Source organism: Pteronotus mesoamericanus, unplaced genomic scaffold (genome assembly GCF_021234165.1).
Source record: "Pteronotus mesoamericanus isolate MK-2021 breed Mesoamerican mustached bat unplaced genomic scaffold, CSHL_Meso_final scaffold_232, whole genome shotgun sequence".
In the NCBI taxonomy this organism is placed as follows: Eukaryota; Metazoa; Chordata; class Mammalia; order Chiroptera; family Mormoopidae; genus Pteronotus; species Pteronotus mesoamericanus.
In genome coordinates this window covers 13,770,458-13,840,112 of record NW_026555311.1, presented here as the reverse complement: position 1 = coordinate 13,840,112, position 69,655 = coordinate 13,770,458, and the positions used below count along the sequence as shown (strand labels likewise).

At 40.0% G+C, this 69,655-nt stretch overlaps 1 protein-coding gene across 1 annotated transcript; it reads right to left on the bottom strand.

Moving 5' to 3' along the window:
* Positions 1-9,656: 9,656 nt before the first annotated feature.
* On the bottom strand, positions 9,657-27,072 carry CUNH4orf54 (chromosome unknown C4orf54 homolog). The gene is given in 3 exon segments (XM_054591571.1): positions 9,657-9,846; positions 17,477-22,945; positions 27,005-27,072. Coding segments are annotated over 2 exon segments (5,496 nt in total). The 3' UTR covers positions 9,657-9,846; positions 17,477-17,517.
* Between the last annotated feature and the right edge of the window lie 42,583 nt (positions 27,073-69,655).

The following is a 69,655-nucleotide window of genomic DNA, read 5'->3' as shown; positions in this document are numbered from 1 at the left end:
GAAATACTATAATGGAGAGGTATATTATAGAAGTTAATGTTTCTTAAATGCTAACTACAGGCCAAGAGTAATATTATCTCATGATTCTCATATTTTAATAATCTATATAATAAAATATTATTCTGTAACATTATATCCAACATGTTTTTTTGTGTGTATATACATACGTATATAATAAAACCTGTCCTTACTCTATCCAGTAGTACCGAAGGTACAAACTTTCAGAGAACACTCAAGGAACAATCTGTTGATTAGGTTATAACTTTAAGGGGCAGAAAGAAATATCAGTTTTTGCTATGTCTTTGATGATTGCCTTTTCACAACACTTCTATTGGATAAACTTCTTATCAAAGGGCTTTGTCTCTACTCCTTCTGCCTACACTCTTCCCTTATCACCCTTCAGTATCTCCCCTGCCCCCAGCACCAATAAACAGCTTCTTCACTTTAGGTCTCTTTGCTCTGGCCTTCTGTGTTCCCTTCACATTTAGCTCTCTTTGCTCTCTGCCTGCCCCATGCTGGGTCCTTGGCATGGATATCTTTTTTTGTGGCCATTAGCCAGTTTCCTCTTTCAATCCCTATGCCTTTGACAAGGCTTAGACTAGCTAGCTTCATCAGCATGTCAGGCATTCTCACCATATTTAAAGGCTTCCTGAAATCCTAACCTCTTCGTGAATTAGAGCAACTGGCATATAGTAGGCTTCTTCTTTTTTTTTTTTTAATTCCTAAAGAACATTGATATCCTCCACCTTGGAAATACAAACAGTGATTTCTGCCCTATGAGACTCCAATGTATGCTCAATACACAAAAAATTATGCCCACCAAACCTTACATACACTACTCTCATTTGAGATTTTTTTTCTAGAATCTTTGACCAAGTCTACAGTAATCTGAGAATTGATTTTACAATACATTTTTTAAAAATTACTGTTTTAAAACCCCCCCTTAATGAAGACAATGGTTTTATATCATGTTCCCAAATTATTTGACACCTTTACAATTGGGAGATGGGATCTCTATTCCTGCCTACTGAATCTAGGTTCTGTGATTGCTAGTCAAAAAGAGTATTGTAAAAGTAATGCTGTGTCACTTTCTGAACTAGGCCTTAAGAAACTGGCAGAGTCTCCTTCCTGTATCTTGAGATATTCATTGTTAAAACTCACACATCATGTTTTGAAGGAGCCCAAGCAGCTAACAGAGGCCCAGCTAAGAAGAACTGAGGTCCCTGACTGGTCTTGCTGATAGCTAGCATCGGCTCTCCAGTCACACAAGAAAGTCTTCTTGGAAATACATTCTCCAGTCCCTGGTCAAGCTCATGTGTGAAGCAGGACCAAACTTTCCATGCCCGACCTTGTCCAACTTGCAGATTCATGAGCTAAGCAGATACTTTTTGTGGCTTCTAAGCCACAACTTTTGAGGTGGACTGTTACTCAGTAGTACACAACTAGAGGAAAGCCATGCTTGGTTATGAAGATGAGGTCTGGACATAGGGTAGTAGGTCTGCATTAGCAGGGATTCAATAGGTGGCTAAACTGCCCTATGGAAGAAATATGAAATTAGAGGATTCTGAGCCAGCAAGTTAAGGAACAGAAGAAGCAAAACTTCTGGTCAAGATGGCAGTGTAGGTAAACATGGCTCACTTCCTCGCACAACCACATCAAAATTACAGCTAAACTATAGAACAGCCATCATAGAGAATAGTCAGAAATCAAGCTGAATGGAAGTCCTACAACTACAGAATTAAAGAAGAAATGGAATGGACTTGTCCCAAGTCATATGTGGCAGATAAAAATTGGGAGGGATATCTAAGGATTGAAAGGTCCCAGCCACACATCGGGCCCCTCGCTCAGGGTCCCAGTGCTAGGAAGGTAATCTCCATAACTTCTGGCTCCAAAAACCAGCAAGGATTGAAACTGTGGAAAACAGAAGCTGCTGGATTCCCTGGCAGTTCATCTTAAAGGTTCTTTGCACAGACTTACTCAGACTCAATCCCTCTGAGTTCCAGCATGGGAGCAGCAGATTAAAAGGAATCAAGGACATATGTGAGGTACTGAACTGTCCAAGAGCTGGGAGGCAGCTTTCTTTCAGACAGAAGTGCTGGCAGAGACCACTGTTTCATTTCTGAGGCCTCTACCCAGAGAGCCACAGAGCTGGCAGGAGGGTACCACATCTGAAACTCCATCAACCTGGCTCACACTCTTTGCCCCACCCTGGTGATTCCCTGACACACTGCCCCACCCAACTTTCCGGCCCACCCAAGCTACTTCCGGTGGCTTTTCCATATGAATAGCCTGCCTGAGCCCATGCTTCAGATTTTTCTAAATTATCTCAGACAAGAAGCATCTGGCTTTAGTGCCTCTCTCACTAAGTGGCCCCAGGCCTGGCACTGGGAGCATCCAGCCTTGGTTCATAGCCTGGCTTTGCCTGGGCACCTCCAAGCCCAGCACAAGTAGCAGCTATCTGCAGATCACTTTGCAGCTTACTTTGCAGGTTACTTTGCAGTAACCCTGGACAGAGCACAGGTGGTGGCTGACCTTGGATGTGCCAAGAACAATCAAGGCTCAACTACAACAGGGAGGTGTACACAGTCCATACAGTGGGCACAACTTGAGTACCCAGCTTGGGTAATAGGAGAGGCTGTGACACTGGACCCCACAGGGGCCCTACTACACTTACTAATTTAGGCCATTCTATCAAGACTGAGAGACATTGCAGTTCTTTTTAATGCATAGAAACAAACACAGGGAGGCAGGCAAAATGAAGAGACAAAGAACATGGCCCAAATGAAAGAATAGAACAAAAACTTCAGAAAAAGAACTAAACAAAGTGGAGATAAACAAACAAGTAGATGCAGAGTTCAAAACACTGGTTATAAGGATGCTCAATGAACTTAGGGGAAAAGTAGATGAACTCAGTGAGAACACCAACAGCATAAAAAAAAGGGCATGCAAACTCTAAAAGAGAACGTCAGAAATAAAGGATACACTAATTAAAATAAAGAACAATTTACAGGGAATAAACAGCTGAGTGAATGAAGCAAAGAATCAAATCAGTGATTTGGAATATAAGAAGTCAAAAAAAAGAAAGAAAGAAGAAAGAAAGAAAGAAAGAAAGAAAGAAAGAAAGGAAGAAAGAAAGAAAGGAAGGAAGGAAGGAAGGAAGGAAGGAAGGAAGGAAGGAAGAAGCAATCAGAATAGCAAAAGGAAAAATAATCCAAAAAAATGAGAATAGTGTAAGGAACACCTCAGGGACAACTTCAGGCATAACAACATTCACATAATGGGGGTGTCAGAAAGAGAAAAGAGAGAGCAACAGTTAGAAATGTATTTGAAAAAATAATGAAAGAAAAAAAAACCCTTCCCTAACTTGGTGAAGAAAATAGACATACAAATCCAGAAAATATAGAGTACCAAACAAGATGAACTCAGAGGCCCACCCCAAGACACATCATAATTAAAATGCCAAATGTTAAAGACAAAGAGAGAATCTTAAAAGCAGCAAAAGGAAAGCAGTTGGTTACCTACAAAGGAGACCCCATAAGACTGTCAGCTGATTTCTCAAAAGAAACTTTGCAGCCTAGAAGGGATTGACACAAAATATCCAAAGTGATGAAAAGCAAAAACCTACAACCAAGATTACCTACCCAGCAAAGCTATCATTTATAATTGAAGGACAGGTAAAGAACTACTCAGATGAGAAAACGCTAAAGGAGTTCATCAACACTAAACCAGCATTATATGAAATGTTACAGGACCATCTTTATGAAGAAGATCAAAAATATGAACAATAAAGTGGCATAAATACATAACTATTGATATCAACAATTGAATCTAAAAAACAATATAAACAAATAAGCAGAACAGAAACAGAAATATAGACACAGAGAACAGTTTGATGTTTGCCAGATAGAGGGGGGTTGGGGTAAGGGCAAAAAGCATGAAGGATTAAGGATTAAGAAGCACAAAGTAGTAGTTACAGAACAGTCATGGAGATATAAAGTACAGTATAGGAAATAGAGTAGCCAAAGAACACATATGCATGACCCATGGACATGAACGATGGTGTGGGTATTGCCTGAGGGAGTAAGGAGGCTGGTTGGCAGGGGGCAAAGAGGGGAAAATTGGGAAAACTGTTAAAGCATAATCAATGAAATTTAATTTTAAAAAAAAGGAACAGAGGGAGGAGAAGATGAAGAGAAAGAGAGGGCTCTAGTAATAGGGAGGGTAGCTGAAGCACAAATGAACTGAACAGTGAAAATTTTCTAGGGCCAGAGATGGCACAGGGCTATTTAAGAACAGGTATGTACGTGGTTCATGTTTAAAGTGTTTGCTAATGTAGCTGGCTGCACATAATGGAGCACCTGCTAATCTCCACCCAATATGCCCCAAACCTTCAGAAAAATCTTGCCATACATACAAGCTTGAGTCCAAAATGCTCAGGATTGGATGGGTACTGAACTGAAGTCTGATGGGCTTACGCAATGCAGAGTAAACAGTGCATGCTTGAGGCAAGATGGAGAATGGAATATGAGAATTCACTGGAAACCAGAGCTGGAAGCCAGAAGTGACTCAGAAAAAGGTAAGAAGACCTGGGACTGCCCTCAATTTTCTTTCTTACCCAACCAACCCCCATCTTGAACATATGTGAGGAGTTCTGAATATCCCTCTTTGTTGTTTCAAGTCACTCTTGGGCTTCAATCTTAAGTTTTATAGTGACTTCAGTTAACCAATGGTTGACTTAAGGGACATGTTACAACATTGATACCCCCTGTGCAATAGGTCTCCAAAATGTGCTCTTTTCATATTTAGATTTTGAAGGGAATAACTATAATTACTTTTCTGAGCCTCAGTGTGGGCCCTTAGGGACATTGTTGTTTAGGTTGCTCTTTGGTGTCAGTGGTGCATCACACACATTGTTAGGAGCTCTTCACAATGCTACTTAGAGATGGAAGCAGTTAGGTTCCTTGGGTTAGTCAGGTGAAATACTATAGGTTCAGGGAAAGATCCATCCCAGACTTCTGACCTCCAGAACTGCAAGATAATAAATTTGCTTTGTCATAAGCCACTAAGTTTGTGGTTACAGCAACAATAGAAAACTAACATAACCTGGATGTGACACATTAAAGTATTTTAGTTAAATAAAGGATTTGTTAGAATATGAAAGAAACTGAAAATGTCCAAAGCTTATTTTTGAGTTAAAATAAAGACAAACAATGCATGTTTTCTTTGCAGTTACTTTTTACTGGAAAACAACAACAACAAATAACATTTTTTTCAACAGTCAAAATAAAAGACCATTACCCAAGATTGCACAATCACCTACAAATGCTGGCAATTAAGGTAAGTAGGCTTGTTTCACAGAGTCGTCTAAGTAGTTTTGTCCATATACAACACACTGATAATGTAATTATCAGAACTGTTGGGCTGGATTCACAGTCCCACTGGCTAGCTCAGTGCACTCCATAACTCAGTCACATCATACCTAAGGTAGGAACTCTTCCACCAAGGTTTCTATCTTGAAAGCAGTTCAAATTTTCACATTCTTTCCATTTACCACTGGCTTTTCCCATAGCCAAGAGTATAATTCAGCATCATCCAATGTCTCTCCATTCATCACACAAGTTACTCTTCTCTGTTTGGGACATAACTTCCTCAGTCTTCACATTCTTTTCAACCATCACTGTCTTTACTGTACAACAATATGATATAAATGTAAATTCAGAAACCTACATCTTCAAAGAAGGAGGGAAAAAAGGACTACCTGCTAGAAAATAAATACAGGTACAATAGGTAATTTCAAAAAGCTCTGGAAAGGACTTTTTGCCATTAACACCAGCTTGTAAAAAGCAATTATGAAACATAAAAAAAAAAGAAAAAAGAAAACACCGCACCATTATGAATTAAATAGGAATAAATCTAATAATATGCTCTAGCTGCAACATGGAACGAGAATATGAACAGCTTACAAATACAGTTCTCTTCTGTACTTGTCCAATACGAATATCCAATTTTCATAATCCTCCCCTGGGTCTTGTAATCGCACATACAACAGACAAACACACTTCCCCCCCGCCCCAGAATCTGCAATTCTGATTAGATTCAAGCTCAAGGTACAATTTAGCAAATGCTACATGCTTTGTTAATGATTTTATGCACCTGTAAGGTCTACTTAGGACCCAGAAGTTAGTTAAGAATGTAGAAACAGTCTCTTGAAAATATATATATATCTATATGTATATCTCCTTAGAAATAATGTAAAAGTCTAACATATCTTTATAGATTTGATTTTTCTAAAACAAACCTACACAGAATTTATAATTTTCCCCCTCAACAGTACTGATAAAATACAGGGCACCTTTTTCTTTCAAGTATTTGGGTAAAAGAGCATACCCTGAGAATTTGGGGGTGCAAACCTACACCTTGTAAACTGTAGAATGACACTCCTCAAGCACCACATAGGAAAATGTATATCATGATAGTTGTTAAACACAGAAACTATTATTGAATGTGTTTTCTCATGGATATATATGCATATATACTTATCATGAAATTTTTTATACTTATCAATCTACTTAGGAATCAATACTGTCCTGCAGTCCAAAGTATTATTTCAGGTAGCATGAGCATTCAATTTGTAGCAAATACATGAAATATGAAAATAATTTAAATACATTAAATCTCTTTCAGAGGCAAAGATCATAAAGCCAAATCTGAAATTAAGAAAAGCATTTATATCATTAAGCATTTTCTTGTGATATAAGGACGACTTTGAAATGTGTGTTAACATTTGAGATCTATCATAGAGGTGTCAATTTATTTACTCAATGATATGCAGAGAGCCATACACACAGAGACATACACAGACATAAAAACAGCCTTTAAGTTAGGTCACTGACGGCATACCTGGGCTTCATTTAACCCTACGGGCAATTTCAGTGAGTGCTTTTAAGAAAATACATTCTGGTTAATTAAATGTTCATACTTGTTACAAATGTGTTCAGTTTTCCAAAAAACAATTCAAATAGAACATATTTCAACCTCACCATTTAACCAACAAGGGGAAAAAGAGAACATGGGTTGAGATTTCTCCACACAATGCCCTGTGGTTCCTCTGGAAAATTGAGTCACACTTGTAACCCTGAGAGAACATGGCAAAAACCAGACTCTGCAAATCTAATTAGATTTTAGCTCCAGCACTATTTAGAAAATGCCACATGCTTCACTAATGATTCTGTGAATCTAAAACATCAGAGGGTAGTTTAATAGCTAAAGGGACATTGTCAGAGTAACAGTTTTATGTCTTGAAAAGTTCATTGACTCTTATTTTACTTAACTTTGGTTGAAAAAGGAAGGGCACCACCACTTCTTTCAAATATCAATGCGACCTCAAGAAATGATGAAAGAATGATGTGAGGATTTAGATTTATCTCAAGTCTTTAAAAATGTTCCTCCCTATCATTTGAGGTAGTAAATGGCCTAGCAGCTTTGCATGGTTTGAAGAAACAGAGTCCCACAAAATTATCAATAGACAGTATCATATTCATAGAATATTATTTTAGTTACATTCTTAACCGCTTAGACATTTACTATATCCTTGACAGCTCCTCAGAGGATGTGGCCTCTCAGATAGAACCAGCAAATGACAAGTTCTCCTTTCTTTACCAGTGTCTGTCCTAGTTTACCTCAATGTGAGAATTTAAGGCTCAGATCTGCTGGTAATAAATAATGATAAATAACTTATGGGGCCCCAGAGTGTTGGTAGCTAAGAATTTTACCACATATTCTAGGAGAGTCTCTTTTTGTAGAGCTGGCAAGCAATTGACTACACAATATGACCACTGGTATTTCCTAGAAGTCACACATAGTTTGAAAATAGTCTTATCAATTCTGGTACTACCCATCCAAATGCTATATAAGTTGCACCAGATGTGTTCAAATACTTGAGGATTCATGGTACTACTGTTTGGAGTATTATAGGTTTCAGAGTTTTGAAATTCTACTTTCTTACTTCAATATTAAGTGACCTCATACCTCCTCCCCCCAATCTCTGTTGAATAATAAGGGATGATGCTGTAACGAGTTCCCCAGTGGTGGAAAAGTTTTGGGGTAAATCTGTTGATGCACCTGAGTAAGCAGACCTCTATGACAAAGGAATAACACTTTCCCTAATATGGTGTAGGGGCATCTTTTCCATACTCAGAAGCTGCTTCTTATTTCATGTTTCATGTCTCATAGAGGCTACCACTGCATTTCATAGCTCATTGTCCCAATGACTGATGGAATTGTGAGGAAAGCTGACTGATTATTCCTCTCTCAAACCTTTCTTTTTATCCAATGTATTTTTTTAAGAAAGATATTCCTTTAAGGAAAGCCCTGAAAGTGAAATTGAATTATTTTTTTAAAGAGTCTGAGATAAGAAGCATAGCTACAAAACAATGAGACTACATAAATCATACAAAAGTCAGTTTCCTAGTTTTTTACCCACACCTCCAAAGATGAATAGCATAAAATTCTGTGGCTTCAAGAAGCATTTATAAGCAGAAACCAAAAATTGATGACTATTAAAACAAAGCTTTAAAAAAAATTACCAGAATGCTTTATCTCTGAACAAATAAGAAGAGGACATGCCTTAAATAAGAAAGTCTGGGAAAATCTTCAAAGTATTCTTTTAAACAGTAAGGAATATTCCAATGTAACATTTGTTGAATATATATTGACACACATATTAATTCTGACAAGCTAAATATTTATCTGATCAATCAACTCTTCAAGATTCACTGTGAACACTCACGAAAATAACTTTCAGAATTGGGTTACAACTGAGGCAATATTGAATGTTGATGAAAGGTTCTATGATTTGGACTCTCAACATCTCTTACAACCACAGGAGCAAGTGATGTAATCCTAGGTCACTGCTATTGGTATGGTTAGGGCTGGAGAGAATCAGAGCCACTAAATAGGAGCTTACATTCTACTCTGTTACCCCAAACCAGTCAGTCGTCAGACTCTAAACATTCTGTGAGAGCCAAGAGTACTCAACTACGGAGGGAATCATTGAAGAAGACCAAAAAATGCTATACACTTATAACAAAGTTTGGGTTACTAGAGTGAAATAGATATTTTATACCTTTCTGAAACTAAGAACTTAATTTTAAATGTAATCACTGGCTCTTCAGTATTTTAAACCATTCTATTTTAAGGCATCAAATAGTGTTATGACACTGTACAAATGGAAAAATGGAAACAAAGCATAAAAGTTAAAACCACTATTTCTCACAATCACATCTGAAATCATGCTAATCCCAGTGAAAGAACATGTAGAATATAACCAAGAGAATTACTAGGCTTGGCTGCTATGTGATTCAAAGTGAAGACATATAATATTTAAAATCCAAGTTTATGCTACAATTCTGCCAGCGAGTTCTTATGGATTCTAAGAACCTATGAGGAGATTTGAGATCCAAGTTATTGATTTGCTGGCTTGGTTTATAACAGAACCAATCTCATTCGGCTGTATGGTTTGACTGAACTCTGAAAATACTCACAGGATTTTTTTTCTAGCCAAATAGAGGGAAAGATAAATAGAAAGCTTATATCCTGTATTAAAGTATAAAAAGAAATAATTTTACATGGGAAAAATGCAACCATTCAATCAGCCCAATAAAACTAAAATAACACAAACTGTCTTAACAGAGTTGTTCAGGAAAATATAGAAATTTATACATTTAGTTTATATGAATCAAAAACTAAGAATAACACATGTAGAGGAAGTTTTTAAGATGAATTCTTAGTGCTGTTACAATGCCACCTTCAGATTAAAGAAGAATAGTTCATCTTTCTGTCTTGCTCCTATAAACAAAATAGGAAAGAACAGATGGTTAGTTCTAAAAGTAAAATTCACTTTTAAAGAAGCAAGAATTATGTCAAAATGCATTTTATTTAATTATTTGTCTGATTTCAATATTAATAATGATCAAGTTCACATTTTAAAATGTGTTTCTGAACTTACTGGACATTATACTGACTTTAAGAAAGTGCCCAAAGAGGAACTTCTGTTTGAAAATTGAATTAAATCCAATGATTTATACAAAAATGATTTTAGAGTCAAATGTTTAGTTTCATTTAAATCATCCATAGCAGAGAAAAGACAATGTAATAGATATGTTCCTACAATATCATGAAGAAATGGAATTTACTGTGAGCTAGTAATCCACTTAAGAGTGAAGTTTATACTGAGAATTTTTGTAAACAAATAATCGCTACCTAAATTATGTGGAATTTCATCCAATATGTTTTGTTTAAAATGAGATATACCTGTTAGAGGCTATAACTTAGTTCAATCCACTCTAAGACAAGTACTAACATGTTCAAAAGCTTACTGAAAATTAGCCCTTTCTGTTGATTGCTTTCTTTATATAGTACATCTACCAGAAACTTTGCCTAAAGAACATTTTCTTATACATTTGGGAGTTATATGTGAACATAATGTTATAAAGACAGAACTGGAGTGGCGTACAGGTAATATTTGTGAGGGATGAAGAAAACTCTACCATGTGAAAAACAACCCCCAAGAGGTATTAAATAACAGTTACCTAATCAATTATATGCAATCACAGTAGTCAGCAAAGGATATTTTAATCCTGTCATCTAGAAACTGACCTGTTAATGTATGCTTAAAAAAAAGAAGCCTATAGGAAAAATGACAACATCATATGTATAATAGTTCATGCTTTTTAATTTTATTCTTTTCTACTTTATATTAAGGAATGACCTTCAAGAAGAAAAAGACCACTGTGAGTTTGGAGACTTTTCATTTGCTAAATTTAAGTTTTTCTACCTGATGATATAAAGTAGTAACAGGGAGGGAAAATATAATTACAAAAGGAGAAGAAAATAGAGGACTATACAGAATCATTTTTATGTGGATCAAAGGGGGCAGGGGAGCACTCTAGGATGTTGGGAAATAGAGGAAAAATCTGTTTATACAATCTACTGATACATTTTCAGGGATTCCTTGTCCAGACATTGCCTTTTTATTCATACAGGGAATTGCTTCTGCTTACATTAACTGGAAAGCAATTTTATTTGAAGTCTTGAAATTAATAGAGTTACTCCAATTCTTACCGAAGATAGAATAATAAAAATCACGAGTTTAACCAATGATTGTGACACAATATGGTCAGTCCCCTCATCTTTACATATTGCAGTTTGACCTGAATGGCTTCCTGTGCTTATAGCACTAGAAGACACAACAGAGTTCAGAAGGGATGCTGGGTCAGATTTTCCTTTGTTCCACACAGGCCTGTGCCCAGACAGAGAGGAAAATCATCACATTGCAATCTAGGCCCAGAGTTGTATAGCATTCTGGAAAGCCTTGGGGGATACTAGAGTACCTTGACCCACAGCCAGCTGGTCTGTCCCAAGAGATCAGCCAGCTCTGACTACATATCTGTGGATAGTGCCTCCACTTTAGAGAAATATCAAACAATCCTGGTTAGGGCCACTGATGCTACACAGGGAATCTACAAGGATAAGGCCTGATATTTTGCTCTGGTGAGGGTCCCTGAAAGATTAGAAGGTTCTAAGGCATTCATGATGTTATAGCCTCCAAGGTCATGTGCTGCGAACTCTTAGATAGGTCCTTTGTAATGGTTTTATAATCCAATCTTCACAATATTCCTGCAATGTGTCCCCATTTTATTGTTGAGAAATTGAAGTTGAGAGAGGGCAAATCACTTGTCCATAGTAGTAAGAGTATTACAATTTGGGCCAGGACTGCCTGACTTCAAGGTGCACATGCTTGGGCTTTAGTGAAACCACACAGCTCCCCTCCAACTAAAGTACATGAGTCCATTGGCATCCAGGGGGGATTCCACTCAGGTGTGCATCCCACACCCACCCTTCCCCACGTGCACACAGAAATACCCTACTACCAAGAGCCACAGCCCCTAGAAATGCTATCACTGGCTCAAATTCCTTTTTGGGGCATGAAATGTTCTAATAACTAAGGACAGCTAATTTTTTAATCAAAAGAAAAATACACATGGAGGCTTGATATATGCTAGACATCACCAGATTCAAGGTCAGTTTCTGACCTCCTTTCTCTTTTTCTCAGATGACTGAGGAGGAGTGATTCACAGGAAGGAACTGAGCCCTCGAGGGCAGAGAATAAGAGAAGAGCAAACCAGGGGCTGCCTATAAGAGCATGGCCATGGAGCATGAAGGGCCTAAGTTCCAATTGATTTGTTGGTTTGGGACATGTTATTTCTTCATTTGTCAAATAGTGATGAAAACAGTAGCTACTTGTTTTTAGAGTCAGATGGTATGATGTTAGATCTTGGCATAAGATAAATGATCAATACACATTGGCTATTACTTTTCATTTTTATTAATTTTATAGAAGGTAGAGAAGAGAATCATAAAGGCAGTAAAATTTTTGGAGAGAAGCACAAAATTAAAAGCAAGAAGAAAGCTACAATCCAAGAAAAGAGAAAGGGACAAGAAAAAGGCCAAAAAAAAAGACATTAAAAAGATAATAAAATTAAACAACAGTCATATATAATAATTAAGAAAGGAAGTCACAACCAAGTCTGGGAAAAACAGAAATAAACAAATGATTAAGGAATGAAATTATGGAGTGAAATAAAAATGAGCCTTGGCTGGTATGGCTCAGTGGATTGAGTGCCAGCTTGTGAACCGAAAGGTTGATAGTTCGATTCCCAGTCAGGGCACATGCCTGGGTTTCCGGCTGGGTCCTCAACTGGGGGCATTTGAGAGGCAATTAATCAATGTATCTTTTGCACATCGATGTTTCTCTCCCTCCCTTCCCCTCTCTCTAAGAATAAATGGATAAAATCTGAAAGAAAGAAAGAGGGGAAGGAAGGAAGGAAGGAAGGAAGGAAGGAAGGAAGGAAGGAAGGAAGGAAGGAAGGAAGGAAGGAAGGAAGGAAGGAAGGAAGGAAGGAAGGAAGGAAGGAAGGAAATATAATGTCGAGCTTGCAGACACTTGGCCTGCTACACAAATATGCAAAGAACTTTCTGGTGAGGGAACTAGCAGGGAGCACTGTTCCTTTAAACTTTCCAGTCTGTGATTAAATACAAACTACAAACAAAAGAAAGTGAGATGGGAAGAAGCAAGGTGAGGCATTAAACTAAATCAGCTTGAAGGGAATGGGAAAGGAAAAATCACAATAAGGAATAAAATCCCCCCAACCCTACACACACACACACACACACACACACACACACACACACACACACGGAAAGAACAGACAATAAATTCTCAAACAGATAGGAAGGGAAGAAAGGAAGGGAAGTGAACTAGTGAGACAAATGCCAGGGAGGAGGACCACTAACAGAGGGGTAGCTCTGGGGAGAAAAAGAGAAGGGGAATGGAAAGCAGTAAGAAAAAAGCAAACTGAAAAAAAGACCCTGGTATGAGGTGATTCAGGCTTCGGGGCCCAACTCTGTCCAAAAGGGGACACTGTGACTGAGGAAGGGCCACTTAACCTCTCTGAGGCCCAATTTCCTCCTGCAATTTTAATATAAGGGGACAGGGTTTGATGATCTAAGGACCTCTTTAGGATCCACTTAGAACACTCTACAATGTCCAGCCCCCTTTCTCTGACCTGCGGGTATTTATTCAGAGATTAGAAATAACTCTGAGAAATTAAGGAGAAAAGAAAGACAAACATGTAGGAGCAACAAAAAGTACACTCAGAAATGAAGAAACAAATGGATAAAAATCTTACAGGAAAAAAAAGACATTCAAATGTAACAGAACAATTGCAATACCCACTGCATAGCAGGCATAGAGCCAATTAAAGTTTTCTTTTGTTATTATTACATATTTACTTTTATGCTCTTGTATATGGTATTTAGTATCAAGTCTCAATAAACATTTTAAAACAAAAATATGCATCTAAGTAGATGGGCTGGAGAAAGCACGAAAAGGAAAAATAAAGCTTCATGTATCCAATGATAGAAAGCTAAAAACAAAACTAATCTTTTTGCAAAAAACATCAAAGATCTTGTGGAGCCGGGATATTCAAAACAAAAATCAACGAACAACAAGGATCTAGAACAGGAAAGTTCTAACAAAAATGAATGAAGTAGCGAAGTTTTGCAACTGATGTGCCTCCCATGCTGGTATGTTACCAGTGGGTTCCTGATGTGACTCTCTGGCCACTGGGCTACCAGAGGTACACAGCCTTGTCCATTTATCACAATTTGAAATGTCATCATTAAATAATAATAAAGTAAGTAATGTTACTAATTGTCTTTGAAGTGGGAAAGGCTCACCCATAAAAGCAAAACTAAAGGGAAATTCATAACAGAATAACTAGAAAAAAAACCAGCAGCTGGTTATTCTCAAATATATACAGGGGGAGAAAGCAAAGCTCCCTGTTACAATGCGCAGCTAAAAATAGAGGATGAAATACTCATTATTTGAGCTGGAAGGAATCTTAAAGGTTAAGACAGGACTTGAACACTAGTTTTACAGTTCTGTGAGTCTAGTGTGTGTCCTCCTGCTGGAGTGTAGGCTCCTGGCTGATGTATCCAGACCAGGTCCTATAGGGCATCAGAGTCACTGCAGAATACAATGTGGCTGATAGGTAGTAAACATGTAATCCATGTTTGTTAAATGAGTGGGGGAATTCGTGCATTTCATTCAAACACTCATTTTACAAATGTCCAGAGAGGAAGAGAGTAGATCCCAGGTGTCCTGGCTGCCAGCTCAGATCCCGTCGCACTCTCAGCTATCCTTCCTTCGTTCCGTGTCTCCTTACCAAGGAACAAACACACAGAGTGGCCCTTGGGGAGCATAGTGTGGCCCAGGAACTAAAGCTATGTACACAGGTCCTGGCTCTCTCACTCTTTGGGGACTTGAGCAAAACTATTTCTGTCTAAACCCTCGTTTTCTTCTCTGCGAAAGGTGGTCATTGGATCAAATCACTTACATGACTTAATTGAAAGGGGCCCATAAAACCGGACCCCACCTCAAGGAAAATCTTTGGGATGAGACTGGTTTTCAAAGGATATTCTGAACAGAAATCAGCTGCCAAGACTTCTCACAAGGACCATTCATGTGAGCATCAGCTGATGAATGGGTGTGTATAATGTAAATTTTGATATATCTAAACAGCGTTTAAAATTTTTTTCACATCAGAAAAAGAACTGCACACTTGCTTATGTAGCTGACTTTTCTTTGGGAAGTGGCACTGAACCCTCAGGAAGGTGACTTTTGAAGGATTTTTGTTAGTTATCTGAGTTTTAATAAGGAACTTTTTGTTGTTGTTGTTGTTGCCTTTAAAGGAAAAGCTAATTGTTAGTTCCTCACTAGTCTTCTTAGCTGGTGAAGCCAGCTTTTGATTTCTGTCTGTCTTCAGGGCTGTGGGCTAAAATAAAGGTTTTGCTTTCAAAAAAGAAAAGAAATAAACTTCCAAAGTAATCATTTTCAAATCTTGAATATTAAAAACTGTGATTTGTATTTGTGCCTGATGGAAACAAATCCAAGGCCAACCGCTCCAGACTTAGCAGACAGGAGAGAGGCCAAAGGCAGCTGCCAAGGGGGCACTGCAGAAGCATGTGTGCCTGGTTCCTCGCTCTGCCCTGTCCTCCTTTCTCCTTGTTTCTGTACCTCCACAGAAGCTCGCACAAAGGCCTTGTAGCATTAGTTATTCCAAAACAGCCTTAGGTAAATGTACCGCCTGTGCAGAAGATCAAAGTGCTTTTGTCTAGAGGCTGCTTTTTTCCTTCTGCAAGACTATTCTCAAATTCTGAGTCCCTTCCACAAGCATACTGATATTTTTTTCCATATTCTCTACATCAGAAAAAAGATGCATTATTTATCTTTAACCTTCCCCTCCCCCTTTTTTCTTTTCTTTTTTTAATTTCTGTGTGTGTGTGTGTGTGTGTGTGTGAGATCCTCACACAGTGCCTGTTGCAAACTCTTGCAGAGAAAGATTTCAAAGTATCTGTTTCTAGGTTGCAAGTAAAAGGAGGCTTGCACTTTGACCTGAATTCTTTGCTGAAGACCCAACAGTGGCCTGATGTCTTGTATTCGAAATAAATGTAATAACTCCTCAATTTGAAAAGGGTTATTTTAAAATTGCAATACACTGTTACATCATCTGACATCAGATCATTTTGAGGAGTAGATGTTATTCACATAAGTTTGCAGCCTAAGAACACACAGCTGGTGGGAAGAAGCTTTGAGTATAATCTAATGACCCTAGTTCCCAATTTAAGGCTCTTTCTTTGCTCAGTGAAACAATGTTCCTCTGTTCTTTTTCAGCTCAGAGAAATGGCTTATTTCTTTTATATAAGCATAGAAAGGGTTTCTCTCTTCTCCACCTCCTCTCTGGGTTCGGTATAATCTTACCAAGAAGTCAAAGTCCAAGGAACATTTATAAGGTCAACTCTTTCTAACCTGAAGAGAACAGGAGAATGAGGGGCAATTTGCGCCCACAGTGCTGACATCTTTGTGTTTGTTTCTGAAGTTTGCCCCGTCTTTCTCCTGTTTGTGACCTGAAGTGTCCTGACTCGGGCTCACGTTTCCTATCAAGTTTCATGGACTGTATTTACAGCAAGGATTCCTGTGTATGAATTTGGATTAATTCAGGTGTTAGGAATGCACTTTATCTAATTTCCTTTAGAAGGGAGCAAGTAGAAGTTGCTTCTTTTCTGAAGGGAGGAAATGCAGATATGTAAATGAGCATCAGGCGGCTGAGAGAGTGGATTCAATCTGAACAACGGGGTCAAACACAGCAACCCCTGCAAGGAGCCACGGCTCCCAGGAATCCCCCCTCTCATAGAGGTCAACTGTTTGTGTGTGTGTGTAAGATACCTTAAATACCTTAGACTCACCTGAGAAAAAGTATTCTGATTGTCTGAAAACAGAAAACCAAGAGCTTAAAAAAAAACAAAAACACCATCTCTTTGTATGAGAAACCTCAAGAAGAAGATGTGGAGGAGGGAGAAAAGCTTTTCTGCAGATTTCAGAAAACCTCCCTCACAAGAAAATGTCAGTCTTTGGCCCTCCTTACTTCTGAGGAGCAAGCTGATTAACAGTATTCCCAAAGATCTCTCAGGATATTCTGCCTTCTGTCACCTGCGCTGCCAGGAATAGAGGCTCACACCACAAAATCTGGACCGGGTTATTGTTTCTCTCCCCCGTGAACTTTCACCAAAGTCTAACCTGACAGATGCAAGGTTCGCTTCCCCCCTACTAACACATGAGAAAAACACTCAGGCAATGTGAAAAGGTCAAAGGGGAAAGGCCAAGGGGACTGAGGAGTGGGGAGAGGAGGGAGCTTGGCAAAGAAATGAGCTCCTTAATAATTTGGATGGGGTTTTGCTCTATTCTTCAAAAATGCCCATTTCTAGACAACCTCCTCTGCTGCAAATCTGACACTTACACACACAAAAACAGGATTGCTCTTAATCCCTTAAATCTGATTGTGAAAGTCACACTCACCCACCAGCAGCAGCTCCGTCCTGCTTCCTGGTGATTGCCCATCATCTGTGTTCTACCACAAAGCTCATGGTGGTGCCGTCAAAGGAGGGGGGGGCAATGATCCTCGGCCCCAGAGGCTGGGAAGTGATGCTGATGACAGGTTTGCCGTGCAGCTGGGCAAAGCCCTTTGCCCCCACCAGCTGGGATGTGGCTGCTGGGGCTGAAGAGGAAGCAGAGGTGGGAGACTGACCAGAGGCCATGAAGTATGGGGCCTCACTGAACTTGGCAGCTGCCTCTTTGGTGGGGGATTCTGCGGCCATCTGGGAGGGCTCACTGCCCCCCGGAGTGTGAGCAACTGGCGTGGGCTGCAGGGCACCGGTAGGCAGCACTGTGGGCAGAAACCCAGGGTAGATCATGTAGGTGGGTCCATAGGCCCCGGGACCCAGGGCCAAGGGAGGCACAGGGAGGGACATGGGAGCCACTGCTTGCTGCTGGGAGGTCATGGGCACATCCACATACTGCCCTGTCTCGGGGTCAAACAGTCTCCGGGTTATGGGCTGCACTGGTGTGTCCACCAGGTAGTACTGGCCAGTTGTCACATCCAGGAGCATCTTGCGCTGGGTCTGCTGAGGCTGCGGCTGTGGCTGCTGGAAGGGGTCTGTGGAGACAGGAGCCGGGCCTGCAGGTGCTGGGGCAGGCATGCCAGGTGGGGAGAAGCAAAGGACCTGGGGCTGGGCCCCCTGCAAGGTGAAGGGCAGTGGCTGTGGGTGGTAGATGGCGGTGGGAGGATTCTGGGGGCTCTGGGGCCCTGTGGGGGCAGCTACGGGCTCCCGTGGGTTTTCAGGTTTGGTAGGCCAAGCTGACCGGTTGGTTCCACTGATCTGGGAGCCTTTGGGGCAACTGGGGACCTGACTACGGGCGCTCAGAGGGGGCAAGCTGCAGAGAGTGGCTGCTGAGGAGGCGGGGGCCCCCTCCCTCCCAGCCCCAGGCCTGCCTGGAAGCTCCCCAGCTGCAGAGCTTCCTTTAAGGGGGATGGTCAGGTAATTCTCACAGTCACTATTGCTCTTTTCCAAATTGCTGCCATTTTTCCTATTGGCCACCTCATCAAGAGGTGCCCGGGTGGCTGGAGAGATCTTGAGGGACCGGAGTCCCTGAGACTTGATGCTTTTTGCTGCTGAAGGGCTCTCTGGAGAAAGCCATTGTGGGAACTTGCCAGCGACACCCCCGGTTTTCTGGGCGCTGCTGGCACTCACTGTGAACACGCTGCGGTTGCTGGGGAGTGGTGGGAGGGGCTGCAGGGGCTGGGTTCTCTCCACGTCTTTGTGGACTGGGGGGATATAGAGGGATCTGGGCCTTTCCTTGGCCAGGGCCAAGTTCTCAAAGGCAGCGGCGCGGGCAGACACACTTTCGGAGCTCGGGTTGGAGTTTCTCCGCTGCAGACGCTCCATGGGACCCCCTCGCAGGACCACTCCACCTTTGTTTCCTGTGCCCCGCTCTCCTACCTCACCCGGCCGTTTGGCCAGCTTCTCGGGATCCCCCTCAGCACCCACGGCCCCTTCTCTCTCTTCACTAGCAATAAGCGACAGGACATGGCTGTCCGTCATCACTGGCAAAGGGTCGCTTTTGCGCTTCCACTCATTCCTGTTGAAGCTGTACAGCTCTTCCATAGACCTCACTGCAGCGGTCAGCTTCTCCAGGGCATTCCGAGATGGCTTGGGGCCTCGCCCTTCCTCCTCATCCTTGGCCTTCTCTGGGGTCTTCTGTGCCGAAGCCTTGGAGACAATCTTGAGCACAGGTAGGTAGGAGCCCTGCTCGGGCTTATTGGGGGCAATGGTGGCCACGGGCAGCCTGCCAGATGCCCTGTGAACCAAGACTGTCCCTTCTGACGAGGAGGCATTCAAGCCGTTGCTGCTGCCACCTTTGCCCATGCTCTCCCTCAGCTCTCGATCCATGCTGTCATCCCTCTGGTTCAGCACTGCCTGGCACGTAATCACCATGGGAGACAGAGATCTGGATCCACCAGCTGCAGCAGCCAGCTGCCTGGGTTTGGGCCCGGTCAGCCCCTGCTCTGGGGTAACACTGCCCTTGTCACTGCTATCGCCTGACCCTTTGATTAGTTTCCTGACATCTCTCACCTGGTGGAGGGGGGCCTGAGCCTTGGACTTGTCTCTGACGTCTCTCACCTGGAATTGGGGCACTTTTTCCATGTTGTCCCCCCGGAAGAGTTTCTGTTGCACCCTGGTGTTGTCCTCAACGGTCTTGAGGAGGTTAGAGGAGCTGCCCCCGGCCAGTTTGGGCGTGAGCAGCTTGGCAATGTTGAAGTCTGAGCTTGGCTGCTGCACACTCCCCAGCCGGATCTTAATTTCCGGAGCCTTGGGCCTAATCACTGCCGTGGAGGTGGCCTGGGCAGCAGGGTACTTGGTGGCCTGTTTCCCCGGCTGCTTGTCTTTGGGTGTCTGCTGGATGTTGGGGACAAAGAGACGCGACATGATGGTAGACTTGCTGGCAGAGATCTCCCCAAGATCAGCCCTCCAGTCACCCCCCTTGGGGAGTTGCAGCTTCCCAATGGGGGCCTTTTCTTCCCGCTTCTCGGCCTCTTTCTCCTTCCAGGACCGGAATGCACTGTTCTGACTACGGAGGAAGATGCCCTTGACAGTCTCTGATGCACTCTTTTTAATTTCACACACTTCCTCTGTGTGGCCATCAGGAAAGTTTCGACCAGAGCCTGCAGTGCTCTCCCGCGGAGCACTGGCTTTGAACACTGGAGACTTAGACCCCACCGCGGATCCCTCCGCCCCTGCATCAGACACGCTGAGCACAGTGTACTCGGAGCCGGCCTCGGAGTGGCGGGAGCCCTGCCTCTGCAGGCCCCTGTCCCGCTGCTTCTCACCCCCGGAGGCAGGGGCGCCCTCTGGCTCCCTGGACGTGCTGGAGAGGTTATGGTGGGATGTGTCAGTGACTTCCCCCCTCTCCATCTTGAACTCCTGTTCCCGCTGCATCTTCTTGGAGATGACATTTTTGAGCAGACTGGACGCAAACTTGGACTTCTTCTGGGGGCCCTCCGCCCGAGCAGCGGGCTTGCTGCTCTCGGAGGTCTCTGAGCCGTCATCTGTGCACACCGAGCCGGGGCCCTTGCTGGAGCTTTTGGTGGCCCTGCAGGGCCCAGTGGTTGAGCTGGCTTTGCTCTCACTGCGTAGATTCAGAGGCTCCAGAAGGGTGACCACGCGTGAGCCTGTCTGCACCTGCTTCTGGAAACACAGAGGTGTTTCCACATGTTTGATTTCCCCCTCGACCTTACTGACCACAAACTCCAAGGCTTTGGTCTGCGACTTCCTGGAGTGGATGTAGAGCTGGTCTGCCGTTGTCCTGGCTCCACCGTCTTTCCGAAGACTTGCGGCCACCGAAGCTGCGCTGCTCCGGAGCAGGCTCTGTTCCACCCTGGCTCCAAGACCCCCACATTTTAGGTCTAGGAAGGTCGACCAATGCCCAAAGCCGACTTCGGAGAGTGTGGAAGACTCCCGGGAGCTGATGTTCAGAGCCTCAAAGTAGGGGTATGCGAGGCTCCGGAAGGCGCGGGAGGTCAGGTTACGAACCTCTTTGTCCGCATCGTCCAGTTCACTCACGGCGCTGGAGGCCCCGCTGGAATAGTCCACCAGCTCCTTAGCCCGAATGGCCCCGCACCGTGTTTGCAGGCGAGCAGGGACAGCAATGAATTTCTTTGCATGGTCCTGAGCCACGGCTGCAGCCGGGTCTTGCTTCAGGGAACTTGAATTGTGTTCAGCAGCCGTAGAGACGCGGAGGCTCATGTCGCCTTCATGCTTGGCAGCATAAATAATGTTTTGCTTTGCGCGCACGTTGCTAGGCTCATTTATAGCCCGGGAAGTCGGTTTGATTGATAGGAGGATCTGGCTTGCTGCACTCCCACAGCTGCTTGCTGCGGCTGCTGCCCCTGAAGCTGCCTCCGGGGGCTCCGGCAAGGGCTCAGGCCGAGGGGCAGTGCCAGGCCCGGTGGGTGGGGGAGTGGGGCCACTGTCAGTAGGGTCGCTGCCCACTTCCGTGCTGCTGGTGTCACGACCACTGCTGCCTGCGCTGGGGCGGGGAGGGTCGCTGCTGGAGGGGCTGGGTGTCCGGGTGGCGTTGGTGCTGGGGGTAGTGCTAAGGTAGCAGCTGTTGTCCTCCTCTTCGGTTGGGGTGGTGATGTCCCCCGGGGTCTCGTCACTGCCACCAAAGGAGGCGTAGTCGACGAATGAGTAGATCACGTTGTTGTCCTCGAAATCCCAGTGGGAGGCCAGTCCCACGTCGAAATCCATGTCCTGCTCCACCTCACTAAGCTGTATCTCGTGGGTGGTGATGTAGTGAGCCGGCTCGTTTCTGGGGGGCCCCCTACTTCCCTGAGACTTCGCAATAATGTCCCTGCACTCTGTTCCATCTTCTCCCCCTCCTCCGCTTCTTCCCCCCCCTCCTCCTCCTGCTGGCTTCCCTCCCACTCCCCCCCTGGGCTGGCCGATCACTGCTCTCTCACCGCTGTCGCTCTCAAACCCTAAAGATGAAGACGAGGTGGCCAGAGCCCCTGCGGATGCGGTGGGTCCATCCAGCTTGGAAAAGCCACCTTCTGCTCTGCCCACCGGGGAAGAGGAGGAGGAAGAGGAGGAGGAGAAGTTGCTGCCCCCTTCACCACGGCGGATCTGGGATCTGGTGAGTTCCGAGGAGGCAGGATTCTTCCCGGGGGTGGGAGCCTTGCTCTCTTGACTTCTGGGTTCCTCTGGGGCGTTCTCCTTGGGATCCCTAGAGGCCCTGTGATCCCCAGGTGACCACTCCAGAGTCAGTTTCATGGTCTGGGGACTCTCCCTCTGGACTCCAGCCGAAGCGCACATCTCCACGTATTTTGCTTCTTGCTGGGAGGAGGCTGATGACTTGGGCAGCGGCTGCAGCTGCTGCTTTAGCTCCTGGCTATCTTGAGCTCCGCTCAACCCGTCCCCCACCTCCTTCGCTCTGGCCTGTGGATTCAGCTCAGGAGTGGCGGTTTCCATTCTCAGCCCTCGCCTAGGTATCAGCGACAGGAAGAGACAGCGGTGAGCACTGGGGCTGTCCTGGATCCTTCCTTGGTGCTGGAGGGGCCACAAAGTTGCCCGAAGCAGGGTTCTATGTGCCCGGACTGTCCCCAAGGCTGTAGACACCACTTTCCCTGCTGCCACCGCCTCCCAGTTCTTCAGCCCCTCTGCCGGGGCCCAGGCAAGCTTGAGGGAAGTGGGAAGGCTCCTGGGTGGGGTGGCAGAGGTGGTCTGTGGCTGGGGGGCTGCTGCTCTGGCCGAGACTGTGGACACCTTCCTGTAGCTGAGCTGTCCTGTCCAGTTGTTTCCCTGGCACCGTCGGCAGCTAGGAGTCGGAATGCCATCGGCCATGGAAGGAGCAACATCTGTAGGTCGATCCCCGGACTCTCAGAAATGAAAGGAAAGTATGTGCTGTTTCTTGTGAAGCCTTGGCCCTTTCCTGGATGGGGCGAGAGTGGGTCACGTCATTCCAGAAATATTTTTAGTGTCTATTCTCTAGTCATAGTGAAACCATACTTGAGGGTACAGAGGAGGCTCTAAAATGAAGAGAGAAGGTTGAGGGTGGATGAGGCATGTGGGTTCTAATTCAAATCAACCAAATGTTCTATGTAATCTATCATCATCATGTCTAAGAAGTGTGAAATTACTCTTCATTCACTGCCACTTTCACTCCTAAGTCTGATTAAATAGTTTTTCCTGCCTTATCCCCAAATAAAATCCAAATTCTGCCTTGCATTATAAATCCATTTAAGGACAATCCAGAATGATTTCAAAATCTCCCTTGGACATATGGTAAGCTTTATGTTTGCCTCAAAAGCTAAGCTTTACATTTGCCTCAAAAGCTAAGCATTTTCTTCTCTTTCAACTCAGATCAGATGAGTTCTAGTGATAAAACTTCATGAGAATAAAATATTTCATCCTCTTTTTCCCAAAGTTACACTCCATTGCACGTAATCCATTTGTTTCAAAATAGGAAGAGTCCCTCCTAGAATCCTCACTGGACTGACTTGAAGAACAAAAGGGCAGTTTTCAAAGACTTAAAACATAATGTTTTAGGTAAACTTTTAATTACAGTCACTAAAAAAGGAGCACACGGGGTCAAAATTAACACTACTTCAACTGTCAGCAATATCCAGTCAATCTCAAAAAAACTTCCCTAAACTTCTAAAACCGTGACAAGACAATAAACCTCCAATTAAATACAGCCTGGGCTGCAGTCTCCTGATTTGGTTATTCTGGCTGAATTCCAGACCTGCAGGGCACCAAGTCAATAAGCACGAAGGAACAGCGAACACACTTACCCTTCATGAGTACAGTGCTGCTTGGAGGGAGGCTCAGGGAGGAAATGTGACCCGCTGGCAGGCCCCACGGAAACGAAGCCAAAATCCTAGTTCACTGGCTCTGAGATACATCCATTTCAAACAATTCAGGGGTTGTGCAAGTGAATTTTCCAGGCAGCCCACGATGGGGGTTCTGCGCTGACCATCCTCAGGAAAGATCCCTTGGGTGTTATCAGTGGAGAACCACGACTCTTGGTTTTCGTGAGATCTGGCCCTCATCACCTGCCAGGACCAGTTCCACCACTATACATAGTCTATGTGTCACTTATGCCGATTGAATAAAGCACTATTTTAAACATCCACATTTGTGGGGAACAAAAATAACACCATCAACCGTCTCTTTCCAACATGAAAGCCACCCCCGCACAGAAAAATGTTCCTTCCTTTATTAGGCGTGGGGTAGGTATGGAGTGGGAGCCCCTGACAACCGAAGATTCACCTTCCCATACTTGAGATACGGACAGCACAGCCCTGCCACTCCCCACGACAACTTGGATCTGCCCACAGTATTGCCATTAAAAACACTACATAGGGAAAGACTGGAAATATCAAGTATCGCAATGTGGGTATGAAGCCAGAGCACCAGGTGAAGAGAGCAAAAGAGAAGAGGCGAGAGAAAGAATCAGAGAGAGGAAGGGAATGAAAGAATAAAGGGAGAATTTGCCAAATTTGTGATCAACTTTTTCATTACACATAACTGCATTTAATGGCACAAAATCCCAGATTCTTAATGATAATAAAAATGTAAAAACAATAATTATGACTAAACACTATTTGAGATACTTTTAAATGTGTATATTCATCTATTTAACTCTCATAACAGCCTTGATGAGTTAGGTACAATTACTGTGGTGATTTTCTAGACAGGAAAGCTGAGGCACAGACCTGGTAAGCAATTACCAGAGCAGAATTCTAACCCAGGTAGTTTTGCCCCAGAGGCTGAACTTTAACCATTACGCTCCTACAGAGCCTGGCTGACTTCCATGCTCAAAGACTTTCCATGGCATCCCGATGCTCAGCTAGAAGGTAGCAGCACATCGGCTAGGCAATTTCATCCACATGAACATAAATAAATCATATAACTGTATCTTGGTTTTGCTTTCTTTTTTAATATCATAACTTCTGTACACATTATGCACTTAGGAATTAAGGAACCTGACACTATAAATCAAATGAAATAAAATTAAATATAGTTTGCTCTTTAGGGAAACAGTATTTTTAATGTTTTGAGATACGGACAGCACAGCCCTGCCACTCTCCCCACGACAACCATTTTAAGGTTACTCTGGGGCTTAAACAATAAATCCTGAACATTGCCTCGAGCACTGTGGGCCATGCACATACCATAGCTGAATAGAAGGGAGAGTTTCTGCCCAGCAGGCAATTATAGTGTAAGGAGGAATTTTTCCATCACTTTCCATATGGCCCTGTCAGTCACGACAACTTGAACAGATTTCAGTAGTTTCCCCTGCATTTGGCAAAGTGCAGCATTTTGGAAGGTCAGACGCCCTTCGCCCTTCGGTACAGTGCATGATTACTTAACACCCAGGTTCTAGAAATCTACTTCCGGGTGGTGCTTTTTCCAGAGAGCATAGCCCTAGGCAAAGCTCCCCAGGAGACAAAGAAGAGAGGTTATCCTAAAAGAGGTACTTACCTCCAAAATATTTGTATGGCTCCTTTTCTGTTTTCTATCTCAATGAATGCCAGTGTAGCAAAAAATTTGTCAGGAAATCTTTTTCAGTTTTCAAAATTTAGTGTTTAATTCAAGCCACAAATTCTCGTAAGCAGAGAATTTGTAGTAGGACAGACTCTATTAAAATATACTTTTTTAAAAAAGAAACTCAAATAGAAAAATAATGACCCATTAAAGGGTAAAATAAAACAATTACCCCAACCTGCCTGTCCTCTGGCATTTTCAGAGTTCGGGGCTGTATATGTTACTATGAAATAATTTGCAGTGATTTGGTAGCCATGAAGCCTTTTATTCTTTAATATGACTCTAGTCATTTTTTTTTTTTTACAGATGAGCTCAGTGATTGCCTACCTGACCTCAGCTCTTGAGCAATTACCAGTGACTAATGTCACAAGCATTAACCCATGGTACGCAGACACACTTGGTAGACCAGGCAAGGTATATTTGGTAGATAACTTTATATGGGAATTCAAAGGGCAACAAGGGAAATGACTCAGTGTCATTATTTTTATCTGTGCTGAGACAGTTTCTGAGCATTCTCTGAAAGTTTTCTGAGATGGAATCATAGTATGGAAAATTTTAACATGATTAAAGAAATTAAGAATGAATTTAAAATGAAAACCAGACTGTCCACCAACCGGTAAAAGGGTATGGTTATATTTCAGGTCCCTGACAGTGGCACAATATGATAGACAGACATATCATTCAAAAGGAAGAATTGCTTATCAGAGGTAGACAACTAGACTAGAAGTGAAGAGATCTATTTAAACTCTGACTCAAACTAGGAGTCAGACAAAAAATTGTACCAAACACAGACATTCTAAGGATTCTCTGGGATACAATTAGAGGTATTCTCGGGTTGCTCTAAATTTTGTGTAAAGCTTTTCATAAACACCTGCACACCTATTTTCACACACTGATGTGAAGGAGGCTTTTCTGTTGGCCACAGCTTCATGCTCAGAGTGTGACCAGCTACTTCTTAGGCAGACACACCAATAATTACATCCAAAGGAAAGACACCATACTATTTGTTTATTTATTTATTTTTACCTGAGGGTGCCAAAGAGTGTCGATTTAGTTAAAGTGGTAAATGCTTTAAATATTTTAGCTCATCTAACCTTCTCAAAAACACTTGAGAGAGTAATTATTGTTCCCATATTATGGATAAAAAAATTGAGGTTAAATAAAGACATGTACCCTGAATGACTTTTCAAAACTAATTAGTCCTGGAGCCCTACTGTCCAGCTCTGAGTGACTGAAGCCCACACTCTGTTGATGATTGATGATTGAGCACTCAGCCCATGAGGTGGAGGTCACAGGCTCATTCCCACTGCTAGCTAATTAGCTGTTCCACGGTCTTAACCAGCTGCATGCACATGGGACCAGCTGGTCACCATGGAATCCAAGGAAATGGAGTGGCAGGATTAGTGTAAAACTATCTCTGTGAGTAGAAAACAGCATGTACCATGAAGATGAATAAGTAGCGCTATCTTCTTGTGCAAAGAAGAGCACGCTACTGTAGAATCGTGCCATGTGCATTGCAGACGCAACCGCTTTGCTATGCCCTTAAAACTTGGAAGGACAGGAAGGAACAGTTTGCCACCAGAAATAAAACTTTGATTCTCAAGCCTGCACACAGAGGGCAAAGGGGGTGCATAATATGTTCTTTACTTTTCCCCTGGAGTCAGAGTGTGCATGAAGTTGCTCCTCTCTCTGGTCTCCCTTTCTCTCTCTTTTCTTTTCTCAGTGGTCTCCTAAGCATTTTGTTCTCTCTTTCCCCCACCCCCATTCCTCTTCTTCCCCTTGATGATAGTTTTCATCTGGTTCCCTCTTGAGAGAGCAGTGGAGGTTTTGGTGTTTCAGATCTTACTGGGTAAAGGAAAATTATCCCTTCTAGACCAGCCTCAAAGAAAAACATTAACAAAACAAATCTGTCTTCCTCTGTGTAACACTGACCAATTTGAAGAGCCTAACCGCAAATGGTTGTTCCTTTCATGCAAGCTGGCTGTCTGTTAGCCTAGCTTGCAGGAGGCAAGGTCCTGAGAGGGGCGTGGGGAAGGGTGCTTCTTGGTCTGGGACAGCAAGTCAGAAAGGATGCCTCAGTAGGCTTTAACAAGTTACTGTCAGTTTCTCCAGGTTGGTGTTGAAAAAGAGTTTCAATACCCAGTCAACTCAGCTGCTTATCTGCAGAAAAACACAAATGAATTATTTCTGTGATTTTAGAAAACAACTTTTTATTTGCCTTTTAATTCTTGATTTTGCATTTTGGGGTGTAAAATCATGTTTCCATGTTGTTACTTGGGAAAATATTTCTTCCACATTTCTGATTTCAGACTTCAGCAATTTCAAACATGAACTGTTAAAGATATACTCAATATTTTATTTTTCAGTTTTCTATTTTCTATAAATATTTGGAATAATTATGTAAATTGTTTAAGATCTTATTTCTTTTCTTGCTTCAAATCTCATGTTCAAATCTGCTCAAAACTCGAATACTGGAAAGAAAATTAAGCAACTTTTTAGGAAACAGTCTGACAGTTTCTATCTAGCATACCAAAGAAGAGCATTAGGGTTTAATAACATATGTAAAGGGATGTTTTTTGCAGCATCTTGTGATAGCAAAAATTAGAAACCACCTAAATATCAATCAATTGAGGAGTGGTTGATTGATTGCAGTGCATGAGTGCTATGCCACGTTGGGCAGACATTAATTCTGCAAACATTAAATGAACAGGAACATATATTCCAATATGAAAGAATTCCCATCAAAAAAGAAACTTACAAGACAATATGTATTAGTATGATTACATTTCAAAAACAACAGTAGTAAAGCTCATTAAGTGAACATATAGTTGTATCAACAGAAATATATGAAGGATAGTATAAACACCAAACTAACATTGTATTGTATATGTGGAGAAATAAGGTTGAACAATTGTTATTATATTTTCCTTTATTCTGTCACGTGTTATTTGAACTGTTACAGTAACCATATTTCTCTTTTATAATAGAGAAAATTATTTTACTTTGGAGAATTTTTATTTCCTCTATAAAATTTCCTTAAGTTAAGCCTATTCAGCTTAGAATTGAAGCAAAGGCGACCCATACTGGGGTAGACCAAAGAGAACTTCTAACTTTGCTTCCTTGTTTCGTTAACGTGGGTCACGCGACAATGAGCAGCAGAGGAGGGTAAGAATTCGTTTCTCCTGACCCCACATTCAGTGCTTGTTCCTTTGTTGCTCAAACTTTGTCATCAAATTGACCAAAGGGAAAAGGACACTAAATTGCTTTCTCAAAAAATGTGGATGTATTCTCTAAAAAAGCAAATAATTTTGTTATGGCATTGTGTTTTACCCTATAAACTAATGTGAATTAAATAAACAAACTACTGTCACATGCAACAATATAGATGAATCTCAGAAATGTAATGTTTGGAAACACAGCTGCAAAAAAAACATACCACATGATTCTATTTGTAAAAAAATATGAAACAGGACAAACTAATCACTAGCGTTGAAAATCAGGATAGTGGTTACTTTTGGTGATGGTATCAGAGAAGGGGCAATGGGGGCTCTTCAGTGTTGGAATGTTCTATATCTTCATCTCAGTGCTGATCACATGGATGTGTTTACTTTGTAAAAGTATATCGAGCTGTATGCTTAAGATTGTTCATTTTTCTGAACACGTTATAAAATATGTTCCTTAAAATTAATGTGAATTTTACAACCGTGAATACCCATGTCTATTTCATGTATATTTTTCAAATCTTGAAATAAAGTTGATAAATTATTAAAATATACAGTATTTACTTTGTCACTTCACATACCACTTTGTGAACTCCAGAGGTGTCCATACCGATGGCTGGGATGAGAAGCGTGGGGTCGTGGCCGTCTCTGGCTGCTACATTAAGTCAGGATATTCCAGGAAGGTCAACAGAGAGTTCCAGAGCTTGGCCCTGGAGTTGCACCTACACTGCAGGCGTTTAAATAATGACTTGACTTTTCCCAGCTGAATAACTGAAGACAAGTAATGTAACTTCCTTTTATTCCAACATGGTTCACCTTAATAGGGTTGTGAAGATTAAACTGGATAATACATTTAAAGCACTTAATACAGTGCCTGGCCTATAGTAAGCATGGAACAAATGTTAATTATTGCTAATTATTGTTATTCTATATGGAAATTTTAACCCTCTCCCCCATATGTGCATCTTCCATCCCCATCCCTGCAACTAGGGTACCATGCATTGTTTCATATGTATCAGATACTCAATATTTTTTAAATCAAACTGAATCCAATGATTCCTCATAGTCAATAAGAGAAAGCCCTTCTCCTTAGTTTGCATTTAAGTTTGTCCTGCATTTCAGTCCTCTCCTATTTTCCAACTTCAGTTTTTTTATTCTTCTTCATTAATGCCCTTCCCAATTACACAAGTCTAAAACCATTTCCAAGCATGCCTTGCATTTTTCTTTCTCATGTTTCTATGCTTATGGCTTTCACTCTCCCTACTTCCAGAAATATCTTTCCTCATTCTCTGTACTGCTCTAATTTAACCAACCTGTTTAAGCCCAGGATTAAATTGATCTCCTATAGCAATGTTCCTCATTTTTTTATTCAAAAACCCTTAAAGAATTTAACAACTGTAATTTGACAATTTTTTCTCTTAGAAAAAAAGTAGGTACATATATATAAACCATCCACTTCTGAAGGTTTAACAGTCCCTGTGAATCTTGATCAGTCTCCCACCTATGGTCTTAGACTACCGACACCATGAAAAAGTGACTCATTCTCAATGCCCATAGTAATTCCTCTCTGAATTAATAAAGTGTCCCTTTTTGTGACATTTACTTTCACTTTCATGTGTTTTTTCCCTCATATCCAGAATTTAAGTATCTTGAGGATATGCAGGCTTTGACTTATGTATCTGTTTGCCTGCAATGACTAAGCAGTATGCCTTGTACATAGGGAGTCCACAGTAAAAAAAATGTGTTGACTAACTGTCCCCTTATCATCTGTAGTCTCAGGTGATCTCATCTTGGCCTATAGTTTTAAACTCTGCATTTGCTGGTGGCGTCAATATTATACCTTCAGCCTGCATTCCAAATTCATATATCCCAGAGATTTTCAACTGGTGTGCCGCAGCACACTGGTGTGCTGCAAGAATTTTTAAAACATGCAATACCTGACTATTTAGTCAGGGATACTGACCTCTTTTTCTTTAGATTGTCAAATTTAAAAAAATGACAACAACCAACACAACAATAGCCATCCCATGTGAATGAATCAAAATTATATCTATTTTTGTCAGATCAGCAAAAAATATATTTTTTGGTGTGCCACAGAATTTTAGTGATTAGTTTTTGTTTGGGATGAAAAGGGTTGAAAATCACCGATATATCACATAAGCTTTATGACACTTTCATGTGGATGTCCAATAGATGTCACAGATATAACACGTCAAGAAGTGAACTCATGGTTATTCACTTTCACCCTTCCCTTTCCCCAGCCAAACTTATTTCTATTACAGTCTTTTTCATCTTGGTATTTGGCACTTCTATCAATTGAGACCTGTCCTTCTTTTTACTCTGCTCATTCCTATCCCGTTCTTAAATAAACCCTCTCATATCAACCTCCAAAATACACCCCAAAGCCATTGCTTACTCTCCATCCTCTGAGCCACCACCATGGTCCAAACCCTCACCATTTTAAACAGCCTCCGAATTGTTCTCCCTGCTCCCTCTTCGCTCCCCTGCCATCCATTCTCAAATTGTCAGAATGATTTTTTTTTTTTTTTTTGCAAATACAAATTAGTGTTGCCACTCCTTCTCTTAAAACTGTTCCTTTTGCATTTTAAATCTAAACTGTGCATGACCTTGATCCCACCGGTGACTCTGGGGCTGCTCACAGTAAACTCTGGTCATAGCAGGTTCGGTGCGCGCTCTTTCTCCCTCTCTTTCTCTCTCTCTCCTTCTCTCTCTCTCTCTCACACATATTCATACACACACACACACACACACTCACACACACACACTCACACACACACCTACACCGCCCCCCCCCAACCCCCAGCAGCAAACTATTCCTTGGCTTCGGCTATCAATCTGTTTGAAAAACTCCTCCACCCTTCCCCTGACTCTTAAATACCTGGCTTATTATCCTTCCTGTTTTAGCTTGATCTCATTTCCTCAGGAGATCTTTCCTGACCACTCTATCTAAAGTGGGCCTCGGGATGGCCATGTATCTCATCACCCTGTATGTCGCATTAGATTACAATCAAATCTCTTTTATAAAATTGTTGTCTGGATTTAGTGCCCACCTTTCCCACCAGAATTTAAACTATTGGTGGGCAGGGGTCTTGTCTGAGTTGTTTATTGTCTTAATTTCAATATGTACGAAAATATAAGCCCATAAATGCAGAGATTTGTTTTTTTTTCTTTTTTTCTTTTATACTTTTGTTCTCTGATATCATTCCCAGTGCCTACAAAAGGGCCTGCCACATAGTAGGCACACAGCGAATATTTGTTGACTGTTTAGTGAAAGGTAGGGACCCAGTAAATGCAATTTTGTTTATATCATTAAATCAATCAATCGATCGATCATGTAATTATTATTTTTGGATGACTAGAGAGAAGCTAGCAAAATTATTTAGGGAGAATTACTAAAAATGATTTATAATGAATGAGTTGAAGCACTGTGATCTATGGGTATTAATAATATGTTGTTTATAAATGATCATATCCAAAGTCCTTAGAAACACTTAGCACTCAAAAGTTAGCATACTTCTTTGATTTCTCATTAACTTTATAAAGTAACAAACTTTTAAAAATAACACAAATGCTGTGTCATTTTTTTATAATTTCAGAATGAATAAATCCTAAAACAGTGACTTTTGTTTATAATTCAATTCAATAGTCATTGAGGTAAATTCAAAACGGTCCTCTTTGCCATATTCCACAGGATTTCATTAAGTCAGTCACTGTCTCCAACACAACTCTTTGCTGTCTGTAGGCTGGCCCATTACATTATGCAAGAACCTCCTGGGCGAAAAGTGGTCTCTGAATATATAGTCTTTAAAAGATCACGGCTCATTAGTCAAGAAAGACTGTTTACTTTAAGCTGATAAACTGACCATTCTTTGCCAGCAGCCACAGGTGACGATGGGCACAAGGACATCTGACTTTCACTGCTGAGCTTCTGGGCTTAGTTGGATTACAAAGGAAGGAGAAATCAGGCAGATACATTTCAGGCCTGCAGACCCTTCTTATATTTATAACAAGATGTTTTCCTAGTAACAGTTTATTTTGCTGAAAACATTTAAATAAAAACTTCCAGAGCCTCTTTTGAAAAGATGGGTTTGCATTCCCCAGTCAAGCACCTGCCTGACTTTAATGTGCTCCTATTTTAGTCCCTGTAAACATATATCCCTTTCCATGAGACTTGAGTTGCTCTCTGTGTAATTACCACACACACACAGCCTCTAAGAAGAGATTAGACACAGAAGGTTTTTCTGGCTAGCCCCAGTGAACTGTTCTCTCCTTATACCCTCAGCAGCTAGAGAAGAAAACTCATGAACATGAAAACCATTTCTAACTCAACACAACACACTTCTAATATGATAGCTCACAAAACACTCTCTCACTGGCTTTGGAGTATGTTCTCCTAGTTTTGAAAGGTCTTCTCACCTAAGTTTTCTCCCAGTTGTCTTAGTGCAATGAACATAACCTTTGTACAATTCTGGATGACATCAAATCAGAGTCTCTCTGATTTCTTTTCCTTCCCTAGTCCTGGTGAATGCCAGTATCTGACAGAAAGACCCCACCTTAATAAAAATTATATTTGACTTAGTACTTGGAACCAGGAGACATCTATCCCATGGGCCTTCTCCCTTCCTGAGGGACATTTTGATTCACACCGGTTCAGCCTGGTTGGGCTTCTAAGACTGTGCTCAAGGCAAAAGGCAAGTAAGGTCAAAATTACCCTTGGAAATCCCTTAAAGTACCCCCAAGTCTTATTTCAGTGTTTTGAGTATATAGCCCTCTATAGTACAACATGTGAATGTGAACAATTATGTATAATATCTAATGTAGAGGTGCACATTTATTCAGTATATAATAAAGGACATATATGCAAAATAATATTTTATAACATTTTATTTCCAGCCTCCCACTCACACACAGTGATTGCATTAGCATTAATCAAATGCAATGGAATTCAAGGCTCTCTACTTCAGAGGTGAGAGACACCTTTTGGCCTCTTTAGTTCTATCTTAAAACTTTGCTTCCTGTTCTATGCTTGAAACAAGCCCTTTAGGAACAAGTTATGTACCTTAGATATTGTTTCCATATAAAAAATTTAATAAATATCAACAACCTTAATTAAATAAATCAAATAGTCACAAGAAACTCATATCTAAGCACCCACTGACCCCTATGATTATTTGGATAAGCAAACAGTTTTTTTTCTTCCAGACAGATCCCTAATCTTTTCAAACTTCTGTGATTTACTGCCTTTCTTCTATAAAATGATTCACTTACCTGATTGAGTTTAGTGTGAGATTTGAGGTTTTAAAAAAGCCAGAAAACATAATATATGTTCCATTTTTAATATTTTAGTATGCAATCAAGCTAAAGTTATTTTAAATGGCTGAAGCAAATGCATTGTGTATGTGTGCATTGTATGTATGGTAGGAGTGGAAGGTAGAGAGGACTGGATTTTACAACTTCTAAGCAAAGTGTTACACCTCTCAGAATGGACTTCTAGACCATGCATACCCTTTCTCTATGAACAATGTGTCTTTGAAGAACTGCATTTTTTAAAGTTCAGCTTCCACTGTTGCCGGTAGGAAGAAGACTATGTTGATGACTCTGTGGAGAAAGTAAGAAAGTTCTCCCTTTGTCTGGTGAATGGAGAATGTAGAGCACTCTTAATGAGATACCAGGAAACTCTGTAAACTGAGAATAACAACAGCAAATAGGGCCAAGGTGAAGGTTAAAGGAAGCAAAACCCATCAGTTGCTTAAAATGTCGCTCAGCATACAGGGGCCTTCCACTGTTGTTGGTAATGCTTCTAGTGCTGGTGTCATGGCAATAGGCATCCTGCGAATAAGATTAGATCTTCTTAGAGCTTATTCCCATCTAGTGACGTTTTTTAACTTGCTGCCCCAAGATATTCCACAGATATATAAAAGGTAGGTAGAGTTCACCTTTAAGACTTGTCATTTAGAAACAAAGATTCAACCAAGATTTTCATCTTTGGTAGCCTTTGGTGGAGGGGAGGTGAGTCTGTGAGTTCCCCTTTTGCATAATGAGTGTACATCTGAAAAATGAATGGCTCAATAGGTCATTTAGTTCAATCGAAATACTTTAAACTTGATAAAATTAAGAACAATGGAGGCACCAAAATAACAGCTACTTGTCACTACCAGTAGGTCTACACTACAAATAGGACTTCTTTCCTCATTTGACAGATTTCATAAGTAAAGGAAAACCAAAGTTACATTTAACCATGAAATGGAAACATAGCCTAATCTTCTAAATAAAACAAACTCTTTGTAACTTTAAAATTGATCCTACTATGGATATTTAACATACCCCACAAAATTTTCAGATATGTGGCCAAAGCTATAATTATATGTCTTCACAAAGAGTTGAATAGTTGAACAATTTATACATTTTCATTTTAGATTTAATAATGGGTCACTTACCTATAAAAAGTAAACAATAGAAAGATAAATAATCATCAAAATTAAATTTATTGCTAAAATTGTGGCTTAATTGGCCACAATTAAGTGGTACGTGCTTTTATCATGTAAAATACTTGCTTTATTGTGGGCTATAGAAAAAGAAGTGAAGAAAGTAAATAAATTCATATGTTGCAAAATTAAATAATATTTATTATAGATGTAATTACATATGTGCAGGAAGAAGTAGAGGATAATAACTTAGACCACTATTTAGACTTGCAAAGTTTCTTTTACCTTATAAAGAATTTACCTGCCAGTTGAAAACAAGGACATTTTTACCTTCTCCATCATCCTCATCCTCATCCTCATATCATTGGTACCATTATCACTATCAGTAGTTCTTAAGAGCCAGAAATATGCTTAGTGTTTTACATATATCACCTAATTAATCCTTACATCAGTCTTTTGGGTTAGGCTTTTATTATAATTACGATGCTAACAAGAAAACTGAAGCACATCTTTCCTCAGATCATACTGCTAATGAGTGGTGGCAGGACAGTGATTTAACTAAGTCTGTTAACCCCAAAGCCCAGCTTCTGAATCACTAAGCTCTATGGTAAAGGGGCAAAATGTCCAGAACTCTGAAATGTTTTCAAATAGAAAATAAATTGTACTTGGAGAGATCAGATGAATGAAGTTAATTTTAGCATTCCAGGATTTGAGGGAGGATAGCTCCTTCAGTTTCATGTGACATTGTATTCACTATCAATTGCTGTGTAACCTACTAAGCTACAACTTAAAACAAGGAATAGTATTCAACATGATCTCTGTGGGTCAAGAATTTAAAAGGTGCTCAGCTAAAGGGTTCTGGCTGGGAAACTCTCATGAGGTTGCAGTGAAGATGTTAGAGCGGGATGAAAATATATGAACGCTTAGATGAGGCTGGAGAATCTACTTTCATGATGGTTTCTTTACTTGGTTCCTTACTATCAGTTGATAGGAGGCCTCAGTTCTTGATCATTTGGGCCTCTCCATATGGCTATTTGAGTGTCTTCCTAACATGGCATCTGGCTTACCCAGAGCAAAAGATCTGAGAGAATGTGACAGAGAAACTAGGTGTCTTTTATGACCTAACTTTGGAAGTCATGTACTATAATTTCTGCTTCATTCTATTGATCACAGTGGTGGAGGGGCCCAGACAGGAGTGTGAATACTAGAAGGGAACAATCTTTGGGGGTCATCTTGGAGGCTGGCTACCACAGACAACTTCCAAAATTCTCCACCATTGTCAACTTAAGTAAATGGTAAATTTTATACACAGTTTTCCTTAGGATGCCTATTCTTAATCACTGCGGTCATTCTAAGGTATCATTGTGTTTATGTTCAAGAAGTTTTCATAAAATATTTAGACTAAAGACCATGGGGAAAAATTAGTTTGGATTTTCTCTGTGAATAGTATACATTAGCAGTTATTATTCAACAACTTCCCATTATTATCCCATCATTTCTTTATTTTTCAAAGGAATTTAGATTTTGCAGTCTATTACCATCATCATCGTTATGGCACTAGCTTGGCATCAAATGGAGCCATAACATGAAAGCCAACATAAGTCCCTAAAGAATATTCCGTACCATGTTTCTTTGGATGACAAATATCTATTAGGAATGCTCTGACCTTCTTTTAATCTGTGTGCTCCTAATATTCAGCATAGTCTGGCATATAGTGATACAAACAAGATGAATATTAATGCTACTCTTAGTGACAAGAACTTAGTGGAAGTTTCCATATGGGATTATCTTTGAAAGAGAAAGTTCCAAAATAGATTGAAAAGAATCCAGGGGAGGACAGGCTATCAGGGAGACAGAGCTCTTCATGAAAGCCACGTGGCCACTAAAAGAAACTAGGTCTTCTGGTCAACTCAAGATATGAAGGGTCCCAGCCTCAGTTTAGGGAGTCGGCCTCAGGAATGATGAAGCAGACTGAGTTGAAGGGAAGAAAGAAACTTGGTAGGATCTGTGCACTAGGAAAGCTTTGCCAACAACCCAATCTCCAGTAGTCTCCTTGATACTTATACCTGGTCCTGTCCAAATCCAGGACAAGTCAAGTAACAACAAACCATGAAGATAATGTCAGAATGGAAAGGGCGAGATAAGAGAGAGCAGGAAGGAATATGTGTTTGAGGTATTTGGAGGTAATGTGACTGAGACATGTAGTTATCATTTAAAGGAGTCAAAATGGTCCTGGCCAGATGGCTCAGTTGGATGGAGGACCATCCCTTACACTAAGGGGTTGGTGGTTCAATCCCTGGTTGGGGCATATATGGGAGCCAACTGATCGATGTTTCTCTCTCACATTGATGTTTCTCTCTCTTTCTCTCCCTCCCTGCTCTAAAATCAATAAACATATCTTCAGGTGATGATTTAAGAAAAAAAAAGAGGTAAAAAAAATTAAGGAATCAAAGTTATATGCATGGAAATGGGGCTAAGCACCAAGTCCAAACCTGATATGGAGAGAGAATGAGGAAAAAGCAAAGTAAATAGGCAGGAGAATAAGATTAAGGGAAGAAATAAGAATAGGTTGGGGAACACAGTTCTGAAACAGACTGCAAATGATTTTATCCAATCAAGCTTTAACCTCATCACTCCTTCAAAACTGTTCTTATAAGAGTAACCAATGAGGAGAGTTCAAGATGGCAGACGAGTGAATGGAAGTCACACTAACCTCCTGCCAGGACAAATCTGGAATTACAACTAAATTTTGGAGAAATCAGCTGGAAAACAATTGAAGAATAGTGAGAGAGGAGCCTTAAAACTTCAGACAGACAGAGGCTTTGACACAACCTAACTGGTAAGGAGAGCGGTAAGGACTCAAGAGGGTGGGCTGGACACCCAGGGGTGGCAATACCAGAGGGATATTTAAAGGGCTAATTAGATTCCCCTGAGAAGAGTGGGATCTGAACCATAGGCGGGATCTCCAGCCTACAGCACTAGAGCCCAAATAGTACACAGATAACAGCCAGTTGTGAAAAGAGACAGGCGGCAGGAGATGCAAAGAGCCATTTAAAGAATCAACACAAACATTTTTATTTGCTGCCACTTTCCCTGGGCTACAGCAAAGGTGGGGGCAGAGTGGACTGGAGCTTCCTGAGGAGAGACTGAGGAAGGAAGCTTTGGGGAGAGAACTGAGAGAGTAGCTAATGGGGTCCTGGTGCTGATTCATCCCCGATTCCGCAGCTGCCATTTTGCTCATGCAGACTACTCCTCTGAGCAGCAGCAACATGGGAGGACACAATAGCCCTGTCCCCAGGAGGCTCAGCCCTGGCCTCACTGCTGAGTACAGAGTGACAGCCAAAGATAGTACATTCCTGGTTAAAGGGGATGCAGAGTGGACTAGAGACACTTGAGGAGAGTCCGGAGACAGAGGTCATGGGGAGAGAACTAAGGGAATAGCCAGTAGGAACCCGGTGTGGACTCCTACCCCATATGTCAGCAGCCATCTTGCTCAGGCAGAGAACTCCTCTGAGGGGCAGCAGCATGAGAGGACACAATAAGCCTGACCCCAGGAAGAACTCTGGCCTGCCCTGTGGTGCGTAAGCCAGTACTGCTGAGTGCAGAGTGACTAGACAAATAAGTCAAGGAGGCAGCCACAGACAGTAGATTCCTGGAAGCCTTGAACAGTCCGCCTAAGGTCAGAAGGGGTCAGTATCAGACATCATCAGAGGCAGATCCAGAAAGAAAAAAAAAAAAGAGGGGACCTGCACCATAAAAATAAACACCATAAAATAAGGAAGCCAAGACAGATCAATTTAAGAAGCAGAAGCCAAAAAGAAGTCTCCCAAATAATGGGAAGACAAAGAAATCTGCCCCCCCTAGTCTAAGGGAAAGGAGGAATCCCCAGAAAGAGAAGTAAATGAAATAAAGGCAAGTAAACTATAAGATATTGAGCTCAAAACAATGGTTTTAAGATCAGTGAGCTCAGTGAGCTCAGAGAGAATTACAAAAAACTTCAAAGAAACTATGAGGAACTTATTGCAAACTATATCAGAATGAAAAAAGACATTGAAACTATCAATAAGACACAAGAGGAAATGAAGAATACAATTTCTGAATTGAAAAACATGGTAGAAAGAATCGAAAGCAAGCCAGAAGGAACACAGGATTGAAACAGTGAGCTGGAGAACAAGGTAGAAAAAAGCTCCTAGAAAGAGCAAGAAAATGAAAAAAGACTCAAAATGAATGAAGAGGCATTTAGGGATATGAAGGACAACCTGAGTAATAATAGCTGGATAATAGAGATACCAGAGGAGAAGAAGAGGAGCAACGGATAAAGAACCTGTTTGAAAAAGTCATGATAGAAAACTTCCCTAATTGGAGGAGAGAAAAAGTCACACAAGTCCAGGAAGCACAGAGGGTCCCATTCAAGAGAAACTCACTGAGACCCACTCCAAGACACATCATCATTAAAATGGCAAATATAACAGAGAATCCTAAAGGAAGCAAGGGAGAAAGGGGTAGTAACATACAAGGGAGCCCCATTAAGGCTAGCATCTGACTTCTCAACAGAAACACTACAAGCTGAAGGGAATGGCAAGAAATAGTCCAAGTAATGAAAAAAAAAAAAAAAGGCCTGCAACCAAAACTGCTCTAAACCTCAAGGTTCTCAGTTAAAATGGAAGGCAAAATAAGGAGTTTCCCAGAAAAAGAAGACTAAAAGAATAAACCTGCACCAAACCAGCATTGCAAAATATGCTAAAGGGACTGCTGTATGAACATGAAGAAAAAGAGCGAGAAAGAGAGGTACACAGGTACAAAGGGAAAAAATGAATAAGAACCTGTCAATAATAACTTTGACTGTAAATGGATTAAATGCCCCAATCAAAAGACATAGGATAGTTGAATGGATAAGAAAACATGATGCACACAAATACTGCCTACAAGTGACCCACCTCAGAACAAAGGACCTACACACACTGAAAGTAAAGGAATGGAAAAAAAATATTCCAAGCAAATGGACAGGAAAAAAATGCAGGGATAGCAATACTTATATCAGACAAAATAGATTTCAAAACAAAGGCTATATAAAGAGACCCAGAAGGACACTTCATAATACTCAAAGGAAGAATCCATCAAGAAGACATAAACATTGTAAAGCTATACGCACCTAACATAGGAGCATCCTAATATATAAGGAAAATCTTGGAGACTTCAAGAAAGATATAGACAGCAACACACTGATAGTAGGGGATTTTAACACGCCTCTGTCAGCAATGGATAGATATTCCAAACAAAACATCAACAAAGATATTGTGGAACTGAACAACACTTTAGATCAAATGGACTTAACTGACATATATGAAACCTTTCATCCCAAAGAAGCAAAATACACATTCTTTTCAAATGCACATGGAACATTTTCAAAGAGAGACCCACAATAAGACACAAAAAACAGCCTCAACAAATTCAGGAAAATTGAAATCATAACAAGCATTTTCTTGGACTACCAGGGCTTGAAACTAGAAACGTACCTCAAGGAAAAAAGCACAAAAACACTCAAACTCACAGAGACTGAATACCACGCTATTAAACAATGAATGGGTCAATAATGAGATCAAAGAAGAAATAAAAAAATTTCTGGAAACAAATTAAAATGAATACACAACAGTCCAAAACCTACGAGACACAGCGAAGGCAGTCCTGAGAAGGCGGCTCATAGCAGTACAGGCCTACCTAAAAAAGATAGAAACATTTCAAATAAATGACCTAACCCTACATCTCCAAGAACTGGAGAAACAACAACAAAGCCCAGAGTTAGTAAAAAAAGGAAATAATCAAGATCAGAGCAGAATTGAGACTAAAAGAACACAGAAACTAAAAGTCAACACATCCAGGATCAACACAAAGGATCAACACATCCAGGAGCTTGTTTTTTGAAGATAAAAATAATTGACAAGCCTTTAAGCAGACATATCAAGGAAAAAAAGGGAGAGGACCCAAATAAATAATATCAGAAATGAAAGAGGAGAAATTACAACTGATATCACAGAAATACAAAAGATTGTATGAAAATACTATGAAAAATTGTGTGCCAAGAAATTTGAAAACCTTAATGAAATGAACAAATCTCTAGAAAAATATAACCTTCCAATACTGAATGAAGAAGAAGCAGAAAACCTGAACAGACCAACATCAGCTAGTGAAATTGAAGCAGTAATCAAAAAATTTCAGCACACTAAAGCCCTGGATCAGACGGTTTCATAGGAAAATTTTACAAAACATTTAAGGAAGAGCTAACCTCTGTCCTCAGGCTATTCCAAAAAAAATCCAAGAATAAGGAAGACTCCCAGACTCTTTTTATGAGCCAGTATCATCCTAAACCTAAAACCACATAAAGAGACAACAAAGAAAGAAAACTACAGGCAAATAACGCTGATGAACATAGATTCTGAAATCCTCAACAAAATATTGGCAAATTGCATTTAACAATATGTTAAAAAGATCATCCATCATGAGCAAGTAGGATTCATCCCGGGGATGCAAGGATGATTCAATATTTGCAAATCAATAAATGAAATACATCACATAAACAAAAGGAAAGACAAAAATCATATGATCATATCAATAGATGTGGAAAAAGCATTTGATAAGGTACAGCATCCATTTATGATAAAACACTCAGCAAATTAGGAGAAGAGGGAGCGTACCTCAACATAATAAAGGCCACACTTGAAAAACCTACAGCCACATCATATTCAATGGGCAAAAACTAAAAGCTTTCCCATTAAGAATGGGAACAAGAAAAGGATGTCCGCTTTCACCACTTCTATTCAACATTGTATTAGAAGTTCTAGCCACAAGGATCAGATAAGAAAAAGAAACAAAATGTATCAAATTGGAAAGAGGAAGTAACTATCATTGTTTGCAGATGACATGATAGTGTACATAGAAAACCCCATATACTCCACCAAAAAACTACTCAACCTAATAAATAAATATGGTAAAACAGTAGGATACAAAGTCAATATTCAGAAATTGCAGGCTTTTTTGTACACCAACAATGAAATATCAGAACACAAGTCAGGAAAAAAATCCCATTTTCAAGAGCAACAAGAAAAAAAAAGTACCTAGGAATTAACTTAACCAAAGAGGTAAAACACCTCTACTCAGAAACTACAGAACACTGAAGAAGGTAATTAAGGAAGACACAAATAAATGTAAGCATATACTGTGTTCATGGATTGGAAGAATTAACATCAAAACGTCCATATTACCCAAAGCAATTTATAGATTCAATGGAATCTCTATTAAAATACCAATGAAATATTTCACAGACACAGAACAAAGATTTCAAAAATTTATGTGGAACCTTAAATGACTCTGAATGGCCGCAGCAATTTTGAGAAAGAAGAACAAAGTAGAAGGGATCAAAATACCTAACATCAAACTATATTACAAGGCCACTGTAGTCAAAACAGTCTGGTACTGGCATAAGAAGAGACACCTGGATCAATGGAACAGAATAGAGAGCCCAGAAATAAACCCATGTCTCTATGCTCAATTAATATTCTCCAAAGGTGGCAGAAGCATAAAATGGAGTAAAAATAGCCTCTTCAACATATGGTATTGGGAGAGCTGGACAACTACACCCAAAAAATTAAAATTCGACCACCAACTTACAGTATATACACAAATAAACTCAAGATGGATAAAAGACTTAACTATAAGTCATGATACCATAAATGTCCTAGAGGACAACATAGGCAGGAAGCTCTCAGATATCCTATGTAGCAATATTTTTACTGAACTATCCCCTAGAGCAAGGGACATAAAAGAAAGAATAAACAAGTGGGACTTCATCAAAATAAGAAGCTTCTGCATGGTTAAAGGAAACATCAGCAAAATGAAAAGGAAGCAAACCAAATGGGAAAATATATTTGCCAATGATACCCAGGACAGGGGTTTGATCTCCAAAATATATAAAGAACTCACATGACACCACTCCAGGAAGACAAACAATACAATTAAAAAATGGGCAAAAGACCTGAACAGACACTTCTCCAAGGGACATGCACAGGGCCCAGAGACATATGAAAGGTGCTCAGCATCACTAGCTATCAGACAGATGCAAATTAAAACCACAATGAGATACTACTTCACACTAATCAGAATGGCCATCATAAACAAATCAACAAACCACAAATGGTGGTGAGGCTGTGGAGAAAAGGGAACCCTAGTACACTGTTGGTGGGAATGCAGACTGGTGCAGCCACTGTGGAAACAGTTTGGAATTTCCTCAAAAAACTAAAAATGGAACTGCCTTTTGACCCAGCAATTCCACTGCTTGGATTATACTCTAGGAATCCCAGAACACCAAAGTCAAAAGAGCCTATGCACCCCAATGTTCATAGCAGTACAATTTATAACAGACAAGTGCTAGAAGCAACTTAAGTGCCCATCAATAAATGAGTGGGTCAAAAAACTATGGTGCATTTACACAATGGAATACTGTTCAGTAGAAAGAAAATAAAGAAAAAGAAAGAAAGAAAGAAAGGAAAGAAAGAAAGAAAGAAAGAAAGAAAGAAAGAAAGAAAGAAAGAAAGAAAGGGAAAGAAAGAAAGGAAAGAAAGAAAGAAAGAAGAAAGAAAGAAGAGGAGGAGGAGGAGGAAGGAAGGAAGGAAGGAAGGAAGGAAGGAAGGAAGGAAGGAAGGAAGGAAGAAAGAAAGAAAGAAAGAAAGAAAGAAAGAAAGAAAGAAAGAAAGAAAGAAAGAAAGAAAGAAAGAAAGAGCTTTCTTTCTTTCTGGAGAGCATTATGCTAAGTGAAATAAGCCAGGAGGTAAAAGACAAATACCATATGATCTCACCTATAAGTGGAACCTAATCAAAAAAACAAACAAGCAAGGAAAATATAACCAGCAACATTGAAAGAAAAAAGAAACCTACAGTAATGAGAGAGAAGGAGGGAGGTGGGTGATGGGAAAGAAAGGGGAAGGGTCAAGTCAAAGAACATGTATAAAGGACCCATGGACAAAGCCAAAGTGGGGAAGCATTGAGGGAGGGAAGTAGGGGCAGGTGAGGCAGGGGAAAGTGGTGGTGGGAAAATGGAGATAAATGTATTTTAACAGTAAAAAAAAAAAATTAAAAAGAAAAGAATAACAAACAAGTCTTGGGATTTAACAATAAGCTGTACATTTTAAATACAAGGGCCAGTCCTCTACTTTTCTTCAGCAACATTCAACACAGTTGACCATTCTTTTTTCCTTGATCGTAATTTTCCTCATGTGGCTTCCTCATGTGACTACATTTCCTGGTATTCGTCCTATTTCATTGATTGACCGTTTTCATTCTTTTGTGCTTGTTCTTCTTCTCAGTACAGGGTCTTCTTTTCTTTTTTGTGTACATTCACTTTGTTATTTTACCCGGTCCAATTCAGCACTTTCGATAATATTCATGTACCAATAGTTTCCAAATGAGTATTTCCATCTTAACCTCTCTCATAATCTCAGATTCAAGTTTCCATGGGGTGTCTAACAGACATCTCAAAGTTCATATGTCCAAAATCGAACTTCTTCTCTTATCCTAAAATCTGTTTTACCTGCAGCCTTTGCCATTTCAGCTGATGAAAACTCTATCCTTTCAGATGCTCAGGCCAAAATCCTTGATGATATCTTTGAATTCTCTCATTCTCTCCCCTCACAGCCAATCCATCAGAAAATCCTACTGTCTCTGCCCTCAAAATCTACCCAGAACCCTACCTCTCCCTACCATTTCATCTGTTTATTCCCATGCTTGTGACCCCCGTCTTCTCCCTCACAGGTTACTGATGCAGCCTCCCAACCTTTCCTGTTTCAACATTTGCCCTACAGTTTATCCTCCACACAGCAGCCATATCGTTCCTTCCTAAAGAATAAGTCATTCCAACGCTCAAAACTTATCTCCGACAGAGGAAAAGCCAGAGTCCTCAGAAGACCCAAACAAATCCTGTGAGAAGAACCCCACTACATCTCTGATTCATCCTAACTTCCCTCCCCCTTACTCTCTGCTCCAAGTACATGCTGTTTTACACTGGCTGTTCCCACTGTCTGCAACACTTCTCCCCAATTATCCATATGGCTAACTCCTCCCCTTTCTTTAAGTTTTTGATTAAATGTCTGTTTGTCAGTGTGGTCTACCTTGCCCCAACTGTCCCTAATTTAAAGTGTCAAGCTGGTCCCACTCCACTAATTCTGATACTCTGCCTCTGCTCAATTAAAAACAAAAAAAGAAAAAAAAAACAATGCTTACTTCTTCTTTCTAATATATTTTACAACTTATTTATACTTATCATGCGACTGTTTCTTGCTACTAGAAAATAACCTCAACAAAGACAAGGGTTTCTGTCTGTTTCATTTACTCACATACTCAAAGTGCCTAGCAGAGTGCCTGACATACAGCAGGTGCTCTATAATTATGTGTTAAGGAAAGGGTCATCAAATTGAAGGGATACATATTGATGTTCTGTGCAGAAAAGACTTCTATCTATAGAAGTGTGAGAAGCCTTAGTTAGAGCCTAGTGTTCTAGCTCAGGTGGGAGCTGTTGGGGGCTTGAACTAGGGGGTAGCAGCTGAGGAATCGTGTCTCGGGCCCAGCTGCCTTGTCTGAACAGAGCTGGCCTCACTGTTTGGGAGTGCTGTACAATATGTCCCCATTCAGCCCTGGCCTTACTCCTAGGTGCTGTTGGATAGTATCTCTTAAAGCCCAGCTTAAAGTTAATATCCATATGGAGCTGTAACAAACTTCTGCTCCACCCCAAGCCAAATTCCTTGCCCTTTTTTTGTATCTACAAAATCTGGCCCATGCTTTTTATATAATACTTATCACCCTATATGAAAATTAAAATATATGTCTTTACATAGTCATGAATTCCCTTGCGAGACAGTGAGCCCCTGAGAACTGTAACTATGTTCTATTGGTCTTTCTCTTTGTAACTGAACCAAGATTAATTCCTTCCCATGATAAATGGTCAGCAAATACATAAATGACATTTACTTGAGATCCATCTTGATGAATTTCATTTTAAAGAGAGATATCATTTTGTATTTAACTCTTTTAATTTAATCACATAGTAAGTGATGCAAAGATAATTCTTTCTTAGAGAAGTCATGCATTTTAACAAATAAAAAAAATGTTTTAAGTAAAAAAGAAGGACCACCATTTTTGAATGCAGAATAATTTGAGCATAATAGCTTGTTTGAGGTTTTGGGGGTTTCTGAGTGTGTGTGTGTTTGTTTTTTAACAGGTTTTCTGGCCTTGAAAGTTACACTTGCCTTCAGTAGCTCTAAAGAAGCAGATTAAACCAGTTGTGCTGTCAACTTGAAGCATTTGGAAGCTGGCCAGACTGCCTAAGAAATTTTTTTCCTTCTTATTCTCTTCTTTTCTGCCAGGCTCACTCAGTGAGTTTATTTGGAGAATCAAATGAAAATCAATCCCTTTTATGCAAATCTTCCCGAAGCAGCAGGGCTATGTTTGGTCACAGGAGCGGAGGTTCGTGCAGTGGAAGCCCTGGTGGTGATTTCTCCCGACAGAGGGCTCGCCAAGGCCCTTTCCACCACGTAGCAATGAAGGGAGGATCAAACAGCTCTCCCAAAGCCAGGCTTCATCAGACTTGCCTTTTCTAAATATAGTGCACTTCAGTAAACACCATTGTAAATTTGTAGTTTGCTTACTGGGAAATACAGTGCCCCCTCCACCAAAATTTTATGTATGTGTGTATATATGCATGTATTATTGGACCCCTTTTATCAACTAAAATGCTATGCAAATCCCCTTTTTATTTTAAAAATTGACATTCGATCAGTTTCTGCTAGGCACTTTAGATAAATTAACTTGAGGAAAAGAGCTCTGAATCAGATAAGGTTGAATGAAGGAAATTTAACTAAAGATAAGGTTGAGGTCTGAAATTTTTGAAAATACCACCTTAGGCCAGGCTGCTAAGGTCCACTGCCCTATGTCCATGATGTGACCCTTCCACCAGTTAAATAAAGACTAGGTTGATCAAAGTAGGGCAATGCATTTCTTTAGACAAATTCTCCTGAGCAGTGTCTGCTGATATAATTATAAATATATGTTCTGATTTATTGTCTGAAAGACCATGAAGGTGAGAATGCTATCCTTATTTTTGATTTATGTTCACCTTTGATCTTGATGGAAACTAAACATCTCTGTTCTGCAGCCAACACCTGATCCTTGGGCTTCTGTTCACCCTCACCTAAAAAAAGATCAGGAGAGAGAGCACACAAAGTGTGCAAAGCTCAACAACAGTTTAGGACAAGAACCAAGAGCATGATCTCCATTGGGAGCCATGGGGATCACAACCAAAGGATGTGAAATTTCAAGGTGATTTTGGCCCATGAAGCCCCCACGCAGGTAGGAGAGACTTGGAAATCTGAGTAACCACACAAGAGCAGAGCCCCAATCTCTGGGGTACCTCTGAAAGGTGAGACATTATGCGCTCAAATTCTCTCATCATTGAGATCAACTGCTTCAGTTTTCACAAAGAAGAAACCTGGGAGCTCTGATGATTGTGACTCTTTCCATCTATAATCTTAAATACCTGTGATTTGGGGTTTTTCATTCCTCTATAGACCAATTTCTACATCATTATTTTATCAAGTCAACCCAATAAATTATATTCAGAAATTTAGAAAATAAATCTTTTACTCTTGAATCAGACAGATTAAAGAAGTAAAATATTTTATAATCCTAACTCAATATAAGAGAAGTAGATCCTAATAGAATGTGTGTGTGTGTGTGTGTGTGAGCGTGCATGTATTTTTTCTGTTTTTTCCTTTTTTATTTTTTGTGGCCACCAGCCATTTGTGTATCTTTTACAAATACTTTATTTTCAAAATGAGGGTAAACTATGGATTTATGCATTTACAAGATTAGAACCCACTCCAGGAAAATTCAAAATAAATGCAAAAAAATGACTTACAAAATATACACTTGACTTAGTTTTCTTTTTTACAAGAGGATTCCCTAGTAGGTTCCTTTAAATTATGTAAACAAAAGCTTTTACAAGCACCTGTCAAGTGGTGGGAAGAATCAAAGATCTCAATTAATGTTCCAGCTATGCTATTTATTAGCTGTGTGAACTTGAGCATTTAAGTCAGTTAACCTTTTTGCACTTCTATTCTCTCTTCTATAAAACCAAGATTATAACACCTATTTTACAGATTTGCTAAGATCAAAAGAGATCATATGTGGAGAAGAACTCAGTTAACATAACCCATTAATTTGTGATTTCAGTGAACATTCATGGAGCATCTACTATGTCGTAGGCACTGTTAAGTAATGATATTATAATCTACTCAGGATGTGCTGTTTTCATTTGCAATTTTCATCTCCTAGAGACTTTCAATTTGTGTTGAAATCTGAGTATACAGGGAAGGATTTGACACATTTATTTACTTCTTCATATATTTCATATTCATCATGAATTATGAACACAGGCCCTACTTGTAGAAGACTTATCATCCTTATTGGCTAAAATGAAGCAAAAGAACATGCATGAACCTCACATAACCCTTTCCCTAACATAGAACGGAAAGAAAATGCCTCTTGGTATGTGGGTGCAGATACTACTGAGGTGTTTGGCATTGCAAGTTCCTCTGCAGTACATACCCTGAGCCCTTGAATTGGACATCATGGCTGGGTGTCCTTGGTGGGGCTGGTTACTATGTTCCATAGGTGCATGACATTGGTGGAAGTTCTGACAGTCTGTTCTGTTGCCAAGTGCTTCGCACAACCTCCATGTGTCCTTCCCCAACTGCCTGAGGGCCTCCTGCCATCTGCACTCCTCTCCTCTCTCAACACCTGTGTGAAGCAGGGTCTGTGTCAGTCTTGCATTAGATTCTAAAAGATACTAGTAGTAACCTTGCCTTACCCTAGTGCTTCTGTTTAGTAAGGTTTAAATATCTGACATACTATTTCTCAAGAAGCTGTGTAGACTATCTCTGGAAACTTCCATTTGTGCAATCATAAGGAGCAGGATGCTAGCTTTGCACAACTTGAAAGGGTTTCAAATACATTGCAGTCTGTATCAGCAGCATATTCTGGAGCGGCGCAGTGTCCAGTCATAGTTGTTAGCCCTGATAGGAAAACTAGAAGCAGTGGAATATTTCCTAAAGTTGAATCTGAGGCTTGATCACATGTAAAATCTGCACTCTCTTTCAAACCCCCTGGATCACTTTTGCCACTTTAATATAGCTTACTGTTCAGCATTGAAAAGTATTCTAAATATAGGCATTCTTAATGCCTTGGAACCTATGTGCTCCACTCTGTTCACTAACTTTGTTCAGTTCCCCATCATCTTTCCCCTGAATCACTGTAGCCACCCCCTCTCTGGTCTTCTTGCTTTCAGTCCCACTTCTCACCGCGTTCCCTTTTCTAGGGTTGGGACGGTGATCCCTTTAAATCACAAATTGGGTCATGTCATTACCCTGCTTGCAATCCTTTAGAAAGTTCCATTTCCTTCAGTATAAAACCCAGACTCGTTAGCATGAGTATAAGGCACTTCATGATTCTGGTCCTCGGATCACATCTCCTTTGGCACACTGTACTAGTTTAAGTAAAGTCAGAGCCTTTGCATTTGAGATTTGCTCTGTGTAGAATGCCTTCCACTCCTCTCCCTTTTCTCTTAATGAAACCTAGATCAGATGTTACCTCCCCTGGGAGCACTTTGAAGGCAAATACAGAGACTGTGAACTTAGCAATGAAAATTGTTAAGCAATGAAAATCTTTGGCCCATAAAGTGTTGAAAAGTAACAGTCCTGAAGAAAGGCCAGAACAAAGGTCACTCCTAGCCCACCACATACTGGGAAGAAGGACCATGCTCAACATGTTCCACTGTGTTCCTTCCTGGCTTCTGGGCTGTGACACAGAGATAGATAATTGGATGGCAGAAAGGCCCTATGAGGGGCATCATCAAGTTTCCTGGGAAATAAAAGACAGAAAATGTAGCAGTAAAGTTGAAGCTTAAGAACCAGAAAAACTGAGTTCTGGTTATAATATCTTTAGGTCTCAGTTTATCATTTGACTGTGCAAGGATTGGATTCTGTCAGAGATTTTATGTTGTGCTTCACTCAACTCTAGGCATTCCAGATGCTCTTCAAGGGCCACCTCAAGGGAATAACAGGAGTGTAGAGGAGATGATCCTCCCAGAACACCTTCACTTTTGTCGAATATTTTCCTCTTCTATGTAACATTTCCTCTGACAAAAAGGTTATGCTGTTAAGAGAGATTAATAAAGAGCAGATGTTTCCTGGACTGACCTACACCTCCCCTTCTCCCAGAATTAAGACCCGTTGACTGATGCCCTGGGTGGCTAATGCGCATTGCTGATGACTGCTTCCCCAGTCACCTCCCTCCCTCGGCTCTCTCGCTGGCCCACTCACTGTGCAAGGATCAGTTGGATTTTTTTCCCAAACCAGTTAAAATCAGTTGCACTAGTTATTTTGATTATATTCTTTTAATTACACATTACATAAACCAGTGAAATGAGAATCCTTTATTTTCCGTGACTACAGAGAATTCTTCAGAAAGTATAAAAACAAGCCACTAAAAATATTGCTGTGGGATTACATATGGGCGAATTAGTTCTTTGGGGAAAGATTGTAAAAATCTAGATGGGCTCTATGCTCAGACTGTTTCACAAGTATCTTGGAGTTCTAATTGCACTTTAAAGGAACCCAACCTGGAAATTGCACAGGATGTGTCAGAAAGTGTAGTTCACCCAAAAGAGGCAACGACACAACTCCAAACAATGTGTCCACACCCAAATGAAGTCTTCGGTCTATATTAGACATTGGAAAACAGACATTTATGTTTTAAGTTAAAATAAAATATTTAAATATATATGTTATTTTTATGATTCCTCACTTGAATTTCAATTAACTGCTAGTTTAACCATCAATGTGTATATGTGTGAGTGTATATATAAAGAGACAGGCTAAAAAACATTCTTTCCGCAAAAACAAACAAGCCTACAGCAACAGCCCAGCATCTGAGCTGGCATTTTTCTTCCAAACAAAGGAGGCACTTCTATTGAAGTGGACCCTGACCGGGTTGCTTTGTGCAGCTGTCATGTTCAATGGTCACTACAACACAGAGAACACTGTCATTTCCAACTACAACAGGTGTCCTTGATTTTTAATCTTTCTTAAATTTCAGCAGAGAGTGCAGTATGATCATGGAAAAAAAAAGTTGGACAAGAAGAAGAAAGATAGTTGGGGATGCAGAGTGAATGGTGTGACTGAGAGACTGTCTCTCTTATGCATGTAGGGCCAGAAAGCTGCTTGGCTAGCCCAACATTACAAAAATTTACTGATTCTGCTTTCAACTGTGATCAGTCACTGAATGACTTGGTTTTTGTTGGGTAGCAACAGGACACTGACCATACAAAACCATCTTTGCCCATTGATAGTTGCAACTGTTTACAGAAAAATCAGCACTGCCAGAGGTCCACAGAAATGTGTCAACTATGTAGGTATCAACCTAAAAGAAATAATACATGAGTGCATGGAAGATGTGTTAGACTCCTCAGTGGAAGGTATAGCCATTCTGAAATCTGAGAGTGGATCCCTGGTGTGTAAAGCCATTTCATGAATGATTAACAATGTATTTTATTAGGAGTCTCTATGACCTGTAATTAAAGCTTTAGTAAACAAATGAATAACTTAGTGATTTAAATTATAGATAAAGTATGAGTTTCCTAAATGACATCTTGTCACCTGTGGAATTCCACCTAGGATGACCAGGTCTCGAAAACTTCTGAAAAGCAAACATCTACCTCTCACCACTCTTTGACCTCTTCAGCCCTTCCTTCTTCCCTCTGAGAGCCATTGTTTCAATCCAGGCATATTTTATGCTTACTGAAATTTATTTTCTTCTTATAACATTTGAAATAACATCTTGTATACTGCTCTGCAACTGGTTTGGGTTTTTTTGCATCTTACTTTTTAAGTTATACCATAGTGTACAATTCAATGTATTTACTAAAGATTATTTAGCTAGCTAGCTCATGTTTTACTTTATACAGGGAATATGGGCATAATAGGGGAAAACATTAAAACAATGCAGTTGGATATAATACTTTTAAAAAACTGATGAAAATCTGGGAGATACAAGAGATACTCTGAGGGGTGGTGAAGGGGCTGGCATCTGAGGATTAGCAATTTGAGGGCAGGAATAGACCTGCTGATAATGAGACTTGCTTTCTTCTGTGAAATTCAGGGCTGACCTCAGCCTTAAATGAGAACTTGTGCAATTTCCCAGGGTGCGGTCTGCAGAACAGAGCTTGAATAATATCAGGAAATTTCCTCCAACATTGTCACTGTCCCTAACTGATCTCTACTACTTTATAGTGCCTCAACTAAGGTACTAATTAAGTAGGAGTCAAATTTTCAAAAGCCAGTCTTTCTGGTGAGAGTCAAGCCATTATAAGAAGTCTTTATTCCCTTGGTTAGTATTTTTCCTTTCATTTAGGACTGTGCTTAGTTCTTTGGAAGGAAAGCTGAACGAGCTTAATGGAGCCCCCCAGACTGAAAGTGCCAACTGGAGCACAGTTCCTGGAGGGATCAAGAGTTGTGATCCTCGGCTTCCATCCGTGGGGAGAGACCGTCAAGAAGGGTATTGGTTTTGGGATCTGACCATGTGCCTAGGTTCAAATCCATGGTCTACTACAGACTAGCCATGTCACCTAGGCATGACTCAACCCTCCAAGACTCTATTTCTTCATGTGTAAGATGAAGTATATTAATCTCTTTACTATAGAGTTACTGGGAGAAGTAAATAAAGTAACATGCATACTCACAGCCAGGTCCCTATGTGCACTGGGTCAGGTACTGCGCTGGATTTCCAAAGACTGGACACATGCTAAGCACATGGTAAGCAGTCATTAAAGACTGATGAACACTGTTCATGAGTTTTCCAGGGAGAAAAAAAGCAGATTATAAAACAATTTGTAGAGGTTGATTTACTTTGTTTAAATTAGTATAAAATTATAAACATGTGCTTATGATAGGCAAAATATATCATACTTGTATGAACTATCTAATAATAGTCCTATAAGGAAGATACTGTTATTACCCTCATTTTAAAGATAATGAAAATAAAGCTTTTAGAGGCAAAACACTTGCCTATGGCTCAAGACTAACTATAATAATCTTCTCCAGTTAGGACTATTTACTGTCTCTCTCTCTTTTTAAATTTTCTCTAGTGAACATGGGCTAATTTTACCATAAATCATAATTAATTAAAAAATATATGTAAATATTTTAAATAACAGAAAATTTTCTTTATACAGTATTGTCAAATACCAGTAAGATAAATTTTTACACTGTGCAATTTCGATTGCTTTCTATAGAGAGAATATACTAGAAAGAAATGGGTACAAATACTTAATGAGTCCATTTTCTCTGTATTTAAATACTATTGCATTTCCAAATATCTTGCAACTAACTTGTATTTGCTTTTATTATTAACCAATTTGCCAACATTGTCTACTGTAGAGCAGTTAGCACTGAGATACTTTAATTTCAGGCCAAATCCCTAAAGAGTATCTAAGGCGATTTCAACTCTTAGCTCACAGTGTCAGGTGAAAGAGATTTTAAAAATTATTTTCTATAAAGAATTTTTGTTTCAAATCTTTATTTTTCAAGAATGGAAAAATTTTGTTCTCAATATATTTTACTCCTCCTTCTTTCCAAGCCCACCTCACCTTCGCCCTTCCCACGCTTCCTTCCTAGTGAGTTAGCCACAGCGTTCCGCTACATCTCAAAATATACCAGGGAAAAAGTTACGTGTGTTAGCTTTTCAGAAATATTATCCTTCCTCACATCAGTAGTACTGAAACAATCAGATTTCAAACCAAACTAACCTGGATTCCCCCCGCCTGAGCGATCAACATACTGGCTTTTGAGAGGTAGGACTAAGTTATGACACTTCCACCCTCCTCAGCCAGGCAGTCATGACCTCTCTTTCATCAGGTTGAGGATTTATTGTCAAATGGAGATAGAATCCTCTTTACCTAGAAAGGGTGGTCACATCAGGTCATACTGGAGGGAACAAAAAGAGTTCATTAGAGCCTAAGCTGGCAGCTGCTTTTGCCTACTGAGTAGCCTTTCTACTCTAAGCAGTTGGCATTGGCAGTGCCATGTAAGTCACCCTGTAAAGACACAAACATATTCAAAAGTTGGCTTTGGCTTTTTACATCATTCGTGTGTGTGTGTGTGTGTGTATGTGTGTGTGTGTGTGTGTGTGTGTAACTTCACTAACATTTTTATATAGTATTTACTTTGCAGGCTGGTCTGTTGGTGTATTTTCAATGCCTGCTTCACCCCGCTGTTGGTGGTATGCCAGGGACACAGAGCCACAGCAGAGAGTCAGCCTCAAATTCAATTTATCCTGCGACTCAGGAGAGCGTCAGGTGTTCCCTAGGTAGACAAAGCCAGCCAGAAGTGCACAGGTAAGGAGGCAGTAACTCCATGTGGTAGCTATAGAGTATCAGGGATTTTCTGAACCTGGCATTGAGGCAGCCAAGAATCCAACTGCAAATAAAAATCTCGTGAGTTTGGGAGTTTGAAACTCGTGCCTGGTAACACCTTCTGTTTCCATTAACTTTGGAACATTGTCATGATCATTAACTTTGCAATTACATTTATTTGAATACCTACACATCAGGCACTATGCCAAGTACTTTGTTTCCAATTGTTAGAACCTCCCTGAAAGGTGTTATTTTCTCCGTGTTACAAAGGAGGAAATTTCCCAGAAAGGCTAAATAACTTTCTCAAGGCTCCCAGCTAAGAAAAAGTTTGCCTTCTCAGCTCAGAAATTCGTTAATGACTCCCCATTACCTAAGGTTGCCATTTGTATCTATATTTCAAAAACTGTAGGGAGTGCCACAGAGTGGCCTCAGGAGCCCTTGGAATATCAATCAGGTGGCAAGTTCCAGGGTTCCTCCCAGCAGTGTATATTTTGAGGAAGCTTCTCTGATTTCATCTATTTTCAATACTAATCAGCCATGTAAGATATAATTTGATTTCTTTAAGGCTTTGCTCTGATATTCGGGAAAAAATCAGAGAAAGAAAGGAAAAGGTTGAAATAGGAAGGGAAGAAATGAGGAAAACAAATTAAAAACAATTAGCCAAAAGAAGAAAATCTAAACTTCATAATTTTGGGATTTCTGAACCTTCAGAAACTTTTCCCAAGATACCATCCCTTCTATAACTACAACTCCTGTCCTTGACCACTTTTACTCCCATCCTACTTGCTGCGTTGCTGTTTATTGAGCACTGCTCTTGTCTCTTTGGCTCTCTGTCTCTTGTCTTCAGTCTTCCAAGCTTGTGCATTTTTTTCCTACCCTTCTTTTCCAGCTGTCTCACAGCCTTTGCCTCCTGAAGACTTGGTTAGTTTCACCTGTCTGTACGTTGCCTACCAGGGCAGAGAGATGGGGAGCAGGAGCTGGCAGGGGGTGGTGCTGTGGGTCCCTAGAGAGTAGAGGCCAAGGATACTAACTAAATATTTTACAATGCACAGGACAGGCCCTATTTGTCAATTGTGCCAAGGTTGGGAAACCCTCCAACAAGGCATAAAAAGCAAATAAAGTATAAAAGATGGAGAGAAAAGAGTAAAACCATCGTTATTCTCAGATGACATGATTGTTAATGTAGAAAATCATAATGAATCTAAAAATACTACTAAGACTAATAAGTGAATTTATAAAGGTCATAGGATAAGGTCAATATACCATTTTTTAAAAATTTTTATGTATTTGCAGAAAACAATAGGAAATAATTTTAAAATCATAAAATATTTCAGAGTAAACATAATATAAGACACGCAATATGCTTACACTGAAAACTATAAAGATTGCTGAAAGAAATTTAAAAATCCTAAATAAATAGAAAGGTATAGAATGTTTATGGATCAGCAGACACAATATTGTTACAATGTCAATTTTCCCAAATTGATCTATATGTTAAATACAGCCCTAATCAAAGTACTAACTTTTTTTAGAAATTGACTCTAATATGAATCCAGCATTATTCCACAAAAATTTGGAGAACTCATAAATTTTAAGGTGATTTTAAGACATTATAGAGCTATGGTAATCAATATAATGTAGAAGTCTCATAAGTATAACCAAATAAATTGATGGAACAGATCCCATACACAGAAAATCAACTGATTTTCTACAGAGGTGTCAAGACAATTCAATAGGTAAAGAAAAGCATTTTAAGCAAATCAAGCTGGGAAAAGTAGAATAAACATATGGGAAAAAATGAATCAATCTCTGCCTCACTCTTGCATAAAAATTAATTTAAGATGGATCATAGACCTAAATACAAAGGCTCAAATTATAAAGCTTCTAGAAGAAAGTGTAGAAGAATACCTTTGGAAACTCGGAAAGTGAAGATTTTTTTAAAGGTGATACAAAAAGCACTAATTATATAAGGTATCTATATAACAAAATATTTTTATCCAAACTATAGCCACTATAAAAAAGCAACCCAATTAAAAATTGGGTAAAATGAACACACTCCAAAACAAACTTTAATCCATAGCAGAAATTAGCACACACAAAAATAACTTTTTTACTCATCACTTCTATTACCTTTTACCACCAACCAGGAAGTTTACAAATTCACTGTTGAGATGGACTACGTTCTTTACACTATGGGAAGAATCAAAGGTATGAATCCAAGATAAGCTAGGTTTGGACATTGTTTGTTCCCAGTGAATAGAAAGACAAATTTGAAAATCCTGTTCTATACACAGTAGTCTTAACTCTGGTGAAACATGACAATTAAGCACAAATATTGATCTCTATCCCCTCCCTCCAAAATTCATTAAAATAACAGTAAAAAAAAAAGAGAGCAATATTCTAAAACCACAAGAAGAGAATAGATGAAAGGAGATGAGGAATGTCAACAAATTTTAGGAAGATGAAAGAATGAAGATAAGAGGTGACTGACTTTTACACAGAGTAGAGGAAGCTGAAACCTAGTGTCTAAGATGCAGAGAGAGATGTTGAGAAGAACCAAGTCATTTCATTTAGCAGAACCATGGAGAGTCTTGGGAATTGCATTCAGCAATTTATATGGAAAGTGTGGGTGAAAAATGAGAAGAGGGGTAGAAAAAGTATGTATAAGGAGTATGTGGATCCCCATGTCCCTTCATAACTGGGTGAATACCTCTGCTCTAACCTTGCAGGGCTGGGAAGTTTATTCTCTAGAAAAGTTGCATCAAAGAGGTTTTGGGCTTGAGATCAAGCACAGCTGAAGATTATAGCTGGTCTAGATGATGCCCGCAGCAAAATCGACTGGGATATACATTTAAGATGTATTACGAGTAAGGGGATAATGTTTTTAAAGTTGAATGTCCTTTTCCTTTCTCCTTACTGAATATAACCTTTGCCCTATGGTGTACTAGGCAATATTTATTGACAATGACAAAATTCAATTTCAGGCTTTTAGACAAAATTTAGAATTTTAAAAAACTTTTATCTGCACATAAAAAGAAACAGCTTCCAAATACTTAACATCTTCTGATTAGATTAGTAACATAATAAATGATTTGTTAATTTGATATTGTATAATGAAAAGTGTCAACATTTTGAAAACCCGCATATCTCAATGAACTAATATTTTTCGAATGACCAATGCACTCGGTTAAAAAAAAAACTATGAATGGATTTTTAAAAATCTGTTTAAAGTCCAAGATAGAGCAGTAGCTTTTAATGTAATAGAGTACCATGACTCCTGTGATGATCTTTAGGAAACTGCCACTTGTCAAGATTGTGTAGAGTACCAGGAAATATCACAGTGATATGAAAAGACTATTAAAGTACCCTTTCCTTTTCCAAGTGTGTGCATTTTTTATTCAGGCCAGACTTTCTTCATATATTTGAACCAAAATAACATAAAGCAATAACATAAAACATAAAAAACAAAATAACATAAAACAGAGAATCTAGCCCTGACAAGTGTGGCTCAGTTGGTTGGATGTCATTCTGCAAAGTGAAAGGTTGTTGGTTTGGATCCTGGTCAAGGCACATGCCGGGGTTGCAGGGTTCAGTCCCCGGTTAGGGCATATGTGAGAGGCAACCAATCCATGGTTCTCTCTCACATCTATGTTTCTCTTCCTCTCTTTCTATCTCTCTTCCTCTCTCTCTAAAAATACATAGATAAAATCTTAAAACAGAGAATCTAGCTGTCGTCCATTAAACCAGACATTTTTTAAATCTCCAAAAATATAATATAATGCCACACAATTATTTTTTATTAAAATATGTTATTTGTGCTAACATGCAGTGAGTTTATTATCACTATAAATGAATTAATAAAATATTTTTAAATTTCTCAGTTTGATATTTTGATATTATTGATACTATAAATATCAGTAATATTAAAATTGAAAACTCTTTGGGGTCCTCAATAATTTTGAATGTATAAGGGGTCCTGCAACCAAAAATTTTGAGAATGTTTCTTTAGGATATCTTGTAAATATCTTGGAAGTGATCAATACAGTAGAGTAAGTGATCCTTGAACTAATGCTGTGCTCTTCTCTTTGCATCCTATTAGTTGGAATGTGATTTTAATTTGTCCCATTCCTGATTGTACTAACTGACCAGTTTATTAAGCTGATGTTACCAGTTATCTCTACTGTAAATCTACTCTTTTCCCTTTGTATTCAATAAACATTTTGTGGAAAGATACCTTGATGATATGTAAATATCCTGTTCTTCATCAAACTTTTACCTCCCTTAAAGTGTCTTGCCTAAATTATTACTATATGTCTGCTAAAGAATGATATTTTAATTTCATGCTCAATTAGGTGTCATGTTATTGTAGGAAACACTGAAAGAAGTTTTCTCTTCTCTTTATTTATCCATTTATTTATTTGTGTCAGGATGGACTCGTGGGTTCCAATCTAAATCAGTAGGCTATAATTCATTGCCATCTTTATTTATTGGATGCTTAAATTGTTTCAGATTTGGCCAAGAGGAGACCCTTCAAACTAGCTTCTTTGTCATTTTTATGTGTGTTCATCATTCACTGAGTTCTTCCTTACTTCCCAATGGAATCAACACTGTAGTTTCCCTGAGCCAGAACTGGAATCAGTCATTCCTCTGATAATCCCAGTTCTTTTTAATGGTGAGTAGTATTTATAAACTAAGATGTGGATACTAAGTGTGCTTATTGCTATTAGGGAAATAAATATACAAGGGTCTGTCTGGAAAAAAATCCAGCCATTTGTTAATATAACAAGATCAGTTTGCATGACATCCATGTAACTTGGCAGCCAGGGAGAGTGGACTGGAATGCACATGCATGAACAATGATGACTTCACTGTAGTTAGTGGGGGCAGTAGATGCTGTTGAATGAGCATGTGTACTGTGTGGCCATCATATTCAAAATGACTGAGTGAGTAAAGCAATGAATTTGCATCAGATTTTGCGTTAAGCTTGAACATTCCTCTGCAGAAACTTTTAGGATGCTTCAGAAGGCCACAGCTATGGGCAACTGGTAACTGGCAGCTTCATCACAGCAACGCACCTGCTCATGCATCAAGTCTTGTGCAGAGTTTTTTGATGAAACATAATATCACCCAAGTGACCAGTTCCCCTGCTACAGCCAAGATCTTTGTGCCCTGCAACTTCTGGCTTTTCCCTAAACTAAAATTACTTTGAAAGGGAAGAGATTTCAGACCATCGATGAGATTCAGGAAAATACAATGGATAGGGCAGCTGAGGGCAATTCCAACAAAAGATTTTTCATTGAACAGTGGAAGAGAAACTGGGAGAACTGTGTGAAGACCCAAAGTGCCTACTTTGAAGGTGACTAAGGAGCCATATTCCTAATGTTCTGTGTATCTTGTGTTTATTTTTAAAGATTTTATTTATTTATTTATTTTTAGAGAGAGGGGAAGGGAGGAAGAAAGAGGGAGGGAAACATTGAAGTGTGAAGGGTACATCGACTGGCTGCCTCTAGCATGCCCGCAAGTGGAAACCCAGCCTACCCAGGCATGTGTCCTGACTGGGAATCGAACCAGCAACCTTTCTGTTTGCAGGCTGGCACTCAACCCACTGAGCCATACCAGCTAGGGTGTTTCTTGTACCTCATGTCTTCTTTAGTATATGTCTCTATTTTTCATAGTACATAGTAGGATACTTCCTGGACAGACCTTGTATGCACACATACAGAGAATGAGAGAGACGTGCACACGTCTACACACACACACACATATATACACATCTATTTATTTTTACTGTCATCTTTTCATATTGCAAACTATAAGGTTTATATTAGCTGTTCCTTTTTCTATAGTTGTAACTTCTTTCTCCAACTTTGAGAAATCTGGCTCCCATTATCCTTGAAATACTTATATGATTAGTCCTCATATGAAAGCAATCTACTGAACTTGCTTGGCTGTCACACGACTAGGTAACCAGGTGCACCTTTCTCATGAGAACTCCCAACACATCTCTCAGAGGCTAATTCCTTTGCAAGATAGACCTTCCTGTCTCAGGCTTATGATCCTACCAACTGTGGGGATACATTAGTATGGAAGGAAGGGATGGATGGAAGGGGAGAAGGAGGATAGAAGGAAGAGAGGGAAAGAGGAAAAGTTCTTGTATTTAATGTAGTTAAATTTATCAATATTTTCCTTCATGGTTTGTATTTCTTTTACCTAAAAAATTCTTCCCTATTTTAACTTTATAAAGATATATATCATTCTAAAAGTTTTATAATTTTTTCTTCCTCATTTAACTCTTTAGTCTACTTGGTGTTGATTTTTGTTTGTGTCATGTGGTAGGCATTTACCACCTTTTCTTCTTTTTTCTCTTCATTTTTTAAAAAGATTTTATTTATTTATTTTTAGAGAGGGGGAAGGGAGAGAGAGAGGGAGAGAAACATTGATGGGTTGACTATTGCATTGCCTCTTGCACACCCCCAACTGGGGACCTGGCCTGCAATCCAGGCATGTGCCCTGAGTGGGAATTGAACCAGTGACCTTTTAGTTCACACGTTGGCACTCAATCCACTGAGCCACAAGAGCCAGGGCGCTTCTTCTTTTTCTTATTATTTTAGAACATGAAAAACAGTTGTCCCAATACCATCTATTGAAGTGTATTGGTTTCTCATGAAATATAATTTTTAAAATTGTAAAGAAAAAATAATAAGTTTGAAAAAGAACATAAGAAAGAGAATTTAAACTTTGTGCCATGTCTGAGCTTTAACAGACCATGCACATTTATCTTCAGTTATAATCAATTGGTTTATACCATGTTTCTGAGGAAGAAAATTCAAATGCTAAACCAAGATAGGCAACAGACCTAAAAGATTTTTACTACTACTTCCTCTGGTAGAACTAAAGAATTATTCTGATTGTATTGCCAATCAGCTATAATATATGGTAGCAGAAATAAAAGAACTACTCATGTAATATGTCATTAAAAGGCATACCCTAACCCTTTGCATGCTACACATTTTCTTTGATTAATATTATGTCCATAAATGCTCATGGTTGTCCTTTGACGTGAAAACTTGTCACAGCTGACAGTGATGGACACAGAGTCTGTTCCAAATGGCCAGCTGGCTATGTTGATTTATCAAAACCTGAGTCTTCTCCTCTTTCTTAAGAAAATAATATAATAATACAGAATGCTCTTTGATCAGAACAATTCCAAAATCGTAAGAAATTATGGAAATAAATTTTCCTATAAAATATATCTAAGAAGTATACAGAATGCTCATGGGTGAATTAAAACCATATATACTGAATGAGGTGCAATGTCTGTCTAAATAATGGCAACAACGTGTGCCGGAGATCTAATAATCTATTCTGAAATAACTTCTTACATTTCCTGACTCATGGTATGATGATTTTAATTGTTCACATTATCTGAGCTACATATTATGTGTAGTCAATAATTTTAAAAACATCTTATGGAGGCCAGCCACACTTGTGTTTTGTGGAGTAAGAAAGCCACTTTTAAAATTGAGACCGTGGGCTCTTTCCAATGTTAATATTAGGGGTAATTGATACTTCAGATTTGTCTGTTACTAACTCTTTATTTTTCCCTTGACAGAGACCATATCTGTTGCTTTTATAGTCAGTAAAAAATAGTTTTGCTGTTGTAAAACAAGTGGGAGGTATGGGATTCCAGAAAATGGCATTTCAGAATTTCCTAGCGGGTGAGTCGCCTAGTGGAACTTGTACAAAGAGTGAAGCTGCTTACATGAGTTTCATTGCTCATTAAGGACCTCTCTGTTCTGAATATGAGCTGAGATTTAAAAGTCTCTTTCAGAGAGGAAGTTAGTGGGAGACCCAGATGAAAATGGATACTTTCCAAAAGACTGAGATCCTGTTTCTCAATGTTCGAAGTAAGGGATAGAGATTAGAAATGGGGATAGATGGGATCTGTCATCAGAGACAGATAAATAATGATAAGATTAAAACCTGATGCTAAGTTGGAATAGTAGGTAAGGAAGCTAAGCTTATTTTGATGTTGAAATGAACTTAGTATCTAACTAGCTAGTGAACCTGTGTCAAGTAAATCATACAAGTGGGACAGAAATGGACAAGGGCTTAAGGCTGAACACGCAGGGCCCCAATGTCAGAGAGCCCTCCAGGAATGGAGTTAATGAAATGGTGATGGCTCAAAATAGAAAGACTGAGGACACACAGACACATTGAGAAACGGCTTTCTCCCTAGGGGCCAGTGAGGGGGGCAGAACTCAGGACACCGTGTCTGAACAGCCTGGGGCCCAGATTTGGAGATGATATTTAGAGTCTATTTTGGGTGAGACTGTTACCATATTTTTTAACAGTGCTCATCCAAATCTACTTCGTTTAGCTTAGAAAACACAGAGTGAAATCAATAAGAAGGAACCAAGGTGGGTTGTCTTGTTAAGATACAGGTAATTAGGTTGAGTCAGAGTAAGTGAAGAAATTCATGCTTTCCGTGTCAGCCAATTCTATGCTAGAGTCAAAGATTAACCCTGCCTGAGGTGAAATAAGAGATGAAGTAATTTTCTTAAATTGGTGACAATGAGGATAGTGCAACCATCTAGTTCTCCATGGGGTCTGACTCTGTGGTTGTTGAGACTGTTTCCTGTACCTTCTGCTTCTTTTTCTAAAACTCTGATTGTCTCGGGTTTAACACAAAAACTCCCATATCCTGAGACAGCCCTCAGTTCCAGGCAAACCACAGGTATAAATACATACATATATATATATATATCCTTTCAATAGTCCTAATTAACTGCGTTAACAAGCCAAGTATTGATGGTTATTAAGATATAATCCTCTTAAATATTCATTATCTCTTGACAAGTAAAACTGTGTAATCAACACAAGGCAAAACGACGTCCTCATTTTTAATAAGCAAAGCAGTGAAAATGACATTTGTTTAATATCACTTGCATGTTCATGCGCTAGAACGCAACACCGGGGTGTGGGAGGCCTGCCTCTGCGGCCAATGGCTCTGTGACCCTGGATGAGCTATGGAAGAGCATAATGGTAATGTGCGCTTTCTGAAGGCCATTTATAGTCTTGGTTTTGACAATTTGTTCTCTATAGCTTTGGAAACGTTACTTAGTTTTTGAGCCCAGATTTTTTGTAAAACAAAGATTCTAATAATCTAGCATTTAGGATTATTATAGGAAATATATGAAATAACGTATGTGAAATGATCATCCAATTGCTGGTATATAATATGCTTCAATAAATTTATACACTCTAAAAATATATTTTTCTTGCTAAACCTTCTGTTTTGGGCTGAGTTGCTCCCATTGCCCCGCTCCCCCCACCCCGCCCTGCCAAAATTAATATGTTGAAGTGCTATCCCTCAGTACCTTAGAATGAGACTGGATTTGAAGACAAGGCCTTTAAAGAGGTGATTAAGTTAAAATGAGGTCATTAGAGTGGGGCTTTATTTAGCATGAGTTGTGTTCTATAAAAAGAGGAAATTAGAACACACACAAGTACAGAGGGAAGATGATGTGAGGATCCAGGGAGCAGATAGCTGTCTACCGGTCAAGGTGAGAGACCTTAGAAGACAACAACCTTGCCAACACCTTGATCCCAGACTTCTAACCTCCACAGTCTTGGGAAAATTTCTGTTGTTTAAGCCATCTAGTCAATAGTACATTTTTATAACACTCTGAGTAATCTAATATACCATTTTAAGATGATAACATCCTAATTTAAGGAAATAAATTGATAAAGTAGTAACATACCACCATCTGCTAACTGGCTGATTATTGCTTGATTTAATCTATATCTGATTCTCATACAAAACTAAGAAAATATCATGAAAAATGTTTCTATTCAAGAGATCTACTCTGTAGCAAGAAAATGTTTAAATGGCTCAGATTAGTGGGTTTCTAAAGATGTGACTGAAATTACATTTTTTGAGCTATGTAAATCCTAAAATCACCTAATGGAAACAGATTTCTATTTTTTCATAAACACTTGATTTTTAATGTCAACAAATAGAAAAATGAGTGTTTCAGAAAGCTGTCTACACACTCCATGAGAAAATGCTCTCATAGGCAGCCAAGCGGTAAAGTGCCTCTTAGAAGAGATGGCTGTTGTCAATTCCCTCTTGCCCACACGTCATCCTCAGTTCTGGGTCTAAACCCCAGCTGCTGGGACAATTAGGAATCTTCAGGTGCTGATGAACTCCAGGGCATCAATGTTCACACAATGGGGCCCTCCATCCAGCCAACTGCTGGAGAGGGACAGGGAGGGTCCTGAATCTGCATGCCTGTGATAGGATAGCTTATAATAAAAACACCCAGTTAAGGGAGGGCAGTTAAAAGAAAAGCACTTCATAGTGTGAAGAGTGGAAGTTGTAACCTTGACCTTTTAACTGGAATCACAGAAATGTCCTGCCCTCCCTTAACAGATGCAGGTTTTCTGCCAGTGCCTGGCTGGTTTTGAAAGAGACTGAGGTTGGTCCATTTCCTACATTCCCAGAGTGAGCTGACTCTCACTCAGGTACCAGCTATCAGCCTGGCTTAGGTGTAATTTCCTCCAACAAGACAGGAGGTGTACAAGAAAATATATAAACAAATAAAATAGGCAATCTTGTCATGCTAAGTTGCAACCACAACTGAAAAAAAGTATCACCACAACAAATGTGCTGTAAACCCTAGGAAGCAGCCTCTCTCCAGAAAAAGTCATGAAAACTTCTGATGCTTCTCTTGTGGAGCAGAGAGCTTTGAAAAACAAAAACTTACGATATCCTGACTAACAGGTTTTAAAAACCTAGAAAAAAAAACTCCAACAACATGCAGTATTTAGGAAGAAATAAAATGCTATTTAACTAGTGTCCACAGAGTGACAAAGCCCTGCATCAATGTCACCATTTTAAGCTCCAATGTAAACAGTCGTCTACAACCCTCCCTGTAACGTCTCCTAGAACATCGACCTCCATGTGACCTTTGAGCTCAGCTCTTTTCTGCTCCCCTGATGTTAGCTGAGAAAAGGGATGAGAGTGGAAGTTGGAGGGGGCAAGAATTGCTTCTCAAGTTGTCAAAGAAGCAGCTGTGCCCTCCTACCAGAACATAAATTTTAGTCTGAAGATTTTGTCACATGCTTTTTACCTCCTTTCGAACCATGTCTTAAAATTTAAGGATTTGACCCTGCTTTGTCTTAACATTTTAGGATCTCATTCAACGAATATGTACAATTTACAGTGTTAGATGCTGGGACTATAGCAGTCACGACTGGTTTTCTACACAAAACCCAATCCCCGCCCCCCCACCACTACCACTTTCCTATTAATTTTATTCAAGATAACAATGTGCTGGACTAAAAATCTCTCTCAGAGTTGAAAGTGGCACAGAGACACGACTGGGGACAATAAAATATACACCAAGCAGTTTTTGGGAAATCTTTCTTTGTATCAATGTAGGCCATCCTTGAAACAGTACTCTGTTACTTGAAGCTGAATGAATTTCTGACAATACAGTAGAAGGCAAACCCAAGTACCATTGAAATGCAGCAGTTACCTGGCAGAGAAATGAGAGGACTTAAATGTACTGAACTTTTTATTTCTACACCAATCTGAAATTTTCCCCGTGGGTGGATGAATGGGGAGAATTGAGGAAACATACCTTCCCCTGTTTTAAAGAAGGAAGGGGATTACAGACCCAGTTTATTACCACTAGGCCTAAAATGCAGGGTGGGTGTTGGTTGTAAGGGAGCATGCATGCTAATGAATCCCTTTGGAGTTTTTCTTCTGTAGAACGGTGAAATGCAAAGTTGTAAGAGAAGTGAAGGATCCATTCCCACAGGGCTATCAAACTCCTCCTGGGCAGCAATCTGGCCATTCCAGAGGAGGCAGCATGATCATGGTGGGAAGGCACAGAAGGCATTTTCTATTCCGTAAATTCAGATTTCCTTACAGACACTGCCATTTTATGCCCTTGAAGAGAAGTCAGTCCAGGACAAGAATTTTGTTACTAGCAAATGAATTGTGACAAAAAGCGAAAGCAAATAACAGAGGAATGTTTGGTTTGGCGAGAGGAGGTGATGCTAAATGAATTGAAATGGAGATATGTTACTGCATTTCCTGCCTCTCTTTCATAGTCACCTTAGTCCTTAGATCATCTTTTGTAATGATCATTCACCCCCACTGGTCATGGGTAAATAAATATAGTAAGACACTGGACATGCAATGCCTTCGAGAAGCCGAGCTCCTCTATAGGCAGCCGAGCTCCTCTATAGGCAGCAACCTCATCTCGAGAACAAAGAGATAATAAAGGGCCCTCCAGCTGGCCTGATGGGTGTTCTGGAACTTAAACAGCTGCTTCCAGATGTATCATTCCCACCTTTCACAGCCTTTCAGCGGAAATATTTACTGGCTCACTCATGGCATAGAAACTCTTTCCAATTAAGCAAGTTGGTATAAAGGCACAAGGTGGGGGGCTGGCAAAGTTTCCTTGTGAATCCCACCTTGAATGGCAGCCTGAGTCCGTGTTGGGCCAGGGTGGTTCTGTGCACCTCAGATTCCTTTAGTCACAGACACAGACACGATCAGGTGCCTTGGATGGGGTCCTTCTCATTAATTTGTATTATCATTTCTGGTGTTAGGTTCTTTAATTTCTCTAGGCCATAACCGTAAGTACTCCCCAGGCAGTCATATGTGTGCATGTGTGTGTATCTATGTGCCTGTATATGTTTGGAGAGAAGGGAAATTGGGAGGGGAGAAAGAGTACCCTTCCCCCAGAGACTAAAATATTTGCAATTACTGAAGACATTTATAAGTAAATATACTTACAGTACTGTGTGAGTGGCTCAAATACATGAAATGCAGACTAGAAGAGATTGGACTAAAGTAAAAAGTGGTTCTTGGGAAAGGGAGTTGCTGTTGAGTTTAAAGAAGAGATTTTTTCTTCCCTCAATCACCTGCCTACAAGGTCCCAGCCAACTCATCCTGCCAAGGCCAGTGACTCAGCAAAGTGTGCATCCAGCAGCCACTGAATGACACACTCAGAGCACTTCCTGTGGGTTTCCCCACCCTTATGAGCAACATGGTGACCAATGAGGTGTTATATCTTCACTTTTGCTATTTCTATGTTGAAATACATGCCCATCACTGTGCATTTTCTGCATTGCCTCGGAATTACAAAGCAATGCAGTAAAGGGCTGCTAGAAAGGCCTCCTGCAGCCTTCAGTCTCAAGCCTGCAATTTTCTTATCTGACTTGGCATTTAGAACATCTGGATGGCTCCAACTCCTGCCAAACGCTCCTTGAATTCATCCACTGGGGGTGTGTTGCTTTATGATTTGATTACGTGAAAGTATACACTTTCTGTTTCATTGACTTTCTCTGTGCCCAGGACTGAAATCAACCCAATCAGTAAAATGCTGATACAGCAAATGATAAACCCCAGGGCTCACTTCTGTTACTGAGAAAAGCCCAAACTCAGCTCCCTTGAAGCTCCTGGGGGAGTTTACCCTTTATCTGGATACCATGAATTCCCTTCCTTTTGAAAGGCATGGAATTGCCATTAGATGGAGCTCAATGAAAGAAAGAACTGAAAATGGGGTTTTTTCTGGATTTGAAAGAAGTTTTTCCTGGAAAGTCTATTGGAACTTTAAAGGGGCAAGTTTACATGCTTTTACAGAGTAAGTTAAGCCTCCATATAAACCCAGCAGACATCCCGCTCACATCGCTGCCATCAGTGCAAACCCCGAAGCATGAACATCAGGGAGGAACCTGGCAAGTGTGAAACATAAAGCTCTAGGAAATGATACCAAAACCAAATAGAATAATCTAGTTTATAGCATGTTAGACTTTAGAATGCACAAGGAAACCCAGATTTCCATATAATTTGTAAAGTGAGATCTATTCTTCTTGCCATTTCTCTGCTCCTCGATCACCCCCAGCACCACCAGGAGACTTTTTGCTGTTCCTACGTGGGGAAGGCTAGCCTCAGGGAGATGAATGGCCTGGGAAGAAGAGAGAAAGTTTGTGCCTATGGTCAGAAGGAAGTGTCCAGTCTTGCTTTGGGCGATTGTGGGGCTGATGGCCGAGCCAAATGCTATAGCCAGACAAGATAAGTGTCTTTTTTGCTTTATGAGTAAGGTTAAATCAGAACGTGCATGCCCCTTTGTAATGGGTGGAAATGTATGTGTCATGGGAACAATACAATTCTTCTGATTTTCATAGGGGAGAAAAAAATTGAAATTTTTTTTGTTAACACCCAGAATGTAGTATCATTTAATTGTATATGAGTATAGCCATTTAAATTCCACTGAGTGACATGGAATCTGTGAGAAATGTTTCCTTAAGAACTTCTGCATGCTGAGGTCTATACTACCATAGAGCTCAACACATCAAGGAAAAGAAAAATAAGTCATTTATCTATGTTAATTTATACCTACATTAAACCATAGTGGGAGATCTGTATGCTATAAGCAATGAAAAGACTATGGATTTTGAAAGTGAATTTGGCCCTATTAAATGATCTGTACTAATCAATTTTTGAAAGAATTGATTTTCCTTCTCTTTTCTAGTTGTACCCGTACAATTCTCATATCAATGCAGTGATTGCAATTTGCGTTTTCCTCTCTACCCCATGTACATTACCTGACATGTTAGAAGAGATGTGCCTTTAAAACACTTGTTTGTAAATCAAAATATGTTTTAATTGCATTGGGAGGGTCTTTGTTTATAGTATTAGGAAAAATATCACAACAAACATCTTTTAGAGAGTAAATTTGTAACCCATAGTAAATCTTTTTTACATAAATAGGAGTTCGCATACTAAGTGTACATAATGCAAAATACACCACACAAAGTAGTAAATTGTGGTACCATCTATATATACAGCATATGTTCTCAGTTTGACGAATTAGCTCATGTTTTCCAGAAAGATG